The sequence below is a fragment of the Amblyomma maculatum genome, chromosome 10 (assembly GCF_055883805.1).
Source record: "Amblyomma maculatum isolate TAMU_Amacu chromosome 10, ASM5588380v1, whole genome shotgun sequence".
Lineage (NCBI taxonomy): Eukaryota > Metazoa > Arthropoda > Arachnida > Ixodida > Ixodidae > Amblyomma > Amblyomma maculatum.
The window spans coordinates 84111293-84183381 of record NC_139353.1 but is presented as its reverse complement, the minus strand read 5'-3'; the positions used below and the strand labels follow the sequence as shown (position 1 = coordinate 84183381).

Genomic DNA, 72089 nt, shown 5'->3' with positions numbered 1-72089 from the left:
CCCAAGGAAGATTGCGGAATGTCGAAGGAGGCGCGGAATTGGTGTGAAAGGTCAAGAAGTTGCTCGCGGTGGCGCGGTTCTAGAGCGCTGTCCACAGAATGGTCAAAAAGGTCCCGCTGTAGCGGATCTGAAGCCGCACGAGTTGGAGTAAAGGCATCGACTTGGCAAACAGGGAATGACACATCATCAAATGCGAACAGAAGGTCCACGGGCTCGATGCGCCCGAGGCACTCCCCTTCGATCAACATAGCGGGAGATGCAATAGGATTGGCTAGAAGTGCGCAAGCACCGTTGTTCATGTCAAGGACGGCAAACGGCAGCGGTAAGTGGCGGCGGCGGCAGACAACGTTAGAGGGCACAAAGAGGACTGTCACGGCGGTAGTAAAAGAGGCAGTGAGGGGAACCAGAACAGCGCTAGCGGGTGGGATGGTTGTGTCATGAGATACGAGGAGTTTGGCCGCAAAACGAGGACGCGGCTCGTGGAGCAGGGCATCAGACGGTGCATCACTTGGTTCAATAAGCTCTACTTGAGGATTGGCGCAGTCAATGATAGCATGAAGCTTGGACAGGAAATCCCAGCCGAGAATGACGTCATGAGAACACGTGGGGAGAACGACGAATTCGATGATGTACAAGGCTGCAGCAATGACGACGCGAGCAGTGCAGACAGCTGGCGGCTGTATACTGTGAGCGGATGCGGTACAAAGCGATAGTCCCTCGAGAGGCGTAGTCACCTTTCGGAGGGAGCGGCAGAGTTTTTGGCTGATAACTGATACAGCGGCACCGGTGTCGACGAGCGCAAGAGTATGAACACCTTCAACGATGACAGCAGTAACATTCGCGGTATTAAGACGAGGACTTTGAAATTCTGTCGAATACGCAGTTCGTGCCTCGCGAACTGCGGCGGTTAGTTTTCCGGTTGAGTAGCGGGTCGTCGGCGCATTGGCGAAATGGAGCGGCGACGTGGTGATGGCGAACGACGAGGCAGGAAGTCCGGAGGGTCAGGGGGTGCTGTTGGAGGACCCGATGGGACAGGCAACTGGGGGGTGCCAAATAAGGTGGCGCAGGCCGTGCAGCAAAGGCCATATTTATTCGGCGCCGGCAGTAGCGTGTAGTGTGGCCAGGGATGCCGCAGTGGTAGCAAATAGGCCTGTTGTCTGCTGTGCGCCATGGAGATGGTGTATGACGTAAGGGGGGAGCAAAAGCTGTTGGTGCCGAACGGATAGGGGGCGAAGCATAGGCATATGCTGGCTCAGGAGGTGGACTTGAAGTAACTTCGGCATACGTGCGACGCAATACATGAGGAGGAGCCGGCGCGAATGCTGGAGCGTAGCTCAGTGGCGCAACGCCGGACGATGAAATTGTGGGCGTGGGGAACGGCATTGAGGGTGCGACCGGAGCTGATTGAGGAGCAAGATTAGGGATGACTTCAGATACATGTTGTTGGATTGCACGGCGAAGCTCCGGTACAAGGCCAGTTGGTGACGACTCCTTAACATATGGCTGCAGGGACAGTTGTCGCGCGACCTCCTGACGTACAAAAGCCTTGATGTCTTCAGAGAGGCTAGATGACTCCCTCTCCGCGGCTAGTTCAGCAAGTGATGCTTGAGACTGGCGAATCAAAACACGCTCCTTGCGGAGTTCGTCGTAGCTTTGACAGAGGTCGTAGATTTCCTTGACCGTAGTGGGGCCTTTGGCGACGAACATGTTCAAAGCGCCGTCATCAACTCCTGTGAGGACATGACGTATCTTAACGGCCTCGGTCATGGTCGAGTCAACGCGGCGACACAAATCAACAATGTCCTCAATGTAACTGGTGAACGTTTCACCGGGCAGTTGCAGTCGCGACCGAAGACGCTGTTCCGCGCGGAGTTTTCGGACGGCGGGGCGGCAAAAGACATCAGAAAATTTTGATTTTAAATTCACCCAGATGGTAAAGTCCGATTCGTGGTTTCGAAACCACAGATTAGAGATGTCGCTCAAATAAAAGATGACAATATTGAGCTTACGATTGTCGTCCCAGTTATGTGACGGCTGACCCGCTCGTGAGTAGACAGCCAATCGTCGACGTCGTCATCGCTGCTTCCACTGAAGGTAGCGGGGTCCCGTTGACGAATGGCACCTGTGCAGGTGACTGGCGGAGGTAGGTGCAATGAAGTAGGCTCCGTCATTGGGGTAGTCAACGTTCTGCTGCGAAGTTCCAGGGCGAGATGGGTACAGGGAACCTCAGATTGACCTCCACCAAGTGAAATGTGGATTTAATAGATTTAATATATATATATATATATATATATATATATATATATATATTGTAACGGCCACAAAGAAGGTGAGGGGCTAGGTGTTGTGGAGGAGGAGAACGATGTTCCGTGGTCTGCGAGACTAGTAGCGGACGCCATATTATCTATCCTTCCGGCGACAGTGTACATCACCGCCGCGGGGTTTCGGAGAAACGTTCTATTAAATGTGAAAAATGGACAGCTTTAAAGATCTGATGACTATGGCATTCACGGCAACTTGAGATTTCTCTAACAAGGCTGCGATGCCGTATCCCACCTTTAAATTTCTATCTTTACAGGTCTGGTTTGGCACTTTCTCCAGTCTGCGCATTTTTCGGTGAACAGGAATTATTAGATCACTTTTTATTGTTTTGCCGCTGCTTCACTACGTTGAGAAGACAGTTGATGGAAAGGCCAATGCAACAGCTTGACCTCAATTTAAGTAGCCCGATATTGTTATAATTTGGCGCCACCATTCTTGAGCACATTCACAGGTCTGTTTTCACCGCCATGCAACTTCTTTTACCGGAATCAAATCGTTCGTCTTGCTAAATATTTAAACATCAGTTGTGCTACAATTGCAGTGTGAATCTCTCGTGTGTGTTGCAACTTTTCATTTTATATTTCACTTATTTCCCGTTTTGTTTCCTTTCCTCTACCCCTCAAATCAAATATTTTATGCAAGTATACTTCAAAAAATTTTCTTTGCTACCATATTCTTGGCCGATCCCCCTCTGTGGGTATGTGCCATAAGTAATTTGGTCAACAACAACAATAACCTTGTCTCCCTTGCTGTGTGGTGGACACCTCCTTGTCCCTGACACCTCGCCCAGCGCACCCGATGGAGATGAGGTCGCTGGAGGTCTGCTTAGTACCGATCTACCTCCCCCTGTTTTATAGCTTAAAAAGAAAGTTAACGTGTCCGACGATGGGGTTTTTACATCGGCTCTTGTCGATACCGGAGCAACTGTTTCAGTTATGAGTTTAGTGCTTAAGCGGCTGCTGGGGCGCGAAGTGATGTCTCAGTGTGCCCCTAAATCGCCGTTCTGTGGAGTGAATGGTGAATCGTTACGGTCTTTGAGAGTGTGCAGTGTAGAAATCATACTGGGTGGATCAGTTTTCCAAGCGAACTGTATCGTTATTGCCCGCTCCACTCATGACATGATTTTATGGTTGGATTTTTTGAAAATGTGTAGCTCTACAGTTGACTGTCGTAGTGGGGTGGTTTATTTCGAGCACACCCTTGCGTCTGGTCTCTTGTAAAGTTTGCGCGATGCGGATGTTGCCTTTCCTCATCGCTACGCAGCAGTGACACGTTTAAGGTTGTAGTACAACCTATTGTGTGTAAAGAAGAATGTCTTTGTACCTCATTCACTCGTCTCTGTGGTGAACGGCCACGCCTGGTTGTGGGCAATTAGAGATGGGAAAGAAGGTTCACTTTAGTGAGCGGATCGGAGCGGCTCCGCTCACTAAAGTGAGCCGGCTCACTTACATCTGTAGAAGTGAGTGGTCGTTCAGGAGGGGCCGAATCTTCTATTTATTTATTTATTTTATTTATTTACAGAAGACTGCTGGCTTTATTGCAAAGCCTTAAGCAGGAGTGGGTGTAAAATACACTTTGACAAAAAGAAAACCTCCCTGAGGTACACGCAACTCAGCACACAATACCGAAACAACATTATTCAATATTAGACGACGCCTGGCGTCAAAATGAGCACTGGGGAAAAAAATGAAGATGTTGAATGCTGCAAAATTGTTACAAATTCCTAAGCGACTCCGTAAATGACTGCACAGTAGAAGCCTCTACAATATTCGCTTTGAGGACATTCCATTCCCGCACAGTACGGGGGAAGAAAGAATTCTTGTATATATATATATATATATATATATATATATATATATATATATATATATATATATATATATATATATATATATATATATATATATATATTTATATATATATATATATATATATATATATATATATATATATATATATATATATATATATATATATATATATATATATATTGTAGGGGTGTGTTTATTGCGTAAACCCAGATGGATCCGCTCAGGAGGAACTCGCAGCGGAGCGTCAGGCGTGGCGAAAAAGCAAGGCAGTGACCAACTTCTTCGTCCTTGAGAGCGGCAGCACGCAACGCATGTCAGTGGCTATAACGATGAAGATTACCACACTACAATATATATATATGTATAGTAATACAAAGTAAAATCAATTTTGGCCCTCAAGTGATACAGCAAGCGGTGGCATTTAGCATCAGTTTCTGCCTGCGGTTGTGATTGCAATTGCGGTTTCTGCCTGTTGAGACAACTGAGGAAGGCGCTACGAAAGAACGCGGAACATTGGAACCACTTCGCTGCTTTTCTCCTCTCCGGAGCATGGATTCGTCCTCAAATGGTGTTGTTGCACATGCGAACAATGCCCGACCAATAAGTGTCGTGACGCATCGTTCCAACAGCACCATAGCAAGGAACGGTGCCATTCTTTGCCAATTAAGGCTTCTTTACTCCTCCCTTGAGCAGCATCGGGTATCACCCTATATTACGCATTCAGAGCCAAAGGAATTGCCGCGGACTCGTTTACACAGCGGACAAGTACCGGTCCCCACTCATCGGCATGGAACGAAACCACAAAACTGCAAGACATAAAACGTGCGGGCATCAGCAGCAGTGCGACCGCGGTACCGACGGGAAGATTCGAAGGCAATGGCTTGGTTGTGACACTGGGAAGAAAGGGTGGTATAGTTGCTTTTTCGCTTTCTCACCCGGCTCCGACAGACAAGGCTCACTGAACGAGGGAGAACCGACTTTTCACCGACGACTCTGGCCGCTCCGATGGCTCCGACCGCTCCGGATCCGACGGCTCCATCGGATCCGGCTCCGACTTTACGGAGTCAAATGGCTCACCCACTCCTTGAAAGGAGCGGCTCCAAAGATCCGGCTCGCTCCGGAGCGACCCATCCCTATGGACAATTAATTCCTCCCCCGAACCCGCCATTCTGCCAGTTGGCTTTAACCTTGCCTCCTGTGGCCATGATATGCCCTCCGTGTTAGCATCGGTCGGAGTCGCTCCAGCCGACCCTATTCCTAAATCCGGCAGCAACATCCACAATTACTAGCATGATCACCATCAGTACCCCTCAGCGCCAGGACCTGGTGCACCTTCTGCTACAATACTCATCTATTTTCGACTTCGTCTAGCCCACTGGACTGCCTTCTAGCCCTGCATCTTGCACTCGTCACGCCTTAAACACCGGTTCTTGCCGCCCAATCCGCCAGAAGCTCTATTGAGTGTCATCATCCCAGAGCAAGGTGATCAATGAGAAAGTCCAAGAAATGCTTCTCAAGAGGGTAAACTAGGAGTCTTCAAGTCTTAGTTCGCAAGAAGTATGGCACGTGGAAGTTCTGCGTCAATCACCGCCATCTGAGCGCCATCACTCAAAAGGACGTATATCCACTACCTTGTGCAGATGATGCCATTGAATGCCTTTCTGCCGCCTCTTCTCATGTGTTCATCTAAGATCAGGTTACTGGCAGGTCCCTCTGCACCGTAATGAAAAGGGGAAAAGCTGCATTTGTCACGCCAGGCGGACTTTTTGAATTTAATGGTATGCCGTTCGGTCTGCAACGCGTCCGCGGCCTTCGAAAGATTCATGGACACAGTGTTGTGCGGTTTGAAGTAGGACATTTGCATGTGTTACCTGGACGATGTTGTCATGTTTGGAAAGACCTTCAATGAATTTAACAAACGCTTAGCTATTGATTGATGCTCGTTGGGCTATTCTTGTATTGGACTGTCGGCGTAACGCTGTCCTCGTCCTCAATTCCAAGAAGTGCCCGTGTGGCGAGCACCAGGCATTGGTGCTGCAACACCTCGTTGACGAGCACCTGATCCTCAGAAAAGAGCGGCATCGAGTGATTTAAACCACCCAAGAGCACTCCGCAGTTTCCTTGGGTTATGTTCTTATTTCCGTCGTTTTATACACCGGTGTGCTGACATCGCCGCCCCGCTGACAAGACTGCTACACAAGGGCGCTTCTTTCGAATGGACCACCGAGTGTGAAGCCTCTTTTCGTCAGCTGAAGTTTCTCTTGATGTCGCATCCTATTCTACGCCACTTCCACCCTGCCGCACCCACAGAAGTCCACACGGGCGGTAGTGCTGTTGGCATTGAGGCTATTTTGGTGTAGCGCTGCCACGGACAGGAACATATTATCGCATATACAAGCCGTTCTCTCAGCAAGCCTGAATGGAACTTCACGGTCATAGAGCAGCAGTGCCTTGCAGTGGTCTTCAGCATCCAACGGTTCCGCATATATTATCTCTGCTGGCTGACAAACCTTCGACATTCTTGTGGTCGTCTTGCGCGCTGTGCCCTACGCCTCGAAAAGTATACTTTCTACGTTGTCTGCAAAAGCGGCTGGCGGCACGTACGCCGACGCAGACTGCCTTTAGAGGCTTCCCCTAGCCACCACCGAATGCAACGTCGACAGCTTCGACAATTACATTTCGGTGCTGGTTGCAAACTTTCCAGACATTCAAGTTTTGAAATCGTAACAGGAAAAAGATCTCAGACCCCAACCTCTCTTCAACTCCCCGCAGACCCGTAGAGTTACTGGCAGTTGTCGTATACGCGACTGTCTCCTGTGGAAGACGTGTATCTCAATTGGGCCCATGACTACTACTCATAGTTTCTAAAAGCCTCTATTCATCTGTTTTCCGCAAATTGCCCGACGACCCCACGTTTGGTAATTTCAGATCGGCTCGCACACTCTGCCGTGCTCAAGAACAGTTTTATTGGCCTAAGATGCGATTGACCATTGAATGCTACGTGGCCAGTTGCACGCAGCGCCAATGCCACAAAGTCTCACAGTTGCTCGTGTTGGTTTCCTGTATCGCCTCCGAGCCCATCCTTGGGGCAAGTTAGCATCGACCTTCTGTGTCCGTTTCCAAAATTTTGCTTTAGCAATTGCTGGATTGTCGTTGGCGTCGATTATCCGACTCGGTACTGCGAAATGGCCGCTATTCCATTGGCTAGAGCATATCAGGTGTCTATGTTTCTGCAGTGCTCGGTCATATTACGTCATGTGCCACTACGGGTTATTATAAGTGACCGCGGCCGCCAGTTCACAGCGGATGTCGTCGAGGAACTCCTACTTCTCTGCGTAACTACGTTTCGCCACTCGACGCCCTATCACAGGCAAACAAACGGCTAGAATGAGCCCATAAACCGAACGTCGACCAATATGCTGTGAATGTACGTGGCCGCGGATCACAAAAACTGGGACACCATCATGGCTTTTATAACCTACGCATTTAACACTGCGGCCCATGAAACGACGGGTTTAAGCCCTTTCTTTCTTACGCCCATCCGACGCGCTATGCCCTGGACACAATACCGCCATTCTCAGTCAGCGACAATCCCTGCATTGCAGAGACCTTGCGCCTCGGAGAAGAATATCTGCAAATTGCCCGTTTTGCGGACTGTGGCTACTCAAGAACGCTTCAAGGCACACTGCGACGAGCACCGTCGACATGTTATCTATATATACACCGGGTGATGTGGTCTGGCTTTGGCGATCGCTTCGCAGGCGTGGCCTTCACCAGAAACTATTGGCGCACTACGTCCTTTTATAGCTTTTCCAATGCCACTAATACGCTTGGACACAATTGTCAATCTCACGAGAGCCAAATTCTTCTTATATCATACAGCCATTTACTTCCTACTGTTTCACAAACTCTAACAATGCCTTCAGGCTCCCCGAAGTCGCGTAGCCGCCCAGTCATCATGCGTGAACAATGATCAAATAGCGCTGCTGGTCGTTCTTATATTGAATTTCCGACTCATACTGCCTTTCAAGCACAGGTCTATTTTTATATAGGTTCACCAATGATTTTCAAAGGATTATTCTGCGAACTTTATATATATATATATATATATATATATATATATATATATATATATATATATATATATATATATATATATATATATATATATATATATATATATATATATATATATATATATATATATATATATTGTTACGTGGGGGCCACTACAGCGAAGACAGCACCCCCGCCCAAGCCGTTCGGCGTGTCCATGAGCCTTGGCCTCCGGCAAACGGTGACGATTGGACCTGATGCTCCGGGGCAAGCATTCATCCCATCTTTGCATTCATTTTGGTCTTCAGCGTTTCGTGTCGTAATCTGTCTGTGTTCATCGTCACTTCATGCAATGGATTTCTAGCAATCGATCGGGACGATCGCTCGGTGGACCCGGGTAGTGCTACGAAGATGACGAAACAGGCAGTGGAGCGGGGCGGAGTGCTCGCGCTAGGCCCCTGGCCATTGAAGCATATTTCATCGTCATGTCAAGTCGGTCTGTTCCTGTTGTGTCTCCGTGTTTCATCGCTTGTCACGCCACCACGTAACAAAGATATATATATATATATATATATATATATATATATATATATATATATATATATATATATATATATATATATATATATATATATATATATATATATATATATATAGGATGCCAGATCATTTTACGTACTTGGTCACTTAAAAAACTATAGAGCGAAGTGTACGCTTCATTTAAAGAAACATTTTATTTGGACTCGACGTTTCGACCAGAAGCTGCCATTCTGATGTGTGCGAATGTAAACAATGCGCGTAGGTTCTATAGACGAGGAGCGGAAAAGAAATAGGTGGCGGAGAGGTAAAGAGGGATAGAGGGCTTTGCACGAGGGAAGTACAATGGTATTGTAGCGGTGGTTGGGGTAAAGAGCAAAACATAGAACAGCAGGTGCAGGTGGGGAGTGAACAAGAAAAGTGTAGGTGGAGGGCAGGAAAACAAAACAAAAAAGAATGAAAGACGGCGCATGCAAGGCAGCATGGTAATAGGTATGGCCACAGGCGACGAAAGCAGTTGCGTGGTATTCATTGTATGTATAGTGCGGGAGGCTGACATTCCTTCGGGCTACTGGCAGTAAGCTTGACTTGGCAATTTGGGTAAGTTTGGGGGAGGAATTTAGGGGTAACTGAACTTTGAAGTGGAGAAAGAATACCAGGGCTCTCATTCATACCGGCCTGTAGGGCGTTAAATTTAAAAATAAAGTACTATTCTCGTTGTTCCCGTTCACGGTTGCTATGAAAGCCACTATGGAGCAGGACAACCTTGAGTTTGTCGAATTCGTGACTTTTCTTTTGAAGGTGTTCGGATAGAGGAAGGTGGGGGAGAGATTTAGTGTGCGCGCGATGGTTGTTGAATCCAATTCGTAAGGGGTTCTCGGTCTGCCCAATGTATTGCAATTGACACTCGCCTCACTCGAGCATGTATGCCACGTTCCCGGAGTCAAAATTCAAGATTACACGAATGTAGTGTTGAAAGTCAGAGTGTGTGACCTTTGCCGTGGTCATTGTTTGCATGTATTTGCAAACTTGGCATCTATTCTTTCCGCAAGGCAAGCAACCCACAGTATCTGCTTTATCGACAGTAGAGTGGGCTACATAATTTTTTCATTTGTGTGATCGTCTGTACGTCACCCGAGGAACCACAGTAAAACTTTTGGAGAGGCGATCACTTTGTTCGATGATGTTAAGTGTTTTTTTTTTTTGTTTTTTTTTATGTTCGGAAGGTTTTTTTGCGAAAGTTAAGATCAGATTTGAGCAGTGTTCATTTTGTGATGCAGGCCATTGCGATCAATAATTACCGCTTTTCGATTGGCATCGTCAATAATAAGGCGCGGATAGTGCTGGTGTTTCAGAACTTCCCGCATGCGGTTGAAATTTTCCGCGAAACCTTCTGAGCATGAGCAGATTCGTTTGAATCCTATAGAACTACCACAACAAAACAGGCATTCGAAAGGAAATATACTTACATAGGCCGATTATGTTTCTGCTCGCACAGATCATTGTTTTAAAATTTTGGAATGCAGTGCCAGAACTAACATGTATGCCAGTTCCTTTTTTGTTCGATTCATCAGTGAATGGAATCGGCTTTCAAGTCATCAAGTGTGCTCCATAAATGAAGATGTGTTTTTTTTTTCCTTTCTGTAACCCCCCAGCTGTAGCGCCCTCAGGCTAAGCGGGGTAATCATTGAATAAAAAATAAAGAATAGAGAATTGCCTGAGGTAAGGAATTGGTGTTTGCAATGGCGCGGGTGGCAGTGTTTAAAATGAAGGTATTGTTGTCTGTCCGTGGGTTTTCTATAGACTTTGGTGATTAGTGCAGCCTCTTCAAATTGAATTAATACGTCCAGGAAGCTCATTTGAGTGGAGGAGTAGGTATGTGTGAATTAGATGTTGGAATGTATGTTATTAAATGAGGTAATGAACTGGATGAGTTCGTGCTCATTTTCTGTCCTTATAATAAATATATTGTCTAGAAAGCGTTTATAAAGAGCTGTTTGTTTTTTGTTTTTGTTTTTTTTTTTACGAGCATTGCTCTCGTCGGAAAACGAATTCTAAGCTATCGCTTTACTTTCACTTTAAATTTACGCCTTTTTCCTTTAACTGTTCTTTCATGCAGACTGTAGTGGTTCGAAAAAGAAATGAGGACTGGTCATATGTGAACACACGAAGCGAACGTGAAATGCATTTCTTATCTACATGCCCCCTCAGTGAAGCAGTTTAGCACCAGCTGCTGTCGAGCCAACAACTCTATAGCAGAGCAGACGTTCTACTATGAAACAAAACGTCGCACGTGTCTTATGCAAGTTTTGTTTTCTTTTTCAAGCTATCGCACGACACATATTGAGGCCACAGTTGCTTCTGCATCTGTGACTGCCTGTACATGAGCATCAGAATATTAGAGTCATCAAGATAGCTTTGTGTGCCAGAAACTCTAGTGTGCTGGCTACGAAACCTCCTATTCATATGCCTGGCGTCCGTAGTACTTTTGCCAAATTACACTCAATCTCCTTTCTTAACCTGACTGACATACCGATGTGCAAGCTACGGGTCCATTTAGGGCATAAAATTTTATTTTAGAAGTTTTAATTTTGGGTCACATGCGCTCGAGGGGACCTCAAAGGATTAAAGAAACCTTAAAAATCTGCTTGCTAAAGATAAAAAATAGGCATCAAAAATTGTTATTCCTTCAGTCCTCTGCGCAACACAATAAGTTTTGGCTAGCTTCACTAATATATAATATATCAAACTTCAAAAAATGGTCCTCCTCCTCTGGTTATTTTGCTGCACTTCAGATGCTTCGGAAATCGTGATTGCCGATGCCGGTGTTGGCAGACATGTTTTTACTATATCGTTATATATTCAAATGGCCCAACGTACTAGCTTTTCTACTAATACTAATACTACTACTACGCTCCCTCTTATCGCTGCGCGTGCTGACCCGCAAGAACAAAACATAAAAGGACAGGTGGCGACAAAGCCGCTAATGATCCATCTCTCCAGGGTGAATTACAAGCGTCCATTGATACAGCGCGCATAAAAAGCCCAGTTCATGTCATAAACTTTGACGGCTAGTAGTCGTCATGTGTGCTTTTAGAATGATTTGTCGATTTCAACATTCATGCAGAGGTTTTATACATGGTTCGAATGCTGACAAACGGCACGTATTGGGTTTTAACATTAGAATATTACCTGAAAAACTGTTTCAAGGTCCCTTTAAAGCTAGTGCTTTCTTTCGTTTCGAATAAACTTCTGTATAGTTACGCTTCTCAAGCCATCTTATCAACAACAGTTGCTGCCCTTGTATAATGCCACGTTAACAGTATTGTGACTAATATATTTTCAAGTTCCGCAGAAATGCGCCGTAGCCATATATTCTATAATATGCACTATTTGAGCAGGCCCGCGTCCCAACTGTTTCAAAGTGTTCAGTGTGGTTCAGTATGAGACATCGCTTGCTGCCAAGGTTTATGATAAACTTTGTTTCGTTCCTTTTTACGAAGTTCGCTGCTTTACTGAGCCTACGTACTTTATCCGCTTTCAAAGGCCAGCTACAAAGCTTTCTCTACAGCCATCACTTCCGGTGACTGCGACATGCAGCACACAAAAAAGTATTAAACGAGCGGAGGCCACGCGTACTTCGAACATCTGCATCCGTTCGACTCAAAATATATAATTACGGTTTATTTTCGGTGCTGCTCACTTCTCTTAAAGCATAGACCACCAAAGCTACATTCAAGTTTCACATAGCGTTAGCAATTTAAAAAAGTTTCTTGTTAGGAGAAGAAAACATCTTTCCTTTTTAACGCAAGTTGCTTTTAAAGCTTGAAACGAAATTGTAAAGGTGTGTGAACAAAAGAGCGTTACCGCAGCCAGGCGTGGTGAACACAGCTTAGTTCTTCCAATAGCCACGCAGGTCTTAACAGCAACATTCAGGTGAGCATAAACCTGGCTGTAGCATCAGTAAAAAACGGCAACATGTCTATGTCGCATTCGCTGGCACCGTGACACGGGATATTCATGGTTTTAGTAACTGCTCTTTTTGATTGTGCTGCAGGTGCGTTATTAACGGCTAGTTTTGTTTTGGCATTTTCGTTCGTTTGCATTTTTGAGCCTGTCATGAATTCCAAGCCTCTATTGAAGTCATCATACTTCGTGCACTGCATATAAGAAGCGACAACCAATCACATAAAGCTCAGTCGCTTAGAGAATAAATTGTAAATTGCGCATGTCAAAGTTTTTTTGAGGGCAAAGAATTATTAACAGCATTTCGTTCACTTTAAGCCACTATAATAACGTAGGGGCCGCTTAGGGCTGTAAGTGTAGAAAGCGAACGCGGGTAATGCTTCTGTCAAAACTGCGCTCTCAACACTTAAAGAACGACTTTCTTCATGTCTTCCTCTATCTTTCTATCTCGGCACTACCCCCTACCTGCCTCGATGAGTCCTAGAAAATTCGTTCTGCTTCACTGACGGGCGCAAAGGCGTTTGAGGTGTCTACCGAGTAAGAAAGGAACCACTTGACTTTTTCTTTCCTCGAATACGATTAGCACTTTAAACTCTCAATCTACGCTTGATCGCGGGGCGGATTTGTTGGCCTGAAAGACGATGACGTAATGAATCATTAAATAACTCCCACTGCGATCAATACGCGACTTTTTTTTTTGTATAATGAACCAATTCGTTTTCTGAAAATTCGCAAATAGTCAGGAACCCGTATTATCGCTCCTTTAAGAAGATCGGAAAGGGAAAGCACACAAGGAGGTCGCTAGGAGCACGCTTGTTCAACTCAAATACACAGGTTGCCTTTGAGCAGTGCGCTCACTTCGTAAACTAAATGTGTTGTGTTGGAATCCCTCCCGAGTCAACCTTGATGCACGGTTTTCAACTCAAGTTATTCCCTTTCGTTATCGAAAACTTGCGCATGGTGAACCGCCACTTAGAGCCTCCTTTTAAAAGCTCCTGAACCTTTTTTAGATTCTTTCATTTCAATCATAGTTTTCGCTCGCAGCGATGAACGTCGTCACCGATGACGAAAACGTAGTCCTTTCTTCAGCACGGAGTCCTTAACAAAGTAAAAAAGATAGTCGACGTCAACCGAAAAGGCATATCCTTAAACCTTGGTTGTCCTTTAATAACTGTTAACCATCTGTACAAATTCTCGCTGTAATAGGATCGTTAGTCTCATTGCGAGACGTTCTACGGATGTTGTACAGTTCCATATTTAAGATGCGCCGTTTCAGTTCACGTTGACGACCTTTTCTGATCTGTTCCCCATCAATAACTGTTATCTGCTGTCAAGGATTTTATTGACAATAATGAACCCATTCCGTTTCAGAATGGTTCGGGGATGACCATAGAAAAACTTTTTACCCCTTTTAGAATTTTATCTGCGAAGTACGAATATAGCCTTTGGCAATGAGTGTTATCTGCAAAAGAATGGGATTTGCATTGGGTCATATGTAGCTCCAGTTTTATGTGATATGCTTTAGCCACCGTTTAACCAGCACAACATTTTAAGCAATCTAACACTGACTTTGTTCGAAACGAGTCTCGATAAGTGGATGACTTTTTCATTGTTCTTAACATTGTGTCATTCCCAATGAGGATGCGCTTTTCAGTGTAATAAATGACTCCGAAAATCATGGCAGGGGACTCACTTTCACTTAAGCCCCGGTTTATGCCTGACTGCAGTTCTTGAATTTAGGAATTAGGTTCACGAATAAGCACGTTTGCCGGTTGTATTCACCCAGAGCACAAAACGAGCTATTGCCATATACTTCATCCCATCCGAAAATTGTGAAGAGAGGGATCGCTAATCTCTGTTTAGAGTCTGTGCTACGAAAATCATGTCAGAATGATATGCCAGATAGTTCTAGGAATTAGTTAGGCTTGAGGCCAGCTGTTTCCCTGGGTCGGTTATCGTTGCTGTTTCTGAAACGCTCTTGAGGAAGCTGAAGCCGTAAAACTGGCAAGGAGGCAGTAACACATCCGCAGGCTAAATTAAGGCCTGAAGTGATGCCACATGTGCACAAAATGTCCCATGGCCTCAAGAAGGTGGCAAACCAACACAATGTGCCGTTGGTCTTTTCAGCTACTCGGAAGCTTGGCCAGTTGACCCGACGCATCACCGGTGATAACAAAAATCCTGGTCGTAAAAAGAGGCACGGGAACCGCTTTGCGGCATGCGGCACAGGCGTAGCAGAGAAAATTCTCCTTACGAGTGCCAGGTCGTACATCGGGCAGACAGGGCGTTGCTTCAAAGTCCGGCTCAGGGAGCGCGCAAAAGACCTAAGGAATGGGGAAGGTTCTAACCTTGTCGAGCTCTGCCCTACTTGCAAGGATTGTACATCGATGTTTTCGGGAGTGAGGATTCTAAACAGAAGCAAATTAAAAACGACCCGTGAAACAATACAGTTATATTATATTTAGAAGGGTGGGTCAAAATGCGTTAGCGACACTTCATTGGTTTTGTATAACGCGGAAAAGGCGTTCCTTTCCAAGTTCTTGTGATAAAGATGTAATGCGTTTCATTTGTTTATCTTTTATCCTTGCACGGTGTGCGCCTTCGCTGGTCCGGGTGTATTTGAGCTTCGTGTACGTCGCTAAATAAACAGTTGTCAGTCTGTGCTGGGCTCGCCCTACTCTTCCTTCTTTGCTTTGGCAGTGTGCCTTTGCGCTGAACACTATGTGCTTAGATGTCGGCAAGATGAGTAGGTTCGGCTGCTAGGCGAGCCTAGCGAGCGCTAGCACTAAATATTTCCTCATCCGTTGCATAGCAATGCAGACTTTCGTAATTCTCAGCGTATATATACGCCTTTGCAAGCGAGCAGCAGGTACTGCTAATATATCCCACCGCGACGCCGCAGCCGAAGAGCACCGCGCATGAGCATTGAGGCACATAGCTAAGTTGTGACGTCACGCATGGTGCTAGACGTTGCAATAGTGCTCGCTTGCGTCGGAACGCAAGCGAATTTCATAATCAGCGATAGCAAAACGGCTATTTGGAACTTTGGAAATGGTAGGGTGGATCATCATGGTGATCGAATACACTTCTGCTGCGATACGCCCCCCCCCCCCCCCTTCCTTCAAGTGCTTATCACGGACAGGGGAACAGCCTATTCGGCGGAGCGGATGCAATTCATCTTAACCTAGAGGCATGCACTGACGTGCAACAGCGTAACGTTCCCACGCACCACCTGGATCTGCAGGCGGACGAATATGTGTAGTAACCTCTTTGTTTTGTTTGTTAGTAAAGTCGTAATATCTAAGTCGCAAAATTTTAAAAAAATATTTCTCATCATGTTTGTTGCAATTGTGGTCGAAATGTCCAAAATAGCATTGAGTAAAGAACAACGATTGAGAGCCCTTTTCATGCAAATAAAAAGAAGCAACAAGACATCATGGGAGAATAATTAAATACTCATAACTCCACTATTCAATTCAGTAATAGTCATAGTTGCATGCATATATAGTAGTTCTAATTAATATATCACCGCCCATATTTCCACAACACACAAAGGGCGAATTGTCAAGAAATAGTTAAATAAACAAATGGGAAAGCAACCTTGACATGAAAACAGAGGTTAAAGATCTGCAAGGGAAATGAAAACACATTCAACAAAAACCTCGATAACTTTGGTGTACACTGCCCCCCCCCCCCCTTTTCTTTTCGGGTCTTTTGTTGCTGTTTTGTTTTTCTTTTTGGCAATGCAATTTTTCTTTTTTGCCCATCTTTTATTTTATATCGGTTTAAGTCAGCTGTGCGTTTAGTGGTGCGGGCTGCGCAACGTTATCTTTATTTCTTTAGTAACTGCCCAAGTTAACTTCAGTTGCATGAAGAGAACACCTGAAAAGGAGACTGATTATACTGTCGAGTACAAGCGTCTAGGGTTCGTTCTACTAAGGACGCTTGTTTGTCGAATTCGGCCATAGATTGGGGTGGGTTTCTCACGAGGGCACCAAAACAGGATTTTTTGATACCTCGCATCAATCAATTCACTTTCGTTTGCTGGGTCATTTTGGAATCTGCGCAGAAAAATAGGTGCGTCATTTCTTCAGTGTAATCTAGCACGAACTGATTCGGGAACTTGGTCTTTCTTTGGAGGTACATTTCCGCTTTTTCTTTTGTGACTATACCTGTAGAAGCTGTGCATTGTGTCCCAATCCTGCAGAAAAGTCTCAAGATTTTCAAAGCACACTCGGTTCCATCCTTGAAGAGCAGAATGGATTTGCCTCAACTTTGTAAAGTCGTTCTACGCGTTGAAACTTACCACCCGGTGGAAGAGGTAAAGTCATTATTTCGCACCTGCATCTGGCCAGCCGTGGAAGGAGGGGGGGGGGGGGGGGGGGGTCCCGAAGCTGCACGAAGACAAAAGGCTGTGTCTCTTCGGCTTACTGGGTCTTCAGGGCATGGTCCTCCTGACAGAGTTCAGCACATCCACCAAGTGTGGCCTGGTATTATCAAGGAGACGCAGGCACAAATAGTCACAAACGTGAAGAAAGACTTTAAAGCACTGCAATCGACTCTTTATTGGTCTGACTTGCGCCCGCAAAAGAACCTAAGCAGTTCGGCCGCGACAATAGCAACAAACGTTCTCGTTGGTCGTCGAACTAGGAATGCCCGCTGCACGCGGTAGTACTCAATATAAAGTGGACATGGAAAGTTCAAGCTGTGCTTGCCTGCAACCATTACACACTAATCTCGGCGAATTTCGCTATGCAAAGAAAATGATAAAACACCGTTTAAACACCACGAGCACAAAGCAACAAAGAGCACAAGATCGTTTCGTCAGCTTCAGGGTTATAAGGCTACATACCGGCGGCTGGTGAAAACAATGAATAAACATTTGTATCCTTCGTGGCAATATCTGCTACTGATTTTACTATTCCGATTATAACAGATCACCTGCATTCGGTTTGATTATTATTTCGTGTTCGCTTGCTCTGCACAGTTTAACACTGTTTGCGTACGACAGATCTCTGAGTATCAGCGTCCACTCCGGGCCCTTTTCTTTTCTTGGGAGAAAGAATCTGAGTTCTCCAGCCTTGCCTTGCATCACAAGCCTTGCGAAGCTGACGGAGTCAACTATACAACGAATCATCATCTTTCAGATTCTTGAAGCAAAACTGAGAAGTGCTGAATGATAGGTTAAATAGAGGGCTTGAATGGTGCTTGAAATAAACTTGTCGACGTAATTAGCCTTCGTGGAAGTACAGAATTTTCGCATTCCTTATTAAATGAGTGCATCTAGGAAGCATTGAACAAGAATTGAATTAACTAAGCTTCTTTACCATCGCAGATAAGTAGATATGTGGAAGGTATTTTTTTATGAATAGAGACATCTTCTCTAGTGCATTGCCAAGGAGCGATAATTTGTTTTGCCGCGCTTGCGGGTGCACTTGTAAATTGAGAAGTTACTGTGTGGTTCTGTCAATATGAATAAGAAAGCACGTGAAAAAGAGCAACATATTTTTTACCATAATCATCATCATCATCCCTCCCACATCTCCTGCATGACGAAAGCCTGCCCCGTACATGTCCAAATAACCAACTGCTATTAAAAAGGCGTAGGTTCCCCCCCCCCTTCACCCCCATATAAATTTATTCGCCTATCACAATGTCTGTTCATCAAAGTCTGCTCTTACCTTAGCTTGAAATTCAGTAAGTTACTTTTAAAGGCATTAAGTTTCTTTCAATTCATGTCAATACCCAGCCCAAGGCAGTTTCTTCCTCTGAACATTACCAGATTGTCAATATTTCGCTTTTAGTTCTCTGATCCACTCTTGCTCGCTCTCTGTTGGCATAAAATCATTAATCCTCGTGCGTATTTTCACACATTTGTACTAAATTTGTGTCGAATTCTTTAATTTAACGTCCACGCTTCTAGCTCATGAAAAGAATGCCCCATTGAGATGCATTCTCTCAGCTAATGCGAAGCTTTGCTGCTCTGAAAAATTCTGATACCTTCCTATACCGGTGAAAGTTTGTTTCCCATGTAATGTTTTAGACCCACCACCATCCTATTTGTCTTTTCTAGACCGACGAAGTTGTTTTGAAATGCTTCCTGACAGCTAGCTAAACGGGAGTTTTATGGCGCATAAGCAACTGTGGCTTTCATCCGCCAAACACAAGATTTACGTCCTCACAGTTACCAAACTACGGCCATCAGTGAATCGCATCTTACTAGCATATTCTCAGACAGCCTGTAGCCAAAACTATAAGAGGCGATTACAATATCCGGTCTCATTTCACCGGCATAGTTGCCCTGTGCGCGTGATATCAGCAATAACCTCTGACACAGACATTATTTATGGCTAGCTTTTCATTGCATATTGAAATACGAGATGACATACGTCATTCGGGGCTCCAGAATATTATGATCATTCATGTTTCCATCTCCTAAACTGGCTCCCATTGTTAATCATTTTCCAGAATTTTAAATAAAGTATCTCTCACAAGTAGACCAATGCCGGCCCTCCTTCTTTGATCGCGAAGTGAATATCATGATCAAGACCCGCACATGAAACGGTTTTAGTCTGCGCCCTACACTGCGCTGTGTTTTTTTTATTATGTTCAATCAAAGAACGGAATAGAATATCTCATTTATAATGTGTGTGCCGTGAATTTGAGAAGGACGTGCTCTAAACCCCTATCATTGATTGCAGGACCAGCCAAGTCACGCCGGAATCCCTCCTTTCATCAGACTATGGAATTTACAACAGTGCTGCTAGCTTCAGCTCTTTACGTGCTGATCTGCGTCGTGGCAAGCAAATGGCTTCTTCATAAGCGGCTTCCTCCTGGTGCCAAGCTTCCGCCCATGCCACCTGCAGGATCCATTTGGGGACACGTTGAGATAAACAATCCGGACTTTTTATCTAAGAAGGCGCTAGAATGGGCATCGCAGTATGGTCCTGTTTACAGGTAAGGTTGCCTCAGAAACCTGGATACTAGTAGCATGTGATAACATTATTTGTTTACCAATGTCAAATAGACTCATTTTTGCATCACAGACATTTCCAACTTACAAATATAGTCTAGAAAGTTACAATAACGAGTTAAAGCAGTTCATACCACGAAGAAGTCTAATAACCATTTTTTGGAAGAGGAATAGGTAAATCCTTGGAGGCATAAGGAGACCAGCCGACTAATAGGTCGGACATAGGCAGAATATATGCGCAATGCCGTGACACAGGGTCTCTGGGAGCAATGGACTAAGCTACATCAGAAGCCGCGCGTACGACTTAGCACACACACAATGCACCTTATGGGTTATTTTTCATGCTCTTTATTCTATACAATATCCTCGCCGCCAGCTGCTGCAAGCACAAAGTAGGGAGCGCTTTCGTGGACACGATACGAAAAGACGGCAGTGATAAGCCAGGAAGCGATGTTTTGTCCTTCTTGTCTTAAATGATGCTAGGGACGTGGGAAGGAAGTGAATAGTCCACACTGTACAGAAGAACTAGTTATTTATTTCCTTCAGTAGGCAGCGCAAGGGAAAGTCTGCTCCAAGTTTAAGGTTGCCCAGCGCACCTTGCCAACTCGAAGGAGCGGGAACGGGACCTTGTAAACAAGACCCCTTCAGCTAACTGGGAATTCACCGAGCTTATATCGAAAATTTCGCATTCGATTGCAATTCTTAAAAAGAACATTATTGTGGAAGTTGACGGTTCTCTTTATTGTGATGCTTCATGCATCATAGCACCTGTTGATAAGAACGCGGTTTTGATTACGGTGTTTGGTAATGATTTTCACACAATATTGGGCGCGAACGCCACCACTGGAGCGAACGGCGCTAGTGTCGATTTTGGGGGGCACGTGGGATTACCTGACTCCTCTTACTGCTGCTAAAGGAGACGCTCGATTGAATTTGTGCTTTTTAAAAGCTAATAGTCGCGTTTATTTCTGTAGTTTGGGATTATATAAAGTGCCATTCTCACACGTTTTGATCTTGCATAGTGAGTGAGGCTGCTGAAGTTTATTTAAGCTATTGCTACGATCCGTTACTTCTCTTTACCCGGACGTAAGCGAGGGAACCCGGCGCAAGCTCCCATTGCTACCCGAAACATAAGCTCACAGAACCTTCCTTGATCAAAATTGGAATAGTAAAATCAGCGAGTGATCATTCTCATGATATGCGCAGCAGACATTTCAGCGAGCGAGATTTTGTCCATAGAGTTGGCGCTAAGAGTTCGGTGAGCAGTAGAAGGAATGGCGCGGGCGTTTTAATTTGCCCTTATCACTTGTAAAGCTAACGATACTATTGCTGGAAGGATAGAAAAGGTGCTGGCTTCTTCATGGAGCACTACCCTCCCAAAGAACGGAGGGATGGTGCGAAGGACAGAAAGTCTCAAATTATTCTAAATGAACGCGTTGACACCGAAGGTTCACAGAAGTGAACTGGAAGATTCTGCCGCCTCGGGCCGTGGTATGCATGATACGTTGTCTCAGGCAGCGCCTCCAGTACTGTAGTCATTTTAAATGCCAGAGTCTGTGAAATAATTGAAAGATAGAGTTTTTCATGCATGTTGTGATGTGTTGGTCTAGATATGCATAAAAATAAAAAACAACTACTGTTCGCGGGGAAAACAACTATCCGCTTCAACCTAGAGCTCCAGTGGCGGTAGTCAGTGAGCAAGAATTCGCTGCGTGGGACGCAAAATTAATTCATGTCATCCCAACACTCAAAGTTGTTTGCTCTACTGCGTTCAAGGGAGCAGGGGAAAGGTGCCGCTTTCGCCGGCACTTTGCGAAGGCGCTCGGCATCTGTCAGACTCCTGACAGTCTTTTGATCTTGCAGAGGAATCCCATTACCTGTATGTGCACTGACTGCTTACATTTGACTTGTTGTGCGGTAGCTTCACTTGTTCCTTTCTTTTCATAGCAGCAGAAATGCTGCAGCCGATGCGCGTCTTCGTAGCAGTAAAGCTCGAAACTACAATAACTCTGATTGGGTGAAGTGCATTTTGCCGAATAAGTAGGTCTCATACCTCACAATAACCTTATACAGGCCCAGCCAGAAGTGTATATTACACAAATTAATGAACGTAATGCTAACACGCAACTGAACTTTATAGGAAAGCATCCCACAGCAGCAGTGCAACGCGTGTTATGCCACCTACTTCGTCATGCGGGCGCTTCCGAGAGGTGCGGAAGCGCCACGGAATGTCCTCGCGCCCAACGTGAAAATTTTCTTCGTTTTTGACAACGAACATTGGAATTAGTTACAGTATAAATGTTGTCTCAATCATCCTACACCGATGACTGCAGTCGCCTTAATATATCTGAAGCTCAAATTAACATTTTTGTTGGAGGCGCCTTTTTAACCTAGTAATTCATTATCATTACGCCGACAATAGAGTATGTGCGCTCTCAACAATGCAGTGGACAACAAATAATTACTGCTTTATCATAGAAAGGTACTCAAGGCGCAGGAAGTTGTCACCTCTACAGGTTAGGCTATTATTGTGCACCAAGGTTTTGATCTGTCATTCATTCGTATAGTAATTTGCCCAGTTTTCCCCATTTTGCGCATTATCCTAAGATACTCGATATCCTAAGACGAGCAAAGAGCATGCGCGCGAAAAAGTGAGATTTTGGCAAAGTTTGGCAAAGAGCATACGCGCGGTTTGTTTGAACTCCTGGGAGCGAAGCTGCAGCCACACCCAACCAGGGGAGTACTACGCAGCTTTGGTGGGAATGAAATAGCGCATATGGGAAAGTTATGCTTTCTGGTTGGGATTGGTGCTGGCACTCATCTCGTGGAATTCTTTGTTGTGAAGAAGGATCGTCAAGCGATCTTAGGACTGCAAGCTTGCGAGTGGTTTGGTCTTGTCAGTAGGATCAGAGCAGTCAACAAAGACGAGGAGTTGTCCGAGTGCATTCGCCGGCAGTATCCCAAGTTGTATACGGACATCGAACAACTGAAACAAGAGTATAGCATGACGCTTCAATATGGTGTCAGTCCAGTAGCTGAGCTGGCGCGTCGGGTACCCCATGTGATCTGATCACGGCTAAAAGAGGAGCTGGATCGTATCGAGGCTGCAAACATCATTTCCAAGGTGCGAGAGCCATCTTACTGGGTAAGCCCACTTCTTGTTGCACGAGAGGAGAACGACCAACTTCTTGTTTGCATAGATGAAAGAAAAATTAATCAGGCTTTGAAAAAGCAACACTCTCAACTCCCGCGTAGGGAGGAGATTGAAAGCGAACTCTCTGGAGCGAAGTATTTCAGCACGCTTCTTGAAAACAGCGGATTCCACAAACTCCTCATTGAAAAAATGTTCTCGCGGATTTGCACATTTATTAGCCCGTTTGGTCGTTACCGGTTCTTAAGGCTACCTTTTGGCATTGCATCGGCTCCAGAAATATTTCAAAGAACAATTACTGAAATTTTAGATGGGCTACCTGGCACATGCATATACATCGACGACATTTTTGTCTGGGGCGCCTCGTGGGAAGAGCGCCAGGAAATATTTTACAAGACCTTGGAGACAGCCAGTAAGGCAGACCTCACACTTAATTGCGACAAATTCAAGTTTGGCGCGAAACAGATAGACTTCCTTGGAGAAAGAATAAGTGAGCAAGGCATCAAACTAAACCCAGAACTGGTAGAGTGCATAGCCCATTGCCAGAGACCAGCTGCAAAAAAGAAGTCCAAAGGCTACTTGGTGCTGTCAGTTATTTCAGCAAGTACTTGCCAAACTTAGTAAGTCAGACAAAATCACTTCGAGGTCTGTTGCGCGATGATTATATTTTCAAATGAACAAAGGAACACGACATCGCGTGGGCCCGTCAAAAATAAATTATGTTGCAAGCTCCTGTACTTGCTATTTTTGATCCATCGCTACCTATAAAGCTGTCTACTGACGCATCCGTCTTTACTTTGGGTGCAGCCCTTTTTCAGCAGCATGACCACAAGTGGCGGCCCGTAGGCTATGCTTCAAGGATGTTGGCAGACACTGAGCGCAGGTGCGCAGATTGAAAGCGAAGCCCCTTTAATAGTGTTTGGTTGCGAAAAGTTTAATGAGTTCGTTATGGGTCGAAGAATTGTGATGGTGACTGATCATAGCCCAGTGATATCTATCTCAAAGAAAGTGCTCGGGGACATACCTCCTCGGCTACAAAAGCTGTTCCTGCGGCGTTTAATAATGACTATCTGTTGCAACTTGTTCCAGGGAAGAAACTGGTTTTAGCTGACACCATTGCAAAGGATGCAAAGGCAAAGCTGGCCCTATACCTTCTCAGAGGAATTGAAAGTACACGATGAATAGGCGAACAATGGACAAACTGAAAGCTTGCACAGCTAGGGACCCTGAAGTGCTGCAAGTTATGACAAATCTGCAGGAGTCAGAGCCGATATAACGAGAGTGGAAAAACTTCGCGAATGAATTGCCAGTGGCGGAAGTATTGTTGAAAGGTACCAAGGTTGTTATTCCCTAACTTCGAAGAGAAATGTTTTATCGGCTGCATCGTGGGTATCTGGGCATAGCGAAGTGCAAATCACTAGCACGCAGTCTCATGTACTGGCACAGAATGGCAGCTGACTCGAAGAAATTGCAGGGCGGTGTCCAACCTGCCAAATACATTTATATAAACTACATACTGAACCTCTGCTACTTCGTGACACACCCAGTCGCCCCTGGTACAGGATGGGAGCTGACTAGTGCGAACATGCGGGGAAGCATTACCTAGTCGTGTACGTTGCCTACTCTAACTATCCAGATGTTGCGGAGTTGCACGGCCCTACTACGAGTGAGGTCATAAACAAACTGTCTCGCATATTTCACGTTACGGCATCCCCAACTAGCTCTGCCCTTGTGGAGGTCCCCAATTCACAGCCAAGGAATTCAAAGACTTTACAGTGATTGGATGGAAAAACAGCGCTATAGTTTACAGTTTGGCTATAGTGTTTACAGTGATGTTTGACTTCAAGCAGATATTTCCAGCCCCTATTATCCGAAATCGAATGGACTCGCGGAGAAAGGCATATAGACCATCAAGAGACTGCTCAAGAAGGCAGGATCCTCAAAGGAGAAATTCTGGCTTCCGCTCCTTATCTACCGTGCGTCTCCGCTGGAGGACGGTGTCTCACTATTCGAATACCTCGTATGTCACAACAGCAGAACGCCACACCCGGACGTTCACCCAGATTCAGCCCAGCAGCTCTCACAACTTTAAAAAGCAAGAAAAATATGCACGCAGGACGACAGCTCGCACCGCTACAGCCAGGAGACAGTGTCCAGATTAGGTCCCGCAACAAGTGCGACACTGAAGCTAAAGTTTTGGATATCGTGGCCCCCAGATCGTACAGAGTACGAATACAGAATAGGAGCGTATTTATAAGGGACCATCAAGACTTATGGGAAATGAAAAACGTTTCCAAATCAACCACAAAGCAGCTTCATGCCACAGAACGTATCATCAGAGGCGTGCAGAGTCATCCAATGTTATATGTAGTGACAAGACATCAACAGACATTCACGACTGTTGACTCTCCGTTATCGATTGCAAGACAAACAGACGCATCAAGGAAGCTATGTGCACTGCCTAGAGAGCTAGGGCCTCCTAAAGCATCATCATAGCGGTTGAAATGAAGGATGTCGTTGAATGCCCTGCTCGCACTCCGCAGACCAGCTGGTGTATTTGGAGCAGCTCAGTCAACATTGTCACCCAGACAACAAGCTGCGGAGCACCCAACTGTTCTTCTCCGGAAGGAGTAACAGAAACAGCTGCCGATACTGCAAATGCAGAAAACCTGAGCCCCCTATATTCACTGCTGCAGACCCCGAGCTCATCAAGAATCTGAAGGCCTCCCCATTGAATGCGCTACCAAAATTAAGAAGCTTTGTCCAGCATACCACTCCTGCCTCTTTGAAGGACTTACTGTGCAGTCAATTTGTCGGTATAAAGAAAAGAGAATGTATCCTTGTCCGCTAAAACTATGGTGCACGCCAAGCAGTCTGGCAACGTGCTCCGGTACTTCCGGTACGGGACCAATAAACATCACTCGTTCCTCAGTCACTGAACGTGCCAGTCTTATTTAACACAGTGCCAATGAAAGGCCTATTTGTTATCAGCTTTATATGTGTGATGATAATAATAATAATAATAATAGTATTCATAATAATTTGTACATGCAAAAAAAAGGCGCGGTATCTGTCACAGTTGTTCTGTGTACACTTGACCCCCGCCGTACGGGAAGGGAGGACGGTGGGAGTGAAAGGAGAGAAGAGGAGCCGTAGTGGAAAGCTACTGAGTAATTTCGATCACAAGGGAATCTTTGACGAGCACTCGCATCGCAGAGCACAAGGACGCCTCTGAGCTGGCGGTGGGGATCGAACCCGGGACAATGTAGTTACAACGCACAAAACGCTCTTATACATGCTAAATTCCGCCGAAAAGCGGCTTATCAAGTTTTTTGTTCAGCAAGATGCGCTGAGATATATCTCGAACGATTCCAGCCACTCTCGTCACTCAAAACAATAATTCAGGTTGTTCTAGCCACCTTCTGGGTGTTTATCTAGATGCTTTTTTGCCAACTTTAAATTGATCATTACCGAATGCAGCGGGCATTCGCAGTTTGACGGCCTCCGATCACTTGTTATCGCCGCCACCGAATCGTTTCTTACCTTAACGGGCTCAAGTCAGCCAAATAAAAAGTTGTTTGCAGTTCTACTACGTCAGTCTGTTCTTTTGTGAACGCAAAATTACCACCACAAGTTGACACTATCGCGCTTACCCCCAACTTCGCTTGACCTGATGCTATTTTGAAATATGATAATTGTTTTCTGAATTCCGCGTGAATATTCATGATGAGATGAAGCCATGTCTATCTTGCTGCGCTATCTTCTGGTTTGTTTCTCTAAGTAGCTCTATGTCAGCGAGGCACAAAACTAACAAGACTGTAGCTCACGCATCTGCATCTACAACATCGTTTTGGAACATACCAAGCGGTTCACGTTGTTCTCCCACACACAAATATCACATTACGTGAATGCACACTGACATTAAACGTGGCGTTTATTTTCATCTTAAACGACAAACAGATTTGCTTTAAATTTGGTGATATGCCTCCGAAGAAGGCCGCATCGTTACTAGAAGTCAGTGAACTACCAGTGTGGTCAGTAAATTTGTTGTTGCTTTCTTTTATTATTTATTTCTGCAGACTTAGAAAGCTATTCACAGACATTGTTGTGATTAATGACATAGAAAATATGAAAAAGATTTGCAATGGATACCAACTACTTGACCGGCCAGACATTATAAACCTGGGAGAGGAGCGCTATCCTGGTAAGTGAGACCTTTGGAGATGCAATCATAATGTACTAACGGCAGCAAACAGTACCTACATAGCGACATGGAAGATGTTCACGATTGCACCTACCCATCGTAGAAGCGCACAGAGCAGCTATAGAGTGTATCGCTTGTGCAGAGGCGATAAGTTTTGCAGCTCATTGAGTCGAAGCCCTACTGACGATTGAAAAGAAATGCCAAGGCAATACCAATATGTCTGAATGGAGCCATTTCCTCTTATGCTAGCATGTTCATTGGTCCTCCTTTTTACGTTAAGTTGCCTGATACATTACATAAAGGTGGCTATTAGCCTACCTTGTGAAACCACGAGTGACCAATAAGCTTCGCCTTATTGATATGACTTGAAAGCGAGCGTCGGTCCTAATTACACGAAAACCTATTACCTGAGTGTCGTTAGCTGCCACTTTACTTGAGCCACTGTACGACATGTATAAAATCCCCCAGCCGTATACAAGCGAGCCTTTCGCGCCTTACTGTCCGTCCGCAGTCCATTTGTTGCAACAGGCCCTGAGATATGAACGCGAATTTTTTTCACAATCAAGCCGCGCAATCATGGCAAGTACAAAGGTAAATTCTGCGACGGTCATTAGTTCTTATTCTATGTCATGTTCATTCCCTTTTGTTCCATGCATGTTTTCACTTGTATTTTGAACATTCCAAGGCATTTGTCATTTTTGTGCGAGGTCCCCTTGCTACGCCGGAATAACTTCGATGAGAAGTAAGGAATATTCGATGACACATAATGCCGTCAATATCAATGATGACGATGCCTACGCCTGTTTTCAGCACATGGGATCACCCAGGTGACTGTTAACAAGGCATCCCGAGCTGCCCCCAAAACATGACATAAAACTCAGTAGTCAGGTCATCTGAACCTGGGCTACGATTTCTGTGGGAGGACTTAAGTGCCGCTTCAAGTTCAATCTCATCCACCCTGATAAGTGAACTCGACTGCACCGAGTTTCGAAAGGAGCAGTAACTGTGGTTGGACCTGGAACCTGATTAAGATTTTGAATAATGAATGAATAAAGCGATTATATGCTTAAAGGTTTGGCTCTCGGCCGCTGTTTGGGTAATTAGGGAATTAGGAGGAATAAGAATGTATCTTCTTGCTCATTTATGGTTCTTCAATCTGTTTCTTGTCGCCCGCCATGATGCCGATATGCGCGCTGTAAGTCGACCTCTCTAACACTACTCGAAGCAGGCCGCTCTCGCTGCCACAGGTAGCAATGAAATCTATTGCGGAGTTTGATGGTATCTGATGCGCTAGGGTGACATGTCGTCGTGTGGAAAGCACGTAATTTTGTTCGTTCTTCGCGGAAAAGATGCGCATTGTCATATAAGATGTTTTAGGTCTCCTGTACACTGTTCCTCACAGTGGGTGCATATGTTATGCTTGAGTGTTTTCTTTCGGCCGAAAAACCACTCGTCAAGTATGTGCGTTTGTTATTACTTTCTTGAGAAATATCTCTTGCTGTCGAGTGAGCCCTTTCGTATTGCCAAACACCGGCATTGGTGTTGCTTCATATAACCGAAAAATGCTGTCAAGTTTTATTTTGGTGCGTACATAGTGCATCAACGCTCTGCCGGATGAGACTTTAGTGAACATTTTATGGTAGTGATTTAAGTCTATCGGGTTAGGCATGGAGCTGGGGTGCGATACGTTGTACTCGAGGAGCGACAGGAGACTACCGTCATCTCTGACGTCATCGTCTTGTTTTCTATGCCTGTATCTGCTGGCCTAAAAGTCACTGAAGCACTTGCCTCGCCGCGGACCCGGCTCCGGAAATTGCTTCAACGCCGCTGGTATCGCCGTGGGGTTATGGCGCGCGCTAAGCAGTGGGAGCGGCAACATTGATGCAGCAGGCACCTCCTTCGACGTCCGTAGCGCGCATGGAGACTTCACTCACAGATTCGGTAGACCACCCAGATTAGGGTCCCATCACAAATGCATCGGACGCTGTTCTTGAAGCAGCACGGCAGTTTTATTCCAATCTTGTCTGATTCAAGTGGCATAGAATGCAGTTGCATATCGCGTGCCCGCCTCGCCCCCGCCGCCCTGAAGCAGTCAGGCACTTCAGCCTTATTGCTGCTCCATCCAGCACTGTCTGAATCCCGACTGGAATTTAGAGTTTCTCAAAATACCGGAGACTTCCTTAACAATTTCCTGGTAATCTAGAAGCCGCGAGTGGAGGCGCCAAGTCCCCTTCCCGCGAGATACCGGAGTTTCAACAGTGAAGTGAAGGACGACATGCCTGTAATCTCTCAACGCAGAGGGGAGAAACCCCATTGAGTGCATGTCAGAAACAGTGTCGGCGAGGCATGGAGACGGTCTAGCTTGCTCTGAAGGCGCCTCCCTTTCCAAATGATCCCTGACTGTCCCGAGCGGAGTACCCTGCAGGCATCAACCAGATCTAGCTCCTCCACCAGCTTCCTAAGTGCCTGCGCCCCTGCCTATCCCGTTCTTTAGGCGGAGTACCACTAGAAGAGAGGTGATCTGCTCTGTCGAAGACACAGTTCAAGTCGCCAACCAGAGCTACCTTGGATGAACCTACTAAATGAGAGTCAAGGCTCTTGAAGAATGTACAGTGAACACGACGTTTTTTCGGAGCGTAGACGTTAACTATGCGAATGCCAGATTCTGGATCCTCAGACAGGACGTGGCCCTCACCATTCCTGCCATGGTGCAAACCTGAGCCAGGGAATCGTTGCATTAAAATAATGCCAACCCCACTGGAGCCCGACGCGCTATAGCCCCAATAGACCTGGTACCAAAAGTTCTGTCCAAGCTCTTGATCTGGCCTTGAAATTCTGGCTTGATCTGGATTGCTTAGAGCAACAGCACATGTCACGACAGTTAAAAGTAGCTATCGTACGCGATATTATTATGAATGGAAAGAAAGAAGCTACCTGAAAGAACCAATAACCGAGAAGGTCCTGCGTAAGGCGGAATGATCGAAGCAAGAGACTTGAAGAAAGAGAACTTTACTGGGGACCTGAAGCTGCCTCAACCTCGCGGTCGGGACCCCTCTTTGATAGAGGAGGCGGGAGTGGATGAAGAGGAGAACGAGGAAGAAATGGAACCCAGAGTGCATTCACAGTCAACCAGATTCCAAAACGTGTTCCGCGTTATTCCGCGTCATCATGCATGCTTGGTGCATAAACATCTTTTAAATGAGGCTCTCACGCGCAGGTACTTACATATAATCGGACAGGTGGACTCTCCGGAATGTTCAACTTGTGGCCTCCCCGAGACTGTGGACCAGATATTGTTGGTATTCCCAGTGTATGAGTGTGAAAGAAGTGTGCTAGCGGCTTCCTTGAAGAGTTTGGACAAGAGGCCTCTCTCGGAGGAACTGCTGCTGGGCGCCTGGAGGGACAAGGGGAAGGGTGTCCAGACATTGCATGCTCTTTGCCGTTGTTGTTTTTTTGTGCTACACTGGACTTGATTCGCGCTTGTAAATCAAGCTTTTGTGCCTGTATATATATTTCATTTGCCTTCTCCAACATCCTCACCCATCATGATCTTCTTTTTTTCTCCCCTACCCCCTCCCCAGTGCAGACTAGCAGGCCAGATTTGAATCATTCCGGCCAACCTCTCTGTCTTTACTTTCAATTAATCCATCTATCTATCTACCGTACAAGCCGACCATATGGAAGAAGAAGGTGGTGAGCTAGGAGAGCTCTGAATCACCGGGCTCAGCAAAATAATTCGATTCCTGACCCTTGCACAGTTAAGGTGCTATATTTATCGCAAAACGATTGAGCACCTCCTTTGTGATTGCCCTGGTTTTCCAACTGAACGACATACGCTGCGTACTGCATTGGATCGTCTGGACGCTCACCCCTTAACGGAAGGGAAGACCTTGGGATCATGGCCACAAAAGTCATCTGCGCTCAAAGCCTACAAGGCACTTCGCTTTTAAGAGAGACTAGCCTGATTGACAGACGGTGACTTTCTCACCTCCTATTCTCTTCCACCCTCCCCTTTAATCCTCCATTCTCCTTCCCCAGTGCTGGGTAGCCAACCGGAATTCTTGCTTTTTGATTAAAATCCCTGCCTTCCCCCTCCCTTTCTCCTCCTCCTCCTCTGCCCGGTACAGGATGGAGCAGCAATCAGTGGCGAGCGCCGTAGCGTTTGCAGGTGGGGCATAAAAAGTCAGTGAGCGCAGGTGCTGCTATCTAACATCGCTGTGGGGATGTAGAAGTCTAGAATCCTGATGCTTTCTCTAGCTACGCTGTATCTGTTTCGGTTACAAGCTCGAGTATGCAACTTACCCTTTGAGCTGGGCAACAGAAGTTCCATTTTTGCAAACATTTCGGGAGCATAACTGATCTCGATCGCGCTGGTACCTGGTTCGAAAAGTGGGATCGAATCCAGCGGTGACCGCGTTTCCTTGGAAGCGCTTTTGACAAATGAAATCTGCCCTTTACTTTGATTGTGTTTAATGGGTGAGGATACTTCCGCATGTACTCCACACAGCCGTGATCCAAAAAATCAGCCAACAAGGCTGACTGATAAAGCTGAAAGTAAAGAACATGGTGCTCGCCGGAGAGCAGAGACAATAAGACTAAAAAATGAGAGCTTCGCGGGCGTGCCGACTGGTTGCCACGACAGAGAACACTGGCGATATGCTGTTGAGAATTTGTACGCAAATCATGAATCTACTATTCTTCATTCGCTCATCATCGGCCACATCGGCACCGGTGTTTCAAACCATCAATGTATCGTCTACAGGTATTCCTGCCTTGATCTCGATTTACCAGTCACTTCTGTTCAGAGGGGGGAGGGGGTGATGTTGGTCAAATTGTAGCGAAAAAGAGGGCAGTTTTAAAGAAAACAAAATATTTTATTATTGATTATAACCTGTAGATTTGATCCGCTGTCGCTTTGTGTATGTACTTAATTAAAATCGGTAAAGCTACGTTCGTAAGTGCGCAGCATATAATGGCAAAACTTTACTTCTTATAAGCGCACAAATTTGTCTCTCCTTGACACTGTATACAGCAGCTTTTGATTCAGTACCCAAAAAAAAAACTGCCTGGGCTAAAAGCACGGAGGTCAGAGGCTAAGTGATCCACTAAGCAGACGTTAGATGTGCTTGAGCGGTGGTACGCAGCTATAAATGCGTAATAATAAGCGTGAAGCTCTTGAATAATATGAATTTTATTTTATAGGGATAAGCACGCAATGCGGTGAAGTATGGGCCGCGAACAGGCGATTTATCATGACAATGCAACGTCAAATTGGATTCAGCCAAGCAACGAAGAGAAATTTTATGGTGAGTTTTTCAAATACCAAAATTTAAAAATATTTGTATTGTCTATCCGAAATATTGCAGCAGCATTAGGCTTTACCTCAGCATTAACAAGGGCCATCTGAGTAAAACAGCAGAATAGAAGGATTTTTTTATTCAGACTTGCCATGTGGCACAAAATGGGGCTGTCCTTAACTTAATGTAAATCGTGTAGAATAGAATCATCAAGAAACCGGAGCAAGCTCCGGCCCTTAATGTGCTTCATTAGTCACAAATGGAGGTCTTGCTTCCTTGTAGCCGAGAGTCGAACCTCTTGCAGTCGTCTTATTCTTTATGGCTGAATTCCTGGTAGGTAGGCTGGTAGGCAAGTAGGAGAGAGTTGAATGACTTATCAGCATTTAAGAAGAAGCATGGCAGTCTTAGCTGGGAGAAATTATGTGCATCTTGAACTGTCACATTATTTGGAGGACAACAAATACCAGCAACAGAAATTCAGATTCTCGTATGTTCTGGATGCTAGCCGGTACCAGTAAAGGCAGAATTTCGCTTTTTGATGCTTCCGATAAACCGATACCACTTGCATCAGATAACGACCCCAAAGATCACTTCAAGAAAATATAGCGCTATATGCATATCTAAATATATACCAATACGACTTTAAACTTTTACGGAGAAAGAAAAACGAGATCGAGGCATTTTACTTCTATCGGTTGCGGTTTATCACCGTTTCCTCATATACTCAAAATATGCACCAAAATAGGCCAAGGTGCACTATCATCTGGCAATAATTTTGCTCATTAGCGAGGAGCCATTCGTAAGTGCGCACTCTCCCACACACCCTACTTAGATTGTGTGGCGGTAGCTCTGCTTGGCTCATAGGATATGCCCTCGAATTGCGTGAGACGATACGCTGAAACCCAGAAACCCAGCTACCTGATGTTACAGAACAGGGTGGCTGCTTGGCGCCCAGCTTTTGCCGGTTCAGTCCAGAGAAATTGCATCAGTAACAACTAGAAAACAAAAGAAACTTTATACGATCAGAAACGATTCAGAGAAATATACGATAATATTCTGAACACATCAGGTCACAAAAAGCAGGGGCACATTATGCAATCAAGGAGGCGATCTAATACACACAGAAGTTGAGCAACAATAAATAATACCCAAGAAAGTGAAAATAAACACCAAATTGTTTTCAGGGCAATATGATAGACCGGCATCTGGAGAGTCATGTTGTGGCCCTCCGATAGACTTGGGCCGCTCCCCGCAGATGGGGGGGCTAGATGGACAAAGAATTGACCCGGCAGCGTAGCATTAGCTCTTGGTGACCCACTGGAATATTAGCTAACCGACTGCCAAAGCGGCGCGACCTCAGTTTATAGGCCAACACCAATGCCTTCCGTAGTGCAGTGCCTGCACTGTCCCACCCGTTCGCACAGTATTGCGACTGTCCGTCTGTTCCACTGAGGGACTGAGTGGTGGTGCTAGTCGTACGCCCACCCATGTAAGTTTTCTTTCTTTAGCACTCCTCTCTGTATCTTAATGTAGATAGTGTTTTATAATTGGTACATACAATTTCTCTTTTTTTTTTTTTTTGAAGGGCGCACGTCTATACGAAATGCGAGGGGCGGAGGAGGAGAAGGAAAGCAGGAGGTTAACCGGATGATGAAACCTGTGGAAGGGCGCAATTCTCTACAAATTTGTCACTCTAGTAGTTTGGCGGTGTGGATTCAAGGGGAGCCACGTTAACGCCTTATTATTGAGAAACGGTAACAGCAAATGGCCAGACGGCCACGCAGACATCTTACAGTAATTACGCAGACATCTTACAGACGTTACAGTAATTACCTATAGGAGGCACTGTCAACACCGATCTGTGACGTAAGCAAGATGCGATGGCGCTGCTGTCGCCAACGCCAAGCCGATGGGGGTGAAAAGAAGACTTTGCGTCCATAGGGATGCATGGAATCAAAAGGTTTCAAAGCAGTTTTCTGAATTTACATTTAACTTACGATATCGCCATTCGGTGGAGACCAACGATGAACATCCTAGAACAGGTTTTCAAAGTATGAAACCACATTATGGAGGCGGAGTGTTTTTACTACACTGTGAAACATATGCGGACGAAATTCGGGGGCGCAGCTCATATAACCACATACAAGAAAACTTACCAAAATATTTTCTGCTTTCCGAAAGCACCAATATACATGACAGATTGTTAAAGCTTAACAAATGCTTTGAAGAAAAAGTGACAAAGTATGCTATGTAATTCTGAAGCCAATCAATTTTAAAAATGCCTTGCTAAATCAGCACTGTAAAGACCGCAATACAGTTGAAAAAGGTAGCTGTCGGCTGGGCGCTTCTCGCAATCGCGACAGCCGATAAATTTTTAAGCTGATGATAGTTCTCGGAAAGCACGATAATCAAACCACGCGTAGCAGCCTTGTGTGAGCATCTGCTCACTCAAGGCGAAGCTCGTTTTGAATGTACTTTTCCACAGGTTGCACACCTTGAACCACTCTTATTAGTGAGCAAACTCACTGCCTTTTTTTGGCAGCATATTGGGCTAGATGAGAACCTTGCAGGATTTTGAGAAACACCCAGCGGACAACAAGCATGTTGTATGTACGCGCTCGCACCACATTTTGAGAAGCGCTTCAAAAATATAATTGCTTCCGGAATGACGTAGCATTCTCTATCGAACATTTCTTCACAACTCTCGCCACTATTTGACGGCCGGCCTTCTTTCGTGGTACTTTGGGAAACGAGACAAATATTGCAGTAAGTCGTGTTTACGTGTGTTTCTCTGAGTTCCCCTCCTAGCTCGCACCCCCATACGGTTAGCGGTGCTCGAAAAATACGCCCCCCTTTTAAATAGAATCTCATGCTTTCACAATCTTTCCAGAATGTTCATGGTTGCTCTGTAACAAAAATTAACACCGGTAGCACGTGAAATATTCTAACTGGTTTCTAAATGTTCGAATCCCTATATTAAGCTATTCTTATAAAGCTTAATTAAGCTTTATAAGAATAGCTTTATAAGCGCCTATAGGCGCTAAGCCTACCTTCCCCCAGTCTGCTTGCTACGTCGCAAGTGCCCCCTTCATTTGAAAACATGCCCAAGGAGCACACCATCATAGTGCGTGCCAGGCGGCCCTGGAATGGAACCCTCCGCACTTAACATGAGATAGATTCGCAATCCAAAAGGTAACCGCTGCTTTTAATGCCTCCGGTGATAAACCCTCTATCTGAAGACAAGGTACGCTGCAAGTTGGAGTCGATTACAATGTGCACATTTGCTTTAAAACTTGTTAATAAAATCTGCATTAGGACCAGCTCACCTTGTACGGGGTAACTGATCGCCGTGTACTAACACGATGCATCGTAGACGTGTTGTAGCAAACAACTATAGAAGCATCAGAGCGACCTAGGATGAAACAGTTCTCATATGCATTGACAAGCGTGTCTTAACTGTATTTCTAGGAAACAAAGCAAAATATTGCATTCATTTCGCCTGTCGTTATTTCGGTGATTTTGTTTTACAAACCCGTGCAATGTTCGATATCGTTGTAGATAGGTGGACAAGAGCTGCAAATATCTATCTCGTTATAGATGTGGCTTATTCTACGCACGTTGAAAAACATATCATTGATTTGTGGTACAAATTGTTTGTTGCCCACAGTGCGTCCTGCGCTAAATGTAATGTTTCATTTCATAAGTCAGTGTATTTAGCTGTGCCACTGTAGCTCAGTGGTTACGACACGTTATTGCTGAATCCAAGGACATGGATTCCCATCTGGCAGCGGCGACCGATCTTAAGTGGGGGCGAAAAGCAAAGTATCCGTGTATTTGGCGATGTAAGTGCGGGGTAAAGAACTCCAGGCTGTCCAAACTTCCCGAGCCCTCCACTACGGCTTGACGCACTTTGGAATGCTCCACCCTCTAAAGCAAACCGAACTAATCGAGGCTTTTATTTCTTGTCTCATTAACCAGGACGAGCTACATCAATTGTCTCAACGAATTGACGCATCAAATGGAGAGCCCCTTTTGGTGGAATCGAACATCATGGACTGCGTCTTAAAAATCACATCCTCGCTTGTTTATGGTGTACATATGGTCAATGACAGCACGTCGCACAAACAACTAAAGAACATAATGAAGAGATTCTATCAAGCTCTGCAAAAGCGTCAGCTTTTCCTGTTCTGGCCAGACCTACTGCTGAAACTTTGCCTGCGTCTGTCTTCCATTTGGAAAAACGAAATAGTCGCTACGGTGGATCAACTAAACGACTTCACAGTGTGAGGCAGACACCGTTTTGTGTCTTTCTTTGCTCATCTTCTGATACACTATGATAGCTGCATGCTATATTGGGAAGGATAAATGTGCGCTCAATGCTCTTCGGTGATATGCCTAAGAAGTAGTTCATTGTGAAATGATCGCGTTTGTTGGTACTTTGTTGGTATTGCTTTAATAGCTTTGGCATTGATCAAGTGATTTTAATCGCAAAGACCAGGCTCGGCAGCTGCAGGTCGATACGGTTCTGATCAAAATGCGCAATGCTCCGCGATATATAAGAATGTGTGCATCGCATTATACTTCCTAGTAAACTTAAAGCCTTGAAGAGTCTTAATGACCAAAATGTGTGGCAACGGCTGACCCCTTACGGCTATTGCAGCCGAGACTTCTTCATTGAAGACAACACTTGACCAGTTTTTAAAACGTTCACTGAAGTCATTGGCGCCCGGTGACCCCTTTGTCATCCTGTCCTAGATGAGCATCTCGGGCTTATATCCTGTGCATGCATTATTGCCGGTTCTAACATCGCTGTGACCATGTGTTCTGTAGAGTACATCAACAAATTTCGCTAAGTACTGTACATGGCTTCATCGAAAGCTGAGTTGGAGTTTCTTTTCAAAAACAATTGGGACCTCTTTGTACACAATCTCTCCGTCATTGCTCAGTGGTCAGGAACCTCGACATCTTTACGCAATGATGAAAGATCGAATGGCGCCTGGAACGGTGTGTTTTGAAGATAAAGGCGAAAAGCAAGGCGACCATGTGCTGTGTGATGTGCGCACGGTTATTAATTACAGGAGGTGAACATTCCGGTCCCTCCACTATACAGCACCTCTCATAGTCTCAGTCGCTTTAACGACTTAGCATCCAGAGCCACGGAGTGTAAACACCATTGATTTTTACGAAAGCAAGATGTTCTTAGTCACCCCTGCGTGGTTTGTACACCTTGTGGTTACGCATATTTTACACTGTGATACACGACGAGTTTACCGACGAACTGGTTGTAAACTGTTAGAGGTCTTTGAACATTTTGTAATCCTCTTAAAATAATTAAGGTCTGTTAACAGCTCGCAATCTACAGAAAACGGTACCTTAGCCGTTATTGGCGAAACTTTCGCTCCTTCGAGCTTAATCAAGGAGCTACCATTCAAACATTGAATTAGTTTTTTGAGTGGCAATTATTTGTTGACTGTGAGAATAAAAGCAAATATTATGCACAGCACATGCCTTACAACGAAAATGTACTATGCCACGAAGTGCTGTCTGCTGCTTTGTCATATATTTTCGACATATACCATGTTATTAATTGTTTTAGAACGAAATTTTGCGTCAGCATTGTTTATTCAGCGCCCACAACAGACTGCGTCATTCTTCTCCCGTTTGCTGCAAATACGATCACAAACAAAAATGCAAATTCAAGGAATAGAGAAGGTTCCTGACGATCAGGTTTTGGCCATAGTGCTGATTGTGCTATCGCATTAAAAATATACTTCATCACGGCGATTTCTCGTAAATTCCAGACTCAGAAATGGCATGGCGATTTCAGCATTGCAGCTTCAGAAACCAGGGCACTATAGACTCTCTACAGAAAGCCAACAAATCGGTGATCGGGCTCCTACTAAGAAATGCCTCGCGCATCTATTCTATAACCCTTTTTTGGGTGTTTTTTTTTTTTTTTTCATTGGTTTGTATGGTTTAACGTAGCAAAGAGACTAAGGCTATGAGAGATACCGTAGAAGAGGACTCGCGAAATTTCGCACTTGGGGTTGTAGAAAGATCAATGCAATGTCAAATCTCACACCTCTCCCTGATCATTCGGTCAGAACTGTTAATTAATATCAAGACCCCTTTTACATTAGATTATGAAAGTAATATTCTGTTCAATCTCCTTTGGGTATCTCCCCTGACCGATACCTGACAGGGAACGGTACGGCACGCACCTCCAGTTATCGCCACTCGACTCTCAAAACAAATTCATCACCAAAACACATGGGACCTTCACTCACGAACACTGTACGTCTGCGTAGCTGGCCCCATTGCAACAAATGTATACATTGCGGTCTGCATGCATTTAGGAGAGCTTTCAAACAGCGCATGACTTCTCATTACAAACACATTATACGCCGAGAGTGCGCTGACAACCGTAGCAGTTCCCACTAAACTAGATGAATCATCATGACCTAGTCACCATATAATTGCTGTAACGTACATACAAAGTAGCAGAAATTGAAAGTGCGTCATCACGTCGATGATTATACCCGTCAAGTTCATTTCTTTTGATATTTTTTTTCTGCGTGGCCAGGGTCTAACAAGAGGAAATGGCGTCAAGCAACGGCACATACGAGATCTAAACCCTCACATTCTCTTCCAGCCGAGTCTCAGACATTTCAGCTCCGCTAAGAGTGTATTAAAAATCCTTGCGCAGCATGATGCCCAAAAAAGAAAACTCCACTTACCTTCAACCAACATCATTGCAAATCAGCCAAAAACTTATACAGATGTCTCCATACTAGCCCTTTACACGCCTCTTCCAAACTATATCGCTGGTGCCCAAATGTATCCTCTCCCACTGCCCACACTGCATGAAGATGCACCGTATATGAAGTAGATCTGTCAAACCAATCTCTGAAGCTTGCCTACACCAATTGGAACCATTCACTAGAGAAACGGGAGGCCACCTTTCTCATTTAAGACCCTATTATCCAGAAACGAGTGGTCGACCGGGCCACCACGTCGGATTTTCGAAACAAAATCAGCGAATATGACCTTGCTTTTTCTCTTTGCACAGGTTTAACAAAATGGTTTGGATTTAAGCATGGCTTGAACCTAGTGAGAAGGGCGAAAATGCGATGTATTCGCTTTGTCCCCATCATTACCACCTTTCAATCCGGCCTTTTATTTCTGAATTAATAAATCATCATCATCATTATCATCCGAAATATGCCCACTCAGGGCGAAGGAGTCTCCCACATTACTCCAATTATTCCGTTCCTGTGCTAGCTGCATCTACTCTACCAATGCGAACTTCTTAACCTCATCTGCCCACTTAACTTTCTGCCACTCCCTGCTACGCTTTCCTTTCCAATTAGGATTCAATTTGTTACCCTAAACTACCATCGATTGTCATGTCTACGCGCTACCTGCCCTGCCTATGCCCATTACTTCTTGATCTCCTACAGAATGTCATTAACTCGAGTTATTTATCTAACCCACTCTGCGCGTTACACCTACCATTTTTCGTTCCCTAGCCCTCTGCTTTGCCCTCAACTTAAGTAGAACAATTTTCGTTAGCCTCCACGTTTCAGCCCTATAGGTGAGTAAAGGTAAGATGAAACTGTTGTAAACTTTCCTCTTGAGCAATACCGGTAAGCTGCTAGTCATAATCTGCGAATACTTGCCTAATGCGCTCCATTCCTATGTTATTCTCCCAGTTATTTCTCTTTCATTGTGTGGATCTGTGGTTAATACCTGTCCTAAGTAGACATATTCGCCTACCCCTTCCATATTATGAACTGCTGTTCGTTCCCGAGGCTGTTGAACATTACCTTAGTCTTTTGCTTATAGATTTTCAAGCCCACCTTCTACTTTTCCTGTCTAGGTCATCAATCATTATTTGCAGTTCATCCCCAGAGTTGCTTAGCAAGGCGTTGTCATCAGTAAATCGCACATTGGTATTCTCCATCTACCCTTATCCTAACTGCTCCCATTCCAAGTCTCTGAATACTTCCTCGAAGCAAGCTGTAAATAATACTGGGAAAATCGTGTCTTTCTGCCCAACACCTTTTTTTTGTGGAAATTTTGTTACTTTCTTTATGCAGAAATATGGTTGCTGTGCAGCCACTATATATTTCTTCCATTACTTTCACATACGGCTCGTTTACACACTGATTGCGCAAAGCTTATATAAATGCCGAGGTTTCTACTGAGTCAAATGCTTTTTCGTAATCAATTAATGCAATTTATAAGGGCTGGGTATATGACAACCATTTTTCTACCACCTGGTTGATGGTATGGAGATGATCGTTAGTAGAGTACCCTTTCCAAAACCCTGCTTGATCTCTTGCTTGATTGAAGTCTAATATTCTCCTGATTCTATTAGCGATTACCTTAGTAAACACCTTATATGTAACTAATATTAAGCTGATTGGCCTATAATTTTTCAAGTCCTTAGCGTCCCATTTTTTTATGTGGTAAGATAATGTTAGCGTTCTTTCATGACTCCGGTACCATCGATGATGTAGTAGTAGTAGTAGTAGTAGTAGTAGTAGTAGTAGTAGTAGTAGTAGTAGTAGTAGTAGTAGTAGTAGTAGTAGTAGTAGTAGTAGTAGTATTAGCAGCAGTAGTAGTAATAGTAGTAGTAGTAGTAATAGTAGTATTAGCAGTAGTAGTAGTAGTAGTAGCAGTAATAGTAGCATTAGCAGTAGTAGCAGTAGTAGTAGTAATATTAGTAGTAGTAGTAGTAGTAGTAGTAGTAGTAGTAGTAGTAGTAGTAGTAGCAATAGTAGTATTAGCAGTAGTAGTAGTAGTAATATTAGTAGTAGTAGTTGTTGTTGTAGTCGTAATAGTAGTAATAGTGGTATTGATGATGGTAGTGGTAGTAGTAGTAAGCATAATATATCGGAGATAAACGGGGGCTTCCTAAATTAAATCGTATCATGGTAATGTCATAGTAGTGGTGTCTGTTAGAAGATGACGAGTTAACGAAATCATTGCAATGTTGTAATTGATAAAACATTAAATAAAAAATTGGAGATACGGTGGCTCATACATATCAAACACTGAGAATAAAGAGGTTTGCTTGATGATGCAGTTTAGAATATTTATAGTGTTTAACTGATCAAATAGTATTTTAAAATAATTGAAAAACTCAATAACAGAAAAAAGGCTTTTTTAAAAGTGTCAAAATGCTCACACTGAAGGGACAATGCTTAATGACGCTCATAAATGAATTTTCGAGTGTGTATAACTTTCTATTGCTCGTCATGACCTAGTTCTAATCAATCTTGAAGTTTACTGTAACATACGATGCAGACAAAATCTACTTCCTTACCGAAAGCAGTTCGTATGAAAAAAAAAAATTTTTTGCAGTAGCCAGATAAAGAACTACATGGCGAGGTCATCCGGAGACCATGACCCTGACTTCATTACAGCTTACTTGAAGAAGATAGAGGAATCAAAAGAAGATCCAAATTCTGCGTTTCAGTGTAAGTTTCTTTATGCACAAATGCCGATATAGTTTACTTATGCGTTCCGATTAGCTGCGACAGCGCCTCATGGTTAACTCACATGCAGAGAAAGCCCCTCCCATTTCATGCTATTTAATTATGCATTAATTTATTTATTTATTTATTTATTTATTTATTTGATACTGCCAACTGCCTCTTGGCAGTCCAAGCAGGAGTGAGTAAGTACAGTCGGCACTACAAATCAAGGTAAACAAGAATGTGAGTGACAAGAAAACATAAGGAAATGACTTGCAATACAGATTATTGCGCGGGCAAAAGCAGCTTATACAAAATTACAAAAAAGAACATTAAAAAGAACAAAAAAAAAAAAAACACACACACACATTCCAGCGCAACACAGCGAACAACGCGAGCACGACACGAGGGCACACAAGCAATGAACTTCAACCTCACATTTATTGCCAGAAATGCTACTTATATACTAATTTCCACCTCGTCGAGGTGGCGCAGTGCTTAGGGCGCTAGTCTTCTGTGCCGGAGGATGCGGGATGAAATCCTGATCTCGGCAGCCGCTTTTCAATGGCGGCGAGAAGGTAGGCGTCCGTACTGTGCGATGTCAGTGGACGTTAAGAACCACAGGTGTTCGAAATTGTTGAAGCCCTCCAAAACTGCGTCTCCATAGTCAGAGTCGCTTTGGCAATATAAACCACGTGAACTAAACTATATACTGATCTCCCAAACACATTATTGAAATTTCTAAGCTTGTCACATTGTCAAAAAGAGCTACTCTGACTAGTTAAAGCGATTGAAGGTGTACTAACGCAGTTTTCACGCCGATCGGCGATCTGGGCAGCCTCCAAAATCTCAAACACTATCTACTCCGAATGCCTACTGATTACCGTACCGCTGGGAAGGTGCGGGGCGCACTGTTTTCTTTCACGAAAGCCTGATCTTTGAACTTGCACTCGAGTCGATGTAAAGCGAGATTTCCTGGGCCTACCCGGATGTCCTGTAATGTGTTCTTTCAGGCGCTCAGTCAGGCGACGTAAACCTTGCCGTAGGCAAGGGCAATGGAGTACACCACGCCCTCCCCACAGTCAACGAAACCGTTATTGTGCATCGTGTTGCACAGCTTTTCGGTGCAGGCGAAAAGCAAGGCGCACTTGTGCTGTGTGCTGCCAGTGCACGTTGAAGAACTCCAGATAGTCTAAATTTCCAGAGCCCTCTACTACGGCGTCTGTCATAGCCTGAGTCGCTTTGGAACGTTAAAACCCCACATAAACCAAATCATCAACTCATGTCTTAATACCGGCGGCGATTTCGCGTATTGCAAACGCACCGTATGCATTACCGTAATATTCTGCCTTTTTATATATCGCAATTGGAAAGCTCAGGGACTGTCTAGTGAAATAAATATGACGAAGCCAATTGTCAAGCTCAACTCTAAAAGCAGAGAAGGCAGGGAACGCTGTGGGCCAAAGATGTGAGTGGAAAGAACACTGACATCCGGCTGCTTCCTATCCTTCAGAAAGCACGGCATTTACTAATGCCGTAGTATAGTTCAGGTACCCCTCAATATTCAAGAGAGCGGCGCAAAGGTAATCGAGTAACACCTACATTAAGATTATCCTGGAGGCCCATCGTACCGAGTAGGCGCCGTCAATACGCCGACAGTTGCCCTCTTGAGTAGGGAGCTTCTTCCAGTTGCTCTCCATTGCATTTAGTCGCACTCATGTGAGTCAGCAATTGACCCGGCACCACTCTGGACAGCCATTGGTGTGTCGTTTATAAAACAACGATTGTTATTTGTTTTGAAAAAAAAAACAATTTGAATAGCGCATCTTTCTTCTGGACACAAAGTATTCTCGTTTTACTATTCGTACTTCTCAAACGTTTTCCAATTAGTTCGCAGCTGATATTATCACTATAAAATAAGCACGTCAAAATTTGGGGCTTTGCGGATGGCCGTAGGCAATCTGGTAGACATCCTCTGGGCTCTATTTGCTATGTCCCTGCAAATTAATATAACGTAATTAACGTTAGTTTAACCATCAAAAGGCAAAGGCCCGACAGAAAATTAGAAAACTGTATTGTGAGGACACACCGAATATGCTAGCGCGATATAACCAGAAAGTAGTGGTAATTTTCGAGCCATTATATCGGAATTTTATATTTTGGTCGCTTTTATGCAATTTAAACGTATGCAATAAATATATTACTACATAAGTTAAATGAATTACTGCCTTCGATGAAAAACACCCTACCTCCACTATTAGTTAAAGTGGACTTGACGTCACTTGATCGCGTACAGCTCTGTTGTAATGAGCGAAAAAAAAGGCATATACTGCTTTTTTTCCAGACCGGTACGGTTTAGGCATATAGCTATCCAAGATAAGGAAGCTCCTAGAAACAGCGGACGTCTTATCCAGCGCATTGGTCAAGAAGTGACAGGTCGGCGCTATTTGTCTCGACTTCTCTAAAACCTTCGAAGGAAAAAATGAAACAAATCGGAGTCACTTTTAATCTGATTCACTGAGTAGACGCATACTTTTAAACAAATCTCACTATGTTGGAATTAGCGGACATAAGTCGTTTTTAACACAATCTGATAGACGAACAGCCTAAATAACCAACCTGAGGCCCATACTAGAATATGTCAGTGCTCTTTGGGACCCCTTCGAAATGGCCTATTCCAGACGTGAGATTATGCAAAGCAGAGCAGTCAGATTTACCTTATCGAAATTTGCACGCCAGTATTCGGCCACACAAATGCTAAATTTACTAGTTACGCTCTTTAGCAGGAAGGCTGAAAGTTCTTTTTTTACTGTCTAGGAACTTCTATAACATTGACACTACAAAGTTTTTAATTTTAGAAGAAACAAAGAAATCAAAAAGAAGTCATGATTATAACTATCACGCTCCACAATCACACTGTAATGCTTATGCCTACACATGTTCCCCCGTGCTGTAGCTGAGTGGAATTCATTGCCGGTTGCTGTTCTGCAGTCAGCCACGTTAACTTCATTTGAAGATTCCATTACCGATAACCATTAAAGTGTATCTTGCACTCGCTTTAATTTTTATTCGTTTCTGTTGTTGTTGCGCTGTTCTATATTCTACAGACATTGACATTTTGTTGAGAAAAAGTGTGTTATCTGTCCCTCCTGTAGCCGCATCTACGCCTCAACGGTAATGGAAAATATTAATAATAATAAATAATATTTGGGGAAGTTACTATAGGAACAATCACCTGAACAAGGGAGACAAATATTTTGAGGAAGTGGTGAAATCATAAACGTTTTAGAATCTCCAACGTAAATTGTCTACGTTTCTCTAAAAATTATGTTGTTTCTATGAATTTTAGCCACTGCGAGCTCTGTGTAACAAATACAACAACCATTGATTTCTTTCAACACGAAAGATGAGCTAGCTAGCAATTTTCAATAACAAAGCCGACAATTTATTCCGGCGCGAAAGCGTCGTCACTACGGTAACACGGCAACTTTGCCGAAAGTGCATCTTTCTAAGTGAAAGGAAAATAAGCAAACGCTCAATTGCCTTGTTTTTCCCAATAAATGCTATCATCAGCTCTGTCAACTGCCTATATCGCTAAATATCAAAGTTTGGACCTTAGATGTGCATAACGATGGTTACAAAAGGCATTGTGGGAGTTTATTTGTGGGGATTTACACTTTTGTGGGGATTTATTGAAATATAGAAAGAGAAAATCACTCTCAAATTAATTTGCCGATATCGTGACCATGCTGCTCCTAAATAAAAACTTGTTTATTTTTAAATGACTTATCCAATGAATCCGCCAAAAGAAGTTCTGCTAGGTCACCGTGCAAATTTCCTTCCTTTCCAGACAAGTACTTGGTGGGCAATATTATTTCCGTTGTTGTTGGCGGTATGCTTAGCCCTACACAATCCATGCTAGCAAACTTGGCTGTGTTTGCGGCTCGTCTCGACTATCAAGAGAGAGTGCAGCAAGAAATCGATGAGGTGATAAGTGCCGACAGGACACCCTGTTGGGAAGACTGTAAAAAAATGCCGTTTACAATGGCATGTATTTACGAGGTGGAACGATATAATACGGGGAAAATTTTTGGACTGCCCAGAACGTGAGTATATCTGATATATTTGCTCATATATCTCCATCTGCATAAGTAACAGTCAGCAACATATAAAAAACTGCAGACAAGCCAAATAAGTACGAGACAAACAGCAGGCGTTCCATTCTAGACACTTACTGAAATATAGGCGGGGAATTTTGTGCTGATTTTGTTACAGAGATATTTCTGTGTGATAATTAGGTGTGCAGTCAAGAAGCAATGGAGGAGGTTGCTGAGAGAAAGCTAAACTGTTGTGATATGAGATATTTATTTGCAATTGCTGATATATATTATAAATAGTCGTTGAAGTGTTTGCAACGAAGCGCGCTGCACGTCTGAAAAGACCTGTGCTGAGCCAATCTGGCATAGTATGAAAGTCCCACTTGGGAAGGGTACGTAAGGGATTTGTTATTACTTCTTAGTGCTGGACTGCTGCATGAAATTAGTCCAATGAAGTCGAATCTACAGCGTTGAGGACGGCCTCTGAGTGTTTGTTCCATGAAAGAATTCGCATCAACCTTTCTAGCCTGATACCCTCTGAAAGCAACGAGTTAAACCCGGCCGCGCTACACTGTTAAACAGAAACGAAAAAGTTTAAGATTCCATATAGTTGCCAAATATGAGGGCCCTCGTCTAATGAACATGTGTCGACCTTCTAGCGTTCTGCACTCTTTACGACCCCTCTCCCCTTCTACTACAGTGCAGCTATACTTCTTCTTTGACTTTTTCTGCACCTAATTAAAAAGCGATAAATTTAAACAATGTGCGATGAATTGGATTTACGCCACAGTAATAAATCACTCTGTTATTGTCTGGGAGATAATCAAAAACTTGCTGAACTTAACATAGGAGACTATAGTAGCTTAAATAATCAGACATTGCACTCATTTGTCCGGTTCTCAACTAGCAGATACTTTCAATCATTTCTTCATGTCCATCGCAGATGGTACGCAACCCAACCAATATCTGAACATTATGAGTCAAAAGGTTTTTAATTCCTGTTACAACTAACGAAGTCCTGTCGGTTCAACAGTCACTGAAAAATAATATTTATAAGGACATTGACGACCTCCAAATATTTCCGGAAAAGTACACATCCCAAATACATGCACCAGTATTAGAATACATAATAAACTTGGCATTTTCTTTAGCAACCTTCCCGAAAAAGCTAGGTTGCCAAGGTTACCGTAATTCTTAAAGGGACGACGAAAATAATTTTTTCAACTGCCAACCTATATCTATCTTACCAGCTTTTGAAAACATTTTGAAAAGCTTTTCCAGCTAGCTAAGCATTACAAGCTTTATCAACAAACACAAAGTCATATCAGATTCCCAGTTTGGTTTTATCACATGAAAATCAGCAGAAACAGCGTTATTAACCATGAAGGAAATTGTACTACAGTCATTTTTAAAAAAAAAAAGAGTAACTCTCAGAGTTTTCTTCGACTTTTCAAAAGCCTTTGATTCCATGAATCAAGAAACATTATTCCATAAACTCGAGCACTATGGATTTCGGGGCACATTCCTACAGCTTTTAATAACATATTTAGAGCATCGCCAGACACGGTTTGTAATTAACAGTTCTTCATGGCACATTATATTCATTCATTCTGGTGCGCCGCAGGACAGTATTCTTGGGCCTACACTGTTTACCATTAAAGGCATTGTGAACATAGATAACAGCGCTAAATGTACCATATATGCAGCAGACGTCAGCACATATTTTAGGGCTAAAACACTAAGCGACTTCACATTAAGGGCAAAAGAAACTCTACGCAATTTCGTCTAATGGAGTACGGAACCTTAATTGAAAATTAACACATCAAAAACTAAAGCAGTACTTTATAAACCAAAGAACAAACAAATTTCCGGAGTCCTCCACTACGGCGTCTCTCATAGCCTGAGCCGCTATGAGAGACGCCAAACCAAACCAAACCAAATTAGAACATTTGCCTACACTAACGATTGGTTCCCAACACATTGAAATAGCTGAGCCAGTAAAGTGTCTAGTGTCTTGCACTGCAATCTTTCCTGGGACATACACATCGACAATCCAGTTAAAAAACTTGCATGATGCACAGGCATATTGTACAAAGTGCGTTCTTTACCACCTCTCAGTGTCAGACTTCCCATTTATAATGCACTATTTCTATCTAAACTTTCATATTGTAATCAGGTGTGGAGTACAAGAAAATGAAAAATGTAAATAAATTACAGAAAATATAGAAAAACGATTATTCGTATAATGGCAAACGCCCCGTTTACGGCGCACACTCAACCTCTTTTCGCACATCAATAAAGGTAACTCCACTTAATGACCTATATAATTTATTGCTAAGTAAACGATATGAAAGAAAACGGAAAAATCATGACCCATTATTTGATGACACGTAACAACGACGTCTGATATGTCCCATCCTTTCGCACTAATTACGGTCGTCAAATGTTTCGACATATAATTCCAACTTTTCTTGACTGGCGTAATCAACCCTTGAGGACCGAATGACACGGTTTTTGCTTGCTGCAAGTTTTTTTTTTTTCTTTTTTTTCCTGGCTTCTTCCTTTTCGTCTCCTATTATTATTCTCGTTTTGTTGTTTTCAGTGTTTCTGAGGTTTTCATGTTAATTATGCCGAACAAGCTTATTTATTACTGCAAGAGGATGTTCACTAATTTTCATTGAATGTGACGTTAACCTATGCACTGTTGTCTTTTCTATTAATTTTTTATTGTACTGTACGTGTTCTGTAGCTGCCGGTTTTTTCTGTACGTGGGGGTGCGCCCCTCTGTCAAGCGAATCATAGGTTTTTGGTTTCACTCCTAACATCCCAGATGTTGAAATAAAGGTATTTGTATTTGTAGTAAGGTGTTAGCTATTGCTTACACTCACAGAAGACCCGAACAGCTCTAACGCAGCTCTCGTAAAGTGCGACACGTAAATTTTAAACATGTGACGGGACTTAGCACCTGGCCTCCAAAATTCTGTACCTCGGTCTTCACTATGAAGGTCTCACAAGCAAGGGTTCCTAAGCAGCCCCCAAAAAACTCACAAAAAAACCGAACGCAGCCTCTAACGCATCTCTCGTAAAGCGCGACACGTAAATTTTAAACATGTGACAGGGCTTGCACCTGGCCTCAACATCTCTGTATCTCTGTCTTCACTATAAAGTTCTTACAAGCAAGCGTGCATAAGCAGCCTCCAAAGAAGTTCGTCGAGTGTTGTCTTAAAGGGCACACATCTCACTGTAGGCGTTTCACGCAGTTTTATTCCGGGATTTTCTTTTTTTCAAAGAAATGTTTATGCCCTTACCTCCCATGTTGCTCCCATTATATGTATGAGACGCTGGCTCCCGTCTTTGTCCCTCCGCTGCCGATGCCTCTGGAAGTGGGGATGAAAGTAAAATCATGAAAATTTGCTCAATGGCAGTTTTCGGCTAACTCGACAGAGTTTCGAATGTATCGCGCAACTAAATTACGGGACTACCATATACTTGGGTGCTGTTAATAAACTTCTGACATAGATTTTGCTCCGTTCTGGCTTGTGAAACAGCTGCACAGCAACAGCTGCTATGCGCTGCTTTACAGACTAGGAAGATTCTTGCTCGGCGTAAAAAACTCTTAATAGCGTTCTGACACTATAATTCTCAGGAAGCGGCAGTTTTTTATTGCTGACATTAATAAAATGAACAGGCATTACTTAATTTCAATTAAAGTCTTTGCGGTGAGTGTTACTGCCTAATTAGCATGATATAATCCGCAACACAGCGCACTGAAAGTGAAGAAATGACTGGACATGCCATACATTGCAAGGACATGGGGAGCACATGTCCGATCGTCCCACCTTCTTTTCTGAGCCATCTGCTTTGCTTTTCATACCATAGCATTTCCTTCGTTTCCTTAATGTTAGCCCTAGAATTACATGCGGGGTATGAAACCGAGGCCATCCGACTCCAAAAAAGGAGTCTGGCTCGCAACAAAAAATTGCTATGGAGCGGTGGAATTGTGATTCATATATTTTTAGATACGTCTGGACAGTCAAGAATTGTAATCTAGTTAACAACGGTGGTATTCGGGCTTCAAGGTATAGTACATTGTTAGCCACAAATTTGGGGAGCCCAAGGCATGATCTAAGCGCTTCCCGCTCTAAAAGAACAAGCGGACGAATTTTGTAAGCAGGTGAACCAGAAAATAACACAGATCCAAATTCTATAATCGGGTGGACATACATAACATAAATCATTAAAAGTGCGTCTCGCCGCATCCCAGACCTTGGATTGCTTAACCTGCGCAACATACCCACAACACGTGCCCCCTTCGCTGCAACATGTTCAATGTGATCCCTCCATGCCAGATGATCATCGTAAATCACCCCTAGATATTTCAAAGACTTAACCTGAGGAATCATTTCCTGCTTAAATGTTAGAGAAAGATTTACCGGATCCTGAATTTGGAAAACAAGGAACGCGCACTTTTTAACGTTTAATGTAAATCTTAAGTCACATAACCAATTTTGAAGGGAGCTTAGGTACGATTGCAGGCGCCTGTTGAGGGATTGAATGTCAGGTGCAGCCGTAAAGAATGCGATATCATCCGCATAGACATACGTGCGAATCTCCTGATGAGCGGGAATTGAACTCATTAAAATGTTAAAGAGCACAGGCGAGAGAACTGCCCCTTGAGGGACACCTCTGGTTTGTTGATATTTGCCAGAATGCACTCCATTCAATGAACAGTAAAATTGTCTGTTTTGTAGAAATGTAGATATCCAATCAATTAAGTATTGTGGAAAACGTAGAGATTCTAATCTGTGCAATAACATTCGGGGCTCTACACTATCATATGCCTTCTCTATATCGAGAGTCACCAATGCAGCATGCATTTTTTTGCGCCGCGCAAGAAGAATTCGACTCTCAAGGTCGGTATGTGCATTCCATATTGAACATTTTGCTCGAAATCCGATTTGACAGGGTCTAAGAATATGTTTCTGTTTTACAAACTCGGTAACCCGTTTGAGTACGACCCTTTCAATTAATTTTACCAAGTTTGATGTTAAAGATATTGGTCTGATATTGTCCAAAGTATAGCCACCACCATTATGTTTCCGTAAAGGAATCACTTTGGCTAGTTTCCATTCACCAGGTAGCCAAGAATGAATCATTGAGTAATTTACCAATTCTAACAAGGAATTTGGAGACACCTCAAAGAGGATCTTTAACATTTTTGACGTTACTCCATCAGGGCCAGGTGCAGAAGTTGGCAATGTCATTACAATCGAAGAAAGCTGAGAAAATGTAATTTTAGGGACATCCTTAATCGTATATACTGAGCCTACAAACATAGGGGATTTGGGAAGTGTGGACAAAAAACGCTTTTCTAAACCTTTAGCGATGTTTTCTACTGTTTTAAGAGCTTCTTTAGGAGTCGAAACACATGAGGGTAAATTTTCTGAGACAGGAATCTTTTTCCGTGAATTTAAAAACCTGAAAAGTGCACGTCGGTTATTAGATTGTGAAAGGTAATTGAAATACTCAGTATCATAATTATCTTTCGCTTGTGCGACTGTGCGTTTAAATGTAGCTGCAAAAAAATTATAATCATGCCAATTTTTGGGACACTGGTTGTGAAGGAGCTTCTTCCATGCAGCCTTTCTCCTTCTATAATCGCGCGAAAAATCGGCATTCCACCATTTTGTTGATGTATTGCCTTTAGATGCACGTACTAAGAATTCGCACTTCTTGCGACAGGACGCAACAGCCTGGCATGATGTTTGCGATTTTAACTCTTCCGTAGCCTCAACCACTGACTCCAGAGGCGAAATCAAAAATGAGTGAAACTGGTCATAATTTACGTATGATCTCAACTGAGATGTCGGCGGAGTTAAGCAGCAGTTAACCTCAAAACCAATAGGTATATGGTCGCTAGAGGTACCACCATCAATTGTCGACCAATTTAGTATAGAAACACTAGTGCTGGAAAAAGTTAAATCGATCACAGATTGACTGTGATTGTTGCGCCATTGTTGCGGCGCGCGTCTTTCTCTCCCTCCTCTTTTTTTTTCTTCTCTATTTTCTCTTCTGTCTGCACGAGGCAGCGGAGGTGGCTCAGCTACAGAGCCATAGCAGGCCCGTGCATTTTCTTTTCCTTCTTCCTACAGCCACAACAACAACAATGTGTCAAATTGAATCTTGTAACTGCCTTCCTTTCTTGCGTAACTAACCCTTTCATTCCGTTTTTATATCCCCGGAGACAGGAATGACAAAGACATACGGGTGGACAATATTTTCATCCCCAAAGGCACGTCGGTGCTTTTAAACCTTTGGGCTGCCAACCACAATCCCACAGAGTGGAAGGATCCACATCGCTTTGACCCGAATCGTTATTTGTTGGAGGACGGCAGTCTGAATCGCCAAAGGCCTGATAACCATGTCGCCTTCTCTGTGGGTGAGTAGATTGCAAGGTACGCTAGTTAGGCAAAACATAAAGCTGTGTTGTGCAGGAAAAAGTAAAACATCAACTAATTGTTGCCCTGCCGATGTGGTGCAGTGGTAAGACGCCCGACTACTGCACCGGATCGTCCCCGGGTTCGATCCCGACCGTGGCGGCGGCGTTTCGATGGAGGCGAAACGAAGAGGCGTCCGTGTGCTGTGCGATGTCAGCGCTGTTGTTGTTGTGGCTGTAGGAAGAAGGAAAAGAAAACGAACGGGCCTGCTACTGGCTCTGTAGCTGAGCCACCTACCCTGCCTCCTGCAGACAGAAGAAAAAATAGAGAAGAAAAGGAAGAGGGAAAGAAAGACGCGCGCGCAACAATAGCCGTCGTCCACTTCTGCCTTTTTCCATTCGTCCGGTAATTTACTTTCTTTGTTTATGTAAATTACCGGACGAATGGAAAAAGGCAGAAGTGGACGACGGCTATTGTTGCGGCGCGCGTCTTTCTTTCCCTCTTCCTTTTCTTTCTTCTCTATTTTTTCCTCTGTCTGCACGAGGCAGGGTAGGTGGTGATTCTCATTCCTAAGCCGGGGAAAGAACCAAAGTTAGAAAACCTAAGACCAATCTCTCTGACATCGTGTGTGGGGAAGCTCATGGAACACGTAGTGCAAGCGAGATTAACAAAATGCATGGAGGATGAAAACCTATGGCCGCATGAGATGGTAGGCTTCAGACCTAAGCTCAGCACGCAGGACTAAGACTGACATGATATCATAGACAAGAAAGGGCTAGACACTAAGGTGATCCTAGGCCTAGACCTCACGAAGGCCTTCGATAATATCAGACATGACGCGGTACTAAAAGGTATTGAGGAAGTAAACGTAGGCAAAAGAACATACAATTACATTAAGAACTTTCTTCAGGGCAGAAGGGCGGTGATTAAATTTCAAGACGCAGAGTCTCCCAGCATAAGGCTAGAAAGCAAAGGAACCCCTCAAGGTGCTGTGTTATCTCCATTTCTATTCAACATAGCAATGAGAGGCCTCCCAGCTAAGCTGAATGAGATCTCTGGAATAAAGTTCAGCATGTATGCTGACGATATTAACATCTGGATGAACAATGGAAGTGATGCAGAAATTGAGTGGAGCCTGCAGAGAGCTGCAGACGCCGTGGTGAAGTATGTAGTCGACAGAGGACTAGCATGCTCACCGCAGAAGTCGGAGCTCTTTAGGTGCAACACCAACAGCAGAGACAAAAAGCCAATAAACATCAAAGTCGTAGTAGAGGGCCTAGAGGTGCCGAAGGTCGAGGAGATGAGGGTCCTGGGTATGGTTATCAATCATAAAGGCAACAATACCAATACCATAAAGAAACTAGCAACATATACGGATCAAGTGCAAGGCATATTCAGAAGGATAACAGTAAAAGAGAGAGGCCTAAAAGAGAGAAGCCTCCTAAGGATATCACAGGCGTACATAACAAGCAGAGTCTGCTATGCAACGCCGTACTTAAATATGAACAAAGAGAACATAGACAAACTAGACAGGATACTGAGGAAATGTGCCAAGAGGGCTCTGGGACTTCCCATATCCACATCAACGGAACGTCTTGAGAAAATGGGTATCCACAACAGATGGGCCGAGCTAGCTGAGGGAGTTAGAATAGCTCAGCTGGAGCGACTTAGCCAATCTGAAACAGGAAGAAAAATACTAGAATGGATAGACATCCAACCGGGATACACTGCTCATAAGACAGTGGATATCCCGGAAGAGATAAGAGCCAGGATACGCGTCCCGCCTATGCCAAAAAATATGCACCCCGAATATAACAAAGAGAGGCGCGGGCATAGAGCCAGAGCCTACGAGAAAAGAATGGGAGAACAACCAGCTGAACAAGTGGCCTACGTAGATGCTGCATGTGGACGGCAAGGAGCAGCCGTATCCGCAGTAGTCGACGGAACAGGAGCACCTGTAGTATCGGCTTCAAGCCGCACGAGAGACGCCAACGCGGCGGAGGAATTGTCAGTAGCGCTCGCTTGTGTCGGTACCAAGACTAAATTAATACTATGCGATAGCAAAACTGCGGTCAGAAATTTTGGGAAAGGAAGAATATCAGAAGAAGCTAAACGAGTCCTCGAATCGGGGCCGCTTGAGCGCAACGTGGAAATTATATGGATACCAGCACATGAATCCATCGCAGGGAATGAGGCTGCTCACGAGTTTGCCCGAGCTCTCTATAACCGGGCGGCTGCCGAGCAGCCCTCTTGCATGGATATAAAAGATAGCCTAATCCCGTATAAAGAGGTTACAGAGCACTATAAACTAAGCAGAAGGGTCTATCCGCCGCCAGACCGTTCCCTCGGAAACGGTGAGGCAATTGCATGGAGGAGACTACAAGGGGGCAATCATATTAGTCCCTTTTGGGTATATGCAACAATTTCAAAAGATGAAAAGGATCTACATTGCATAACATGTGGGATATGGGGCACTCTAGATCATATTATTTGGGAATGTAACAACAACCCAGGAGCTAAACAAAATATAGATAGAGACGCCTGGGAGACCCTGCTGCGAAGCGAGGACCCCGCTCAGCAGCAGCAAGCCATCCGCCTGGCGGCTGAGGCCGTGAAGCAACAATGCATATTCACCAGACCTTAGTTCGCGAGGCTCCTGAGTAAGGCTCCATCAGGCCTGCGTGCCGGGGAGTCCGAAACGGAGCTTCTTCTCGGTGGAAATAAAGGTTTTCAACAACAACAAACTGTCGTCCACTATTGAAGCGGTGGCGGGTGCAATGACGGCCTACAACAGATAAAAATTTGGTGGCAGGCTAGCCCCCTCCGCAAGCGGCGTTGACCTACCTGCCCCAGTCCCATCACAGGAGTACCTCCAAGGGGAAGGGGTGGGGAGGGGGGGGGTACACGCGCGTGCCGGGGGCAGGGAAGAGGACGTCCATTTTCGATGGAAATAAAAGTTGTGCAACCAAAATTTCGCCGAATCTGCCTATGTAGACGCGGCGGGAGGTGGTGGCAGTTTCACGGTAGCAACGGTCGTCAGCGGCCGGGGCGCGTATTTGGGTTTGCTCGGTACGGTGGCTCCGCAAGGGACAAAACTAGAGAAGAGACGAAGAAAGCGGGCTGTTCCGACTAGCATCTACCGCCCCCAGGAGCCGAGCAGCCTAGCGATAAGCGGCGCATGCTTTTCCAATGGGCGTCATGTTGGACGCGGCACTAGCTTGAGAAAGCCTATACTACTACTACTACTACTACTACTACTACTACTACTACTACTACTACTACTACTACTACTACTACTACTACTATTATTATTATTATTATTAGTAGTAGTAGTAGTAGTAGTAGTAGTAGTAGTAGTAGTAGTAGTAGTAGAGGAAGACTCGTGTCACTAAGTTGGCACTGAATTGTCTGTAGGTAACAGCCAAATTAACTGGCTAAATATTATCTTCACAGTTGTAATTATTAATGATAATAATATTGATTGATTCACAGGAAGAGAAAGGCGCAGTATCTGTCACACTTGTGTCTGTGGACACCAAGGGATGAAGGTGTCCATAGACACAAGGGAGGAAGAAAGAGGAGCCGTAGCGGAGGGCTACGGAGTAGCTCAGGTGTCCACACACAAGCGTGACAGATACTGCGCCGTTCCCTTCTTGCGAAACAATTATTATTATTATTAATTAAAACTGTGAAGATAATACTTAGCCAGTTAATTCGGCCGTTAACTAGACAATTCAGTGCCAACTTCGTGAAACGAGTCTTCCTCTATACTACTACTACTACTAATGATAATAATAATAATAATTAGCAGAGAAATATTACTGTGTGTTATTATTATTATTTAGTAGTAGTAGTAGTAGTGGTAGTAGTAATAGTAGTAGTAGTAGTAGTAGTAGTAGTAGTAGTAGTATAGGCTCTCTCAAGCTAGTGCCGCGTCCAGCATGACGCCCATTGAAAAAGCATGCGCCGCTAATCGTTAGGCTGCTCGGCTCCTGGGGGCGGTAGATGCTAGTCGGAACAGCCCGCTTTCTTCGTGTCTTCTGTCGTTTTGTCCCTTGCGGAGCCACCGTACCGAGCAAACCCAAATACGCGGCCGGGGCAATCCCGTGTTGCCCCGCCGGGGTGGCGCAGTGGTAAGACGCCCGACTACTGTGCCGGAGTTCCCGGGTTCGAACCCGACCTTGGCGGCTGCGTTTCGATGGAGGCGAAACGAAGTGGCGTCCGTGTGCTGTGCGATGTCAGCGCACGTTAAAGATCCCCAGGTGGTCGAAATTACTCCGTAGCCCTCCACTACGGCTCCCCCCTTCTCTCTTTCCACTTTCACTCCCACCTTCCTCCCTTCCCTTACGGCGCGGTTCGGGTGTCCACAGAGCAAGTGTGACAGTTACCGCGCCTTTCCCTTCCAGTGAACCAATTTAAGATTTAAGGCAATCCCGTGACAGCTGCCACTTTGCGCGGGCGGAGCATAAAAATAGCCGAGGAAACTGCGATCGCGTTAGCTTGCGTCGGAACGGAAGCGAAGTTTGTCATAAGTGACAGCAAAACTGCCATGCAAAATTTTAGCAAGGGCAGGATCTCGCCCTTAGCAGCCAGAATCCTAGGCCAGAAAAAGTTGGATAGGAAAATTCAAATAATTTGGACTCCTGCGCACGAAGCCGTCCCCGGCAACGAGGCGGCCCACAAGCTGGCTCGAGATCTCTACCGCCGAGCCGCTACAGGGCCACTTGATGACCGAGGAAGCGGAGAGCGCTTGCTAAAATATGGGGAGATCACGCAGCACTACAGATTGGATCGTAGACTGGTACCCCCACCAGACCCGAAATTAAACAGCAGACAAGCAGTGGCGTGGAGGCGACTGCAAACTTATACATATCCGCACCCGGTTATGGCGAACCACATGTTCCCTGAGGCTAGGAGTGACAAGTGCAATCTTTGTGGGGCGAGAGGGACCCTCGACCACATAATATGGGAATGCCCGTATTCTCCCAGGAGGACGAACAATATAGGCTGTAGAGACACCTGGGAGACCCTGCTGTGCAGCTCGGACCCTGAGCTCCAGCTCCTACTCGTCCAACTGGCTGAAGAGGCTGCTGGGGCCCAAGACCTCCCGGCCTGCCTCTGAGGCGGCGGCACCCGCCCCTTGGCCTGCGTGTCGGGGGGTGGGTAGATCACCTTATCTGTTGGACATTAAAGTTTAATCCATCCATCCATGTGCAACCAATCAACCAACCATGCATATACGAAGCTGACTCCGCCTGGCGTCCGATCCAGGCCTCCGCGCGGCGCCTTTCACTAGCCGCTTCCTCGAACGCCGCACCACACAGCAAACAGAAGCATACCCAGATGTCTAGGAGGCGTTAGTTCAGCAGGCATCAGCGACGTTTGAATTTGATTTAGAGGATAGGAAAGGCGCAGCATCGGTGATTGATTGATTGATTGATTGATTGATTGATTGATTGATTGATTGATTGATTGATTGATTGATTGATTGATTGATTGGAAGGGAAAGGCGCGGTAACTCTCACTTGTTCTCTGTGGACACCTCAACCGCGCCGTAAGGGAAGGGAGGAAGATGGGAGCGAAAGTGGAAAGAGAGAAAGAGGAGCCGCAGTGGAGGGCTACGGAGTAATTTCGATTACGTGGGGATCTTTAACGTGCGCTGACATCGCACAGCACACGGACGCCTCTTCGTTTCGCCTCCATCGAAACGCAGCCGCCGAGGTCGGGTTCGAACCCGGATACTCCGGCACAGTAGTCGGGCGCCTTTCCACTGCACCACCCCGGTGGGGCAAGCGGGGCACCAACCGGCTCAGATTCAACCAATCTAGAAAAGAGGGGCAGTGTGCTAACTTCAAAATAATAGAGGTACTGAGAATGCCTCCATTAAAGAATACATTGAAACCGTAGACCCTACCCCCTTCCGCGAAAAGTGGAAAGAGAAAATTGAGACTACCAAAAAGCAAAATGTGTCTCACTCGCAGATAAACAGAAACAAAAATATTTCTAGGGCGATACTAAATACACGTCCCCTGTTTCGGAATGACAAGTTGACAGGTCCAAACAGACGTCAATAATTTAACAGCGCTCAGTAATTTAATGAGCCCTCTTAGGATACATGTCGGCATCTCATATCGCTTATGGGTAGCACAGCAGTACCCACTACTGATGTGTTTAGGCATACCTAGGTGTGACGATAATTTTAAGCCCTCTAGTGGTTCTGGAGTCATCGGCGCGATGATCGAATCTCTGTAGCTGAGGTGTAGACAATACGTCCCTCTCCATGTTTGATAGAGCACCATTACAGGGGATACGTCACCTTACGATGTGTCTGCATTGCTGTGTTAAGGCTAAAATCTAATACAGCACATTTATCCAACAGAAAGTTCATTATTTCGCGCTGAATCGCGGTTTTATACCACAACAAAATGCTTTTCCCAAAACCTCGTACAGAAGTCACGCCAGTGAAATTCAATTTTTAATTTATCGTTGATGGCAGTATTGCATCTTATTTACACTGCCATTCAAGTGGCGTCCATTTATTGTACAGTAGTTACTGACACAAAAATACGTCAATGCGAACAAACATTTTTTTTTTTTTTTTGTAGGAAGCTAACTTTACTCGATGCCTTTCTGTGCAACGCGGAAAGTTCACTGTTTAGAATAGAGTTCTAGTATGCACGATACGCGTATTTGTGCAATAACAAAGTAAAAAATTAAAGGAGTGTTGATTAAGAAGGAAAATGGGTGTAGGTGAACGTGTTTGTTGCTATACCGTGCTGAAATTGCGATATTTTCTGAAAAAGACGGAACTGCATTCAGGTACTGCACATACCAAGCTGTAGGATTTCTTTCATGTGTTTTGGCGTGGATGGCATTATTTTCTCGGCTTTTCTCGTACGGGCCAGCGGACACCTGCGCAGTCAGAAAGCGCGTCATATGACTCGCCACGACCAGCTGCACTCGTACAGTGGTGGCTTACCCTCGGCTGTCGCGCTTGATTCCTCCATGCTTACAGCAGAAAAATAGGCTCATGTTTAGCACTACTAAACCTAGTTAGGCGAGGCGAAAGCTTTGTTTTGTTTGGTTTTCCTTTGGTTCGGCTTAGGTTTACTTAGGTTAGGTTACGTTAGGTAAACGTAAGACCATGGGCAGACAGGTTTTGCTGTAATTGAATTATTGAGGCTATTGGTTGGTTGGTTGTACAACTTTTAATTCCATCGGAAAGGGGAGTCGTGCGCCCACGGATTAGAGGCCGGCAGGTAGCCCTTGGCTTCTTGCGGCCTCTTCCGCCAGATGGACGGTGCGGTGCTGGATCGCAGGGTCCGCGCTTCGCAGCAGGGTATCCCAGGCTTCTCTACTTGTAATATTTTTCCATATCCCTGGAGATTGTGGGCACTCCCAAATTATGTGGTCGAGGGTCCCTCTCACCCCACAGTGTTTGCAGAGATCATTGTCCCTAAAGTCTGGTAGCGCGTGAAACGCCCAGACCGGGTTCATGAACGTATTAGTTTGTAGCCGCCTCCACGCGACAGCTTCTCTATTATTTAGTCTAACATCTGGCGGAGGTACCAGTCTACGTCCCAATTTATAATGGTCGATGATTTCCCTGTAATTTTGCAGACGCTCGTCGTATGCCCAGTGTTCGGGGGGCTCGACGGCTACCCGGAAGTAGAGAGCTCGGGCTAGCTCGTGAGCCGCCTCGTTACCAGGGACGGCAGCGTGAGCGGGTGTCCAAATTAACTGAATTTTCATATTTATTGTTCTTTTGTTCTTTGGGTGAGGATTTTGGCCGCCTCCGGCGATATCCTCCCCTTACCAAAATTTTGAATGGCAGTTTTGCTGCAGCTAATTATGAACTTGGCTTCTGTTCCTACGCAAGCTAGCGCTATCGCAACTTCCTCCGCAGTCTCTATGTTGCGGCCTCTGATGGAGGCTATAGAACCGAGGACGCCGTCAAAAGCGGGAACACGTGATGATGTATCTAGCGTCAAAGGTGAAATGTTAAGGTCACTGGTCAAAGGTCATAGCTCGGAGGTCAATTGGCGGTACACCATGGGTGGGCTATCCCACACAGTGACCTCTGGTTCTTTGAAGGTCAAGCCGAACGCTGTCTATGGCGGCTGTAAACGAAGTCGTGGCTCCGGTCTGCGATGGCTTTAATTTCGGCTGCAGGCTTAGAGCGCATTGCTCGCCGATTAACTGCAATCAAGCAGTCTTCGTTTACGTCATGGTCGGTGTCATATTTCAATGTACGTAATAGCCGAAAACTGACTGAATCACAGTGGCCGGAACAAAACAACAGCTTCGAATTGGAATATCTGAGCAATTAATGCGTCGCTTGCTACCGGACCAGTGTCAGCCAATATAAGTAAATTATTACTATTGTATTTTGCTCACAATAAAGTTGCAACAAAGCTGTCACTGGTGTTCTTTAAATCACTCGTCCAGTGCTCATACAAAGCTTCATTAGAGACAGTGCTCGAGAGAAGAGATGGTTTCGCTACGGGAGGTGCGCTTCCCGAATCTGAATAGTCGCCGCTCTCAAGTAGAAAGCTTCCTTACTTCACCAATTAGCGTTTACAGCCGCTAATTAAAATGCTTTAAGTAAACTTTAGCTCCATAGAAACAACGTAGCTAGCCGTATTTAGTGATCTAAAACTTTTGCATTGACGTTTTGTTGCTCACGTTAATAGTGAAATAGTTCCCTAATGAGCCTACTGACAAATTAACTTCGGTGAACAACAAAAACAAGGCACACTAAGCCGGCTCACTGTGTACAGGATTTAGTTCGTTTTACTTTCGTAGCATGCATAGCCCTTCTTACAACTTTGACTGCATTTGGCTGGGACACCTGTCATATAGTTGGAAGACGTATTTCACAAAGATCTGAATTGCTGTGCTCAAACATTGCGTTACCCAATAGAGTATTCGTCGGTCAATATTTTGCAGCTTCACTTATAAGCACGCAAATAATACACAAGTTTGCGGAGGTCGGAAACACAGCTTGCTCTCTTACTTTCTTCAAGACGTTTTGAAATATGCATCAAACTTTTCACAAAGCTTTCACGTACGCTACCACCAAGTGCCAAAGGGAGCGTAGCCGAACTGCCTACTCGCACCTAAGCGGAGAGCGCTTTTAAATGATTCACCAGTTTAAAGAGGGCAGAACATAGCTCTGTGTAACAACTCAGGGGCAAATGAGGTGTTCATTATACACTGCACAGTTTTGTCTGGAAAAAGCCTTGTATTCGGATAATCTGTGCATTTACCACACCTAAAAATTTGAAATCACAAGGGCATAAAACCGGACTCGGCTATATAGTAATCGTTTGTATAATGCTCAAATCAATTTGATACAAAACACTCAAAATGAGTATATAAAGTATACATAGTTTGCTTTGAACACCATAGGTGTTCGCTTTGCAGTTGCACCCTTTTATATTACACCCCCCGCTTTCGTCTGATAAGGGACGCAAACTACAGAATGATTATTGGTCAATAGAACGGGTCTGGACCCGTTCCGATCAGCATGCGACAAAGGTGCCGCAAATGTTTCTAACACTTTCGTCTACAAGATTTAAAACACGTAAATTTGTCCAGGCAGACAAGAATAATTCTGAAACCATGTGTATTGATAGTGGTAATCATAAACCGAGCTTACCTTATATTGTAAGCAGAGTCGACTTATACGACATTCCTTACGCGCCTTCGTTAAACGAAAACATGAACGTGGGAACTGAAAACAAACGAGAAACATTTTCCTTCGTCGATAATTACTGTGCTATAAAGCTACTTCGTTGTACTTTCTAGATTTGGTCGATAAAAAGAAAAATCTATATTGTCAATGACTAGACACCAGACTAGTCTTCCCTCAGGTCGCTTTTTATCTATCACTCGCAGGTAAAAGGTCTTGTCCTGGAAAGGAGTTTGGACGGATGGAGGTCTTCCTAGTGGTCACTTTCCTTCTGCAAAAATATCACATTACTCTTGGTGAACCTCTGGACGTCGACGTATGCGATACCAATTCCGGCCTTTGCCAGTTTGGACTTGTGAAGCTGCGCTTTCGGTCACGCGGCGCCAGCAACGCCTGACACTCGGCAACACTGTTTCTTTTGGTTATTGATTTGCACATTGTTTTGCATATCTACCCTTTCACTGAATTGATGGCAATGCCAGGCCATGAAGACGATTCTGATAAAAAGCTCGATTCCTCGCTTTTTTCAACGGGGAGTAGGATGCAATGATGAGGTACTTGTAATGCCCCTATTTTATTAATCTATTAGCAATCATATGCCTTGTTCAAGACGTCACTTGTGTCACTTGGAAAACTGTACAAAAGATTTTATAGATTTCGCAAATAAGAAAATGGGAACGGACAAAAGTGAAATTGAACATAAAAAATCAGCTTTAATAATTTGGTGGTTTTTTAGGCAATTATTCGCTTGTTGAAATAAAAGAAATGAAAATATGTACTTACACAACTTGACAGTTCACTTTTCTTCTGGCTATACTTAGAACATTATACCTACATAACTCAAGTTTCAAGTTTCAATCCAACAAACGGTTCCTCGGAGCATTGTTGACCCAATATTTATGCTGATTTTATAAGCACTTCCTGAAAATGGTATGCTAATAGCAATGTGCAGATAAGTACTATAAGCGGGTATGATGCCTGAGAGTTCTAGGTTATATTTTGTGCAACTCGAGAAATGATGACACGAGCTGTATTGTTCACCTTAATTCTGTTACCTACGCTGAAAACTAAGCGGCCCACAGGCTTCTACGTCACAGTTGTGTTTTGCCAGTTTCCCGCAACGTAGTTGAGGTGCATGTTGTAAGAATACCACTCGCGCCACACATCGCTGAACAACAGTGCATTCTGATCACAAAGTTAAGATTACAGCAATGTCAACTGTTACAAACAACATGTGCTTAAGGTCCCACACGAGCCTTGGGGGCGGAAACTCACGCGTCCGAATGTTCATCAGTGTTACAAAGAATGATTGCTCATGCAACCTAGCTCATATGGAGATGCCCAACATCGGACGTAGCGGAACTGCACACACTGAAGTGTCTGCATACTAATGTTGTCGCATTCTTTCCATCGTTTATTAGCATTCGACGTTGTCATTGATTACTATTACAATTGATCTGTATAACAGTTGTTAGCATCCTTAGTCATTTAGAAACATTCCACAGCTTTGGTTCTCGCGCTCAGGCAAATTGCGCTAAAAAGACAGGAACATACACATCAGTAACTATTTCTATATAGTGATCGCCATTGGCAGACTGCAACAGATTAGTACGGTTCCGGGTGATTCGTTGGACATTTATGGCATTCTGATCAGCGAGTCCATCGAGCAACTCCTTCTCGGTGATGCGAAGAAAGTCAGAGTCTGAAATGAGGCTACGAGTGGTATTCAGGAATATATGGGCTGTTATGGTGACTCGAAGCGTGGGCCAAAGTTGTGTGTTGCCTGTACTGAGAGGCCTTAAATTTACGAACACTCGGCATCGGCTCAACCACAAAGATGCCCTTTTCCCTAGACACAGGGGTGGTACGCGCGGCTAAGCGTGGGTGCTCGGGGTCCGTGGTGCCGCAGAGTCCACGCAAACATATCTGTTTTAACAGATGCCTCCTGCGCGGCGCCGTGTTTTGTCGGCGAGGCCGCGTCGGACCAGGAAGGCTGGGGAGCAGCTTCGACCGCGTAAGCAGACGCGCTGCGCCGAAGCTCAGGACTAGGTTGAGGAAGGATAACTACACCGCACCTACAAAAGCCTGCCAAGGAGCGGCAATCCGGAGAATAGAGAGAGAATGACCAGTGAGATTACTTTTTAATGAAAGCCGGCGGGCATAGCGGAGCACTCCTCCCCGCTTCTTCGTCCGTAATATTCCTTCTCAGCCGACAGATACAACTATAGTCCTACGCCAAGCCGTCGTTCGCCAGAAGGTTTCGAATGTCGGTCTGAGCGCGAACGTGGGCTTCAACTGTGGGCAACCTTCTGCACGGACCTCGCTCCGACCTGACGTTCCAGTCATAGTGTCGCAGCTGCTGTGACTCCTTCTGCGGCCTTCCCGACTTCGGCTCGTTATACCGCTACCGTCATCCGGCAGAATGGCGCACCTCAGGCGACCACCCTATTTGTTTTATCTGCTCCCATGTCGGCAACATTTCTCGCCATATCCGCAGCCACTGGGTACCGCCACCTTGATATCATCAATAATGTGTTATGGGATAAGGGTATCATCAATAATATTGTGCTCGCAGCGACGATTACGGCGCTCATGCAAACGAGCCTTAATGCAAACTACGTGATGCCCCCTCCCGCGACTCCTGCGCGGTGGGGCCCGCGCTCCTCTAGACGCCTGTTATTTCCCTTTGTGCGCAATTATTCGATTTGCGAGCCGGGATGCCTTGCATTTCTTTGGGCGTTGACTAAATTCCGCCCTTATTTGTATGGGAGGTTCTTCCACGTAGCGCATGGCCCTCATGCTTAGTGTTGGCATTCCTCAGTTAAGGACCCCACCGGCCACTTAGGTCCCTGGGCCTTGCGCATTCAAGAGTACATATTTACTTTGGTTACGATGTTGGGCCAATTACACCAAGACGCTAACTGCTTGTCCCGCCATCCCGTAGATCCTCCCGATTTATCTGACTATACTGCCGACGACTACGTTTTATCCGTCCGGACTTTATTCACATCGACGCCTAACAGTGTCGTGATCCTGCATTGCGACCCATTATTGGCCAGCTACGCAACGACAACCCCGATCCTTCAGTGAACGTGGCGTGGACCCTTTGCTCGTCGTTTCGGCTCATCTGTGCGCCACTGTTCTCGCCCAATTTCTTGAAGTCCCTACAGCAGGAAACCTGGGAGCGTCACTCAAGTATGACAGCGTGCGACGACGATTCTTCCGACCTGGTCTTTCCCGCTATGTCCTTCGCTATGTCACCGTTTGTGAGCTGTGTCAGCACCGCAAGATACCCTCACTTTAACCTAGTTCACTGCATCACATCGCAGTGTCGACTGAGCCGTTTTTCCGTTTGGCCCTCGACCTCCTTGGACCATTTCCCACGTTGTCTTCGGGAAACAAATGGATTGCTGTGGCAACTGATTATACCACCAGGCATGCTATAACCAGCTATCCCCACCAGTTGCGGCTCCGATGTTGAAGACTTTCTTCTGCATGACGTTATCTTGATTCATTGCGTTCGCCGTCAACTGCGCACGGATCGTGGCCGCCGCTTCCTTTCTCAGGTGGTTCAATACCTCCGCTCATGGGCTACTCGTCACTGGTTCACAACGACTTACCATACACAAAACCCGGTCTTACTAAGTGCCTTAATCGCTCTCTGACCGACACGATTTCAATGTTTTCGACTACCATCGGGACTGGGACATATCTTTACCTTTCATAACATTCGCCTATAACTCCTGCCCGCGTCACTGCCCGCTTCTTCTTCGTCCATAACATTGTTTTCTGCAAGGAACTCTGCTGTATCCCTTGTTATTCACGAATATGGAAGGTTGGGCGAACGGTTGATGGATCGTGTTTGATCCATCCCCAACTGGTCCATGCTTCCACTAAGGCCCCTGTGCGCACCTCTTCGCTTCCGTGTCTATTGCGCAGTTTGAAAAATATCAAGGACACTTAAGCTCCGCCTGCAAGGGTATGAAGGGTCTTGCGGATGCTTGTTCACGAATACTCATTTCGGTACTCAGTTAGTTTCTAATCCCTTATTTTTGTTTCTGTATCTTCTCGCACATGTTGATTAGCTTGCATCTGTAAGATACCCAGTCATGTGAAGAATCAAGCGACATAAATATCTTTAAGCCCGCATTAGCCAAGCCGTATCGACGTACCGATTTTGATGCGACATCGTTAAAGGTCCCGTTCCCATCAAGCCCGGCTTCGGTATCGGATTTGTGATCGAAAAATCACGGCCATGTCTCTGGGAGGCGGCGGCCGGCATGGTCGGGCACTGATTGCACGCAGGAATGCCTGACGCCACGAGACCATGCACGTGACATGGCCGATTTAGCAGGACCTGCCAATTCAGGTTTGTGCCAATTCAGGTTTGTCTCTTGAGAGAGAGAGAGACAACTTTATTTGCCCCAGATGTTGTGAATTAGGGCAGATGGGTCCTGTGTGGCCCCCAGGTGGGGGCATCCTGGGCCCACGAAATAAGTGAAAGTTGTGTGTTCCTGTCTGGCTTGGTAAGGAGTTGGTGCCAGCTTTCCGCAGAGGGAGCTGGCAGGAGGGCCCTTGGGGGCGGGTTATTTACGCATCCCCAGAGGATGTGCGCCTGAGTGGCGGGTTCTCCGTTGTTACAATTTGGACATGCGGAGTCGTATTCCCCGTTAGTAATTAGTGATAGCCTGGAGTGACTAAGAAATGAGTGGTTTGTCTCTTCAGTGCGCAAGCTGAGATCAAAATCAGCCTTCCAGGACCCTTTGATTCTTAGTCAGACTCGCTACAGTTTTTGCTGATTGATAAATGATAGCAGCTATTATTGAGTCCAGTGATCATTTCCATCACCGAAAGAAGTATCCATATAGGGCAACGAAAACTATTAGTGACCACCACTGTTGTGACAACTGTCCAATGTGCTCAGGATGTTTGCAGCCGTGGCAGGTGGAATATGTCCCGACCCGCCCTGATGTTTGCAGCAGCCCAGGTTGATCTTCTCTTGGGTGCAAGCGTCCGCGGGTTAGGCTTGGTTGCGCCGGTTGAATGCGTGGTGCTCCATGATTGGCAGTGTCTCGCGGATGGAGTGTACTGGTATGAGGAAGAGCTGAGCTCAGCCAGTAGAACCGGTTGGGACTGCGTGGTCAACACGCCTCTGCAATGTGCGTGGATGAGTTTACGTACTACAGGCCTCCACGGCCCGTTGCACACGTGAAATCCCCGAGAGCACCGGCAGTTGTCTCGGTCATTCGTCGCAGTTGTGAGAGATGGCTCTTCTGAGCCCACTCCTATGTGGTCGCGCGAATGTGAACTTGCATTCATATCCCAGTGAACGTTCTCATGCCTGTGAATGTCTGCGATGAGAGTGTGAATTTCAACGTTCGTATAAATGATTGCCCACGAGAACGCGCATCCTACTCACCGTTTTTATAGGTTATTTTATCAAAGCTTGCAGGCCAGATTTTGCAGCAACAGATTTTGTTTTGTTTTTTTCTGGAAACCTCGTCATTATAAATCTAGGTTCAGACTAGCTTTGGTAGCAATAGTAAAATGCAGAAATGATCAATAATAATCATGAAGCATATGCGCATATGCTTCATGGCATGAGCGCTAGTTTAATGGCATGAGCGTTAGCTTTCTTCAGCATGTTCAGTTCAGTTCAGTCGTTCAGCATGTTAGGTTTTTATAATATGGAAAGGTACGGAATATCTTATAATGGTCGGTTAATGTTCATGAATCGGTTATGTGTTCTGCCTCAGAGGCAGCTAACAACGGGTTTAACGAGCTGCAAGTCGTTTTTCGCCAAATGGGTAACCGGCCACTTTTGCTGTCAAGCTGTTGCACGGGTGATGCCCAGGTGCAACACTGAACAGCGTGTTATGTCCCGGAACATCAAAATATCGCTGCAGACTCCATGCGCATAAAGGACTCAACAAAGAAAAGTGGATGTGGACGTAATTACCACCTTGATAAAACTTTACGGATCACTTCCAATATACGGCGGGCACCTGACAGCGAACCTAAAACTGCGCGAGCCGACGCGCGCCGATGCCACCGGCGACCTCCGACATGGCGGACGAGGCGGGACGATGCTCGCGCCATCTGGTAGTACGACCTCAGTGAATACCTCCTATATATATATATATATATATATATATATATATATATATATATATATATATATATATGAAGGGAAAAAGCTAACAGTCGGCGAGGCCAAGGAAAGCGTTGGGGATGGTACTTTGTCTTTTTTTTTTGTTGTTAATGTTTACTTCGATAATCACAGAAATTAGTAATGTAATCTGTTTAGGGGAAAGATAATTAAACACAAAGTAGAAGAATATATATATATATATATATATATATATATATATATATATATATATATATATATATATATATATATATATATATATGAAGGGAAAAAGCTAACAGTCGGCGAGGCCAAGGAAAGCGTTGGGGATGGTACTTTGTCTTTTTTTTTGTTGTTAATGTTTACTTCGATAATCACAGAAATTAGTAATGTAATCTGTTTAGGGGAAAGATAATTAAACACAAAGTAGAAGAATATATATATATATATATATATGAAGGGAAAAAGCTAACAGTCGGCGAGGCCAAGGAAAGCGTTGGGGATGGTACTTTGTCTTTTTTTTGTTGTTAATGTTTACTTCGATAATCACAGAAATTAGTAATGTAATCTGTTTAGGGGAAAGATAATTAAACACAAAGTAGAAGAATATATATATATATATATATATATATATATATATATATATATATATATATATATATATATATATATATATATATATATATATGTGAAGGAAAGAAGGCAACAGTCGGCGAGGCCAAGGAAAGCGTTAGGGATGGTACTTTGTCTTTTTTTTTGTTGTTAATGTTTACTTCGATAATCATAGAAATTAGTAATGTAATCTGTTTAGGGGAAAGATAATTAAACACAAAGTAGAAGAATATATATATATATATATATATATATATATATATATATATATATATATAATGTTACGTATATGCTACTAAAGAGGATGACGATGGACTACACAGTGATAGACGAAGAAGCTGAAGAAACGGTTGGTGCCTGCCTGAACACCTACATCTCTCATCACCTGGTGTGGTTTCCCCTGTTGCGGTACTAGCCTTGTGCCGCGTATCACCCCGCACCTCCACCAAGAGTAAGAGAAGGTTTAATCTATACGTCGAGGACGGCGTCGAGGTCGGCAAGGAAGTGCACGATGATCAAAACCAGCACGATGATCGGCGCGATCACAATTCCACAGGCTGCTTCCTCTTCATCAGCGTCCAGCAAAAAGGGCTCATCTTCTTCACAGTATATATAATATATAGGCCTGGAGCCAAGTTTGCGATAGGGGCACTGTCGAAATAGATGGCCAGGCTCGCCATAGTGAAGACAGAGGGCTTCGACTGGGAGCACGCCAGATGTCTGATCTGCGCAGAGGCGCTCGTTGACTTGAAGTGTATTGGGCCAGCTGCACGCATAGCAGCGGATCATGAGACACACTCGAAATTGGCGCCGGAGCTTGCGCAGTAGGTAAAGGCGGCTTTGGAGCTTGTCGCACAGGCAGAAATGGCACTGATGGTGGGGCAGAAAGACCCAAAGCATCCGCGTACGTTGGGGTCCTGCACTGTGCTAAGTAAGACTAGGTGATCACGCAATGACTGGGCTTGATGACTTGACGTACTTCGTCGCGAACGATATCGTTATGCGACCTGCGGTTGAGGCACAACTTAGTTTTATTGCGAAAGCAATACGCCCACCAAAGCGAGACCTCGGGTGGCCGCAGCTACGCCGTGAAGAGGCGTAGCTACGGTCCCCTCATAAGAAAATCAGCCTGCCACGACATTTGAATTTACGTTACCATATGTCACGGGCAGGAGCTGCCAACTCGGGTCGCTCCTTTCATATTGGGAGGCCGCTAGGGGGGCAAGAAGAGCGGACGCACCTCAGCACGGCTCCGCGAAACCTTGCCCGCTACAGAATTAAGGGACCAGGTACGGACGTGAAACTGCACCACTACGAGCAGAAGGTGAGTGGGTTACTCCCACCAATTTTGGTTCCCCTAGCTCCAGCCAAAATATCGAGAATTGTCCGAAAGCGACTCAAGCGGCACTGCCGCCGCGCTAAGCCTAGCGCTTTGGATTGCCACCGTACCGCCGTGCACAATGCAAGTGCAAGTTGAGGGTCAGACCCTCAAAGAGGGAGACTTTAATCCTTCAGATTGGACTAACGTGCTCAGTACCTACCAGAAAAAAAGAAACATCACGCAACCAAGCAGGCAACGCGGGACCCGCGTCGTCGTCAGCGTCCGCGTGGAGACCGACGTACAAACCCAACGGAACGCAGTTGCGCGCCACAAGGATTGTTGAACGCCGCAACAGACAAGTAGCGCCACTACCTCATCAAGCATACAAGGTCATTTTCCGCTCACAAGGAGGGTTATATCTCCCCACAGTGCAGCCACAGCAACTGCTCCGAAGTATTTGTGCAGCAGCCAACACACCACTGGGAGATCATGTCCAGTTACGCATCCATCCAAGTAACAACACTTGCACGATGGCCACAACAAGCAAAGAGGCCGCACTTCAACTGGCGCAGGTGAATATTATAACGCACGCCTGCAAGGAGTACGCAGTCACTGCGTACATAGCGCCAGCATCGGACGCTGTCCGAGGCGTCATTACGAATGCCTTTTGGAACGAAGCAGACCAAGAAATCGTTCAAGATCTCCAAAGACGAAACCCAGATGCGGACATTGTAGCCGCTCGTCGTATGGGACGCACTAAGTCTATTCTAGTGACTTTCGCACAAGGCCCACTTCCCCGGAAACTAATTTACTTTGGCGGTGTACACCTGTGTACACCATACCGTTCAATGCCAGAGGGCTGCACCAACTGCCGGCAACCGGGTCATCGCTACGATGTTTGCCCGCATACGAAGCAATCAAAATGCCCAAGATGTGGCGTCGACCATGGAGCGGACCATGAGGGACTCTGCATCCCCCAGTGTATACTGTGCGGTGGTGAACACTTAACGGGAACAGGATGGTGCAAGGCGAAGCAACGAGTGACACGGCTCCGGCACAGAGATTCCGTTGGACAGCCTCGCCGCGGCGGAAGTGCTTCCAGAGAACGCTCTTTACGGCGGACGCGTCAAGACGACACAACTGACGAGAAGCGCATGGGAATCACGTGGGCAGAAAGGGTCGCCCGCACTCCAGACCGCCAGGCGGAGGAGATAGCCCGGCTCAGGGAGGAGGTAAGACGCCTACAGCAACACCTCTCCCACTCATCCTCGACCTTATCTCCTTCATTGCACCCAGATACCAACTCAAATGTTCCTCTTCCCACCACCCCCTTAACCACCCAAACTCCATCCCCTCCTGATACCCCCCCCCCCCCCCCCGCCAAAAAAGAAACGCATAGAGTTAAACAACGACACCGATCCTCTAGCTGAACTAGAAGCCCGCTTAGAGGCGAAATTTCAAGCAAAATTCGAACTCTTCTAGCAAAAAATGGAAGAACGATTCCAAACCCTAACGGCCCAGCTAGAGGCGCGGCTAAACACATTCTGTGACCATCTAACTGTTAAAATAGAAACGATGGTAGAGGGGGCAATTACCCGCATAATGAACGTAGTTGACGCCAAATTGGCTACACTCCCCATCCAACCATCCCCCACTTCTCTCTTCCCAAGCCATCACTCTACCAACCACCAATACCCCCTCCGTAGCACCCCAAGTGCAGCATGATGGCAGCTCATCCTCACTCCCTCTTCAACCATCCCCCACTTCTCTCTTCCCAAGCCATCCCTCTATCCACCCACCAAGCTATCCCTCTATCCAACCACCACTACCCCCCTCCGTAGCACCCCAAGTGCAGCATGATGGCAGCTCATCCTCCAATTCTTAAGGGCAACAACAACCCACTAATAATCTGGCATTGGAACTGCCGGAGCATTAAGCGAAAGCGGGATCCTCTAGTGCAACTCATTACTAGCAACTCGTCACCCCCAGACCTTATACT

The 72089-nt window shown here is 45.0% G+C and overlaps 1 protein-coding gene across 1 annotated transcript; it reads left to right on the top strand.

Moving 5' to 3' along the window:
- Window positions 1-19434: 19434 nt before the first annotated feature.
- Window positions 19435-62814, top strand: LOC146176916 (cytochrome P450 1A1-like). Its single transcript, XM_084581423.1, has 5 exons — window positions 19435-19649; window positions 26896-27020; window positions 45650-45905; window positions 52145-52335; window positions 62234-62814. The coding sequence occupies exons 1-5, from the start codon at window positions 19435-19437 to the stop codon at window positions 62422-62424; spliced, it is 978 nt and encodes a 325-aa protein (XP_084437549.1). The 3' UTR covers window positions 62425-62814.
- Window positions 62815-72089: the final 9275 nt, after the last annotated feature.

Bases quoted from the DNA above. Each gene is read 5' to 3' on its own strand.
- LOC146176916 (XM_084581423.1), top strand. From the start codon at position 19,435: ATGGAATTTACAACAGTGCTGCTAGCTTCAGCTCTTTACGTGCTGATC. The intron at 19,650-26,895 runs GTAAGGTTGCCT...TTATTTCTGCAG, and splicing joins CAGTATGGTCCTGTTTACAG to ACTTAGAAAGCTATTCACAG. The intron at 52,336-62,233 runs GTGAGTAGATTG...TATCACTCGCAG, and splicing joins CCATGTCGCCTTCTCTGTGG to GTAAAAGGTCTTGTCCTGGA.